The following is a 59,017-nucleotide window of genomic DNA, read 5'->3' on the forward strand; positions in this document are numbered from 1 at the left end:
GAATGTCCAGGGTTCCTGGTGCTTCTCAGCACTGAACTGACTCACCCCTTTCCTGACCCTCCTGCCAGCCCCTACCTCAACAGACTGGGCAGCTCCTCACTGCCTCCTGCAATGCAAGGTCAGCTCTGGACAGGGTTAAAAGTTACCAAGACACTTAGAGGAGGTTTAGATCCTTTTTCTAAAGGCTCTGAGCAGCCAGGAGGGAGAACAGAAAGAGGGATGGGAAGGTCTTGGACTTCAGTACTGAACCTTCTAGGAAAGTACAGGGAGGAGTCCTGGGTACCAATGATCTGATTGCACTGGTACTGGGAGGCACATCAAGACAGATCTTGGGAAAATGCATGCACCAGCATGTGATGCAAGTTGTAGCACCCTGACCATGCTGTTAGCTCTTGGATGGACCAAAATTCATGGCCACTGTGTCCTTGGGAATTTTTGGCTTAGGATTTATCTTAGAATTTATCCTGGTGGCACTGTGGGGACAGTTTGTGCCAAAACTGTGTAGTGTGAGTCTGACCGCTTGCTCATACTGTAGGACAGCATTCGTGCTCAGTCTTCCCCTTCCAGAAGGATATGGAACTTAGACTGGAAATAGCAATATTCTTTGAAGGTTACTGTGGGATTGCAGCCTACACCTGCCTGGAGATGGATGCTGTGCTCCTGGGGGGCTGTGCAGCCATCCCATTGCTGCTCTGTCCCTGATGGTACTGCACTGGGCAGTGCTGCTGGGTGACAGAGTGGCCTTGGGTCAAACAAAGCCAGTGAAAGGCAATAAGGACACACATCCATGTGCTCTCAGACCTCCTGCAGCCCTAATAGGCTGCACCACAAGTTGCCAGTGCTTCTTTGACCACTGAACATCCCTGACAATCTGTACACAGAGTTTACAGAGTCCCCTCATGCTCAGTGCCAGCCTCATAAACGCCCAATTTGTATTTTGCTTTCTAGGGACAATTTGAGGTTGATACTTTTTATTCATGTTTCATGAAAGATTTCAAAACCCAGAAACTATTTCTGTGGAATCATCACAAGGAATTTACATAGCAAGATAAACACTGAAACTCTACTTTTCCCCTTCATCACTCATCAATGTTCTCAGTGCTCTGGAATTTGCAGTGGATTTTACACTATCCCTAAGAGCACCTAGTCTCCTCTTCTGAACTTCCTTTCTTTGAGTCATGAAATATCTGATTTCTTTTCTTGGATGGTTTTCTGCTCTGCCTCAATGGGCAAAAAAACCCCCTCTTTTTACTCATAATCACCGTCTTTCCTCCTCTGCCTGAGGTTCTTTTGTTGTTTTCGTTTTTGGTTTTTTTTTTTTCCATTGAAACTCACAAAGAGTTTTCACTCTATTTTCACGTAGTTTTTATACCTGACTTTTGGGAAATACCATTCCTTCAGATCATTAATCTCAGCTGAGAGACCTAGGTTTATCCAAGATGTTGCAATCTCCTCTGTATTCTTTAGGCTAAAGGTACTCCCCTAGTGACAGTCCTCAGTGATTGGCCTGCTCTTAAGTAAACAGGCAACTTGAATTTTTGTCCTTTACAACAGCATGACCAAGTGAGAAGAGGTGTGTGTACAGACAGTCCCTGAAATCAAACTGGGGTGTTTCTGTCTGCCGGTAGAGAGACTTCTCTAATTGTTCAGAGAGATTGCCCTCGTGTGCCACAGCCCTGGCTGCACCGGCCAAATGCTCAACACCTTGGTCATGTCACTCCCTTGGGGGGTGTGAGTCAGAGAGCAGCCTCAGCGCTGTACTCAGCACAGATCTCAGCTCTGTGGGTAGTAAACGATACCTGTTTCCTTTTCTGGCAAAAACAAGCTTCAACACTTGCCAGGACTTGCAGGTGAGCAGCCTGGTTTCCTCTTCTCTCAGACAATTTTCAGGGAAGGTCTCACTGTGCCTGCCTGTGTTTGGGAAGCTCATATGTGGTTCTCTGTCCTTGCATACTCTAAAGCTTGTCCCCAGACTCCCCTGAATTCATCCTTGAGCTGAAACTCATGTATAAGGGTAAACATCTGATTGTGAGTTATTATGAGTATGGGCAGGTGCGCAGAGCAGCAGGTGTGCAGAGCAGGCACAGCTGCATTACTCTGGTTTCAGAGTGAAGGCACAAGCTTCACAACTAGACCAGAAAATGGGAATGGCCAGACAACAGTGCTCCAGTCCATGTTGCTGGTGGCAGCTGGTTGTAGAGCCAGGAAATAATGCAAGAACAGTGATCCTTCCCCAAAATGCATTATAGCCTGCCCTGATCCATGTCTGAATAAACCTTGAGCCGGTGCCAGTACTTTTAGCTTTAATTTTGTTCCCTCGATTTTCCCTCCATAAATTCAGCTGTTTGTTTTTTAAACTTCTGGCACTTGCAGCATTCTACAGGAAGGAGTTTTGCAGATTTACTCTGTATTTCACAGGAAAGAGCAACACCTTGTTTCTTTTGAACCCTGTGACTTGCTGTTTCATTTGAAGTCCCCAAGGTTCTAGAGGAAAAGGGCGGACTTGTAGGACCACATGTGTTTAGCTCAGGTTTATATTGTCAAGAAAAACCTTAAAAAGATTTTGTTGTTTATCTGCAGGCTGCTTTTTCTTCTCTCTCTCCCACTTACTCCTCCATCCACCCAGGGGAAACACCTCTGCTGAACCTTAGCTCCAAGCTCTGTTTTGCAGGCAGCACCCAGATGTCTTTGCCCAGATGTCAGGAGGATCTAAGACCTCTGCAAATCTTCCCTGGGATTAGTCAGGATTGTGTCCAGCCTGGTCAGCAGTGAGAGGCAGACTGTGTTTGACCATGGTAGCAGTTGAAGCAGCCAAAGATCACAGCTTTCAGGGCTGGAGAGGGCAACAGCACAAGGAAAGTTTAACCCTTCATCTGCTGCTCACTCCTGCAGGGCTGCCATTCAGTACAAAGTTTTACAAAAAAGTTGTTGGAAAAGACTTTTTTCAAATGACTCACATTGCCCATAAACCACAGGTCAGTGAATAGCACCAAAACCAGAGCTTTTACCTACACAGATGAATTGAAACCATCATTTCCAGGACCAAAGCTCAGATTTCCTCCTTGGTATTGAAATTTGTGGTCGATGGAGGGAGCATCCATTGGAGGGACTGACAGGATTTATTTGATACTGACTACACACAGGGAATCTAATCTGAAAATACGATTTAAAATTATTCATTCTCAAATACTGGAGACAGAACAAGCATAAACCAATCTATGTTTGGTCAGCAGACATGACCTGGAATTCCTAATCATCTGGAGATAAACCAAGCTAATAATCAACCCTCTTCTTGCAGTCATTCAAACATTCATATTTTCCCACCAGTTTTAATAAGGTTACAGTTTTGGGAGTAGTTTAATTCCACTCTTCACATGATGGATTTCATCTGGCTGTAGCTAAAATGTGTTTACATGTAACACACTGAAGTTGTGTGAGGCTGGCTGAACTCCTGACTTCTCCTGCAAACCTCTCTCTCGTGAGGACTCTGAAAGGAATCGTGTCTCCTCCCCAGCTTCTCAGTTTTCACCTGTTACCTTTGTTTTTTCTTCTCTTCTGAATCAGCAACTAACAAATGACTACAGGGCCAGAGACTGTGCCTCAGAATGCCCCAAAAACACTGGAATCTTTCTCGTCTGTAAGTAAGTGGTTTTGGCATGTGTAAAGCTGTATTTTGTGTGTCATTACCCACAGCTCTCAGATCTCAGGGCTTGCCTGTGCAAGGCAGTGTGTTGCCAAAGAATAAAGGTGGTCCTGCACTTGGCTGCTCATGTGTTGTTTCCCAAAGCAGTACTGGAAGCTCTGATAGAGATTCCAGGGCATGAAAACCAACCCCTGGAGGCCAAGAGATTTGACCCATAAGGTAGGATTTATTTTGTTTTCAGTTTTTCTGTTTTAATATTGTTCTTTCACTGGACATTCTGTACCAGAGGCCAGATAGAAAACAAAAGTCAGATGCAATCAAATTCCTGGAAACAATGAGTTTCATAGTACTAGAGAGGTAATGGTGGGAAAAGCAGGGAGTTAAATATTGTAGATAGAGGGTAGCTTTACATCATATCAACAAGAAATGTCATTTTCAAAATGTATGAAACTAATCGTGGTGTCATGTTGGGACAGGTGTGGTGAGGCATCTAGGAAAGAGGTTCAGCAGTGATGTGGCAGATGGAAAGTGTGCCCTGTCAGAAGGGTCAGCCACAAGGTGTGGCCACTTTCCCCACCATGTGCCACTAGGAACACCTGGAGCACAGCAGTTCCTGGTGTCACGGTCCCAGGGCTGGAGGACTGAGAGGGGAAACAAGGAGAATAAGTGAGACCCAGGCTGACTGAGAGCGAGGCAGATCCCTCTGTGTGTGTGAGTGTCATGCTCAGTGAATGAGCCATGAGAGATGTGCACCAAGGTCCTGACAAGATAAAAATCATCCCTGGTACCATCCATGGAAGAGTTTTCTAAATGCGTTTCCAGATGATGCTTGCAAGGTCTTGGTCATGATCCTCTAAGACCAGTTATAGCAAGAATCACTTTTCTACCCAAATCTTACCAAGTGTCCACCAGGAACTCAGTGATGGATGGTGCCCATGCTCATTTATGAACTTGATACCCTAGTTAAGAAATTAACTTCCTGAGACTGGCAAGAATCTGATCATCTTCAGAATCACCACTGAAAAATTTTCCTCTTTGGAATAACCTCAGGTTGTTCTTGCTGAAATCAGATGAAGGGAGGAGGGAGGCATGGGAATGATAGTACAAAGGGATGGGGAGGGGAAAAGATGTCTAATGACTACATCTGAGGTCCTCTGGAGGAACTGCTGTTCACACAGTCCTGAAGACAGGGTTACCTCTGTGAAGTCAGAGTTTCCACCATTTACATTGCCCAACCACTGCCCAAGTGAGCCATCAAGATCAAGTACCTGTGAGTCTGGTTTTGGGGGCAGCCTTCACACCAAGGAAAAGCCTGAGCTGTACTCAGCACTTTAGAAATTACTCAAAGATTCTCATCTCAGGGTATGTCTATGTCTCATCTTTTTGTGCCTGGATCACAACCTCTGCCCTTTTCCTAAGCCCTTATGACATCTCAGATAATTAGTGCTGGGAAGATAAAGTGATCCAGTGTCCTTCCTAGAAAGGCTCTGCCATAAATTCTTGCCAGATTTCTAGATCAGGCTGTTAGGGGCAATGCAAAGATTAGGAAATGAAGTTTCGCGTATTTTTCAGGTTGCTGAACTTAGTTCCTTTCACATGCTGCTAGGAATTCCTCTGGGGATCAATAAGACCAAACCTATTTGTGCTGTCCTTGGACATTGGAAAAATTCAAGATGCACAGATTACTGTGCTGTAGGAAATCTCATGACAGGCCAGAAACAGTTAACAACTGCTCAGCATCCTCTAGAGGTATGTTGGTCCTCTATAACCATCTTCCAACATGTAGTTTTCTCTGGAAATGGAGAGGAGCAGAAGGATGGGATTTGTTAGTATTGACATTCAATGTGGTCAGTCCTCTTTAAGACAATAAATCAGAGCCAGGTAATTCTGAAGCACTCAGTAGCCCCTGCCCTGACACACGTGACTGTTTTTTTCAGTGGGGACCAGAGTTAAACACTTAAAGAGTATGTAAATGTAGCCAGTTATTCTAATGCCTGCAAGGAAATGAAACTCTTGAAAAGCCTTGGCTAAGTGCAAGACCCATCTGGACTGAAAGCAGAGCTGTGTGTTGGCAGAGGAAGAGGGAAGGAGTTTCTTCCCCGGACTTTCCAACACACCCTTTATCGCTAGGACATTGGGAGAGCACACTGGAAACCCAAGGTCACATTTCAGTGCCTGGAGGGAGTTTAAAACCCCAGTTATCTGGCTGGAGGTCAGAGGATGGGGGTGTTTCTCTCACAGCTGTGTCCCCGCTGGTGAAACTCTCCCTTAAGCCCGATGTACGCAGAGGCTTTGCCGATGGGTGTTTCGGGAGCGCTCGGCGAGCCCACGCCCTGTGCTGTTGACAAAGAAGGTGCAAATGAAGCTTTAAGCCTGAAAAGAGGGGAGGGATGATCTCCTCTGGGAGAGCGTGGGTGAGGAACAACACATCTTAAAGAACAGAAACCGGGCCCTTCGTGAACCGGGACCACCAGGGCAGAATAGGGGCAGGTAAAAGAAAGAGGGAAAGGACATGCTGTGCTTTCTTAGTGCACAGAGAGACTCCGATGTGGAGGAGAGACAGGACACTGAGTGTGTCAGGCAGGCAAGTGGGCAGACCCTGATTTTAAGACAGTCACAGCCCAGAGTTCTGCAGGGAAACTCCTTGCCGATCTTGCACCCAAACCTGGCCCTCACTCGTCTAATCAGATCTCAAAACTCCTGTGTTCACGGTCTGTGAATCACAGCAGCAACTGTTCTCTCCGAGCCTCAGATCTTGTCCTCTTTGGCTTTTTATAGCAGACCAAACATCCTGTTACCAAACTGTGCATTTCTAACCCCCTAGTTACTTTCATCCCTTTCTCGATGAGTCTCCTAGAGGGTCTTTCGTCACTCTGATAAACAGGTTGGTGAGTATCAGCGAGACGCACAGAGGTCTGAAGCGGATGTTTCTTGTGAAGTGAGTCACAGGGGGGGCTGGATTCCAGCCAGGAGAGCTCTGCAGGGCCAAGCGCACCTACAGCCCCTCCCCTGCGCTAAGGTGTCTCTGAGGAGCGTGGACACGACGCAGAGCCCTTTCACCGCGGCACCTTCCTCCTGTGCTTTTCTCTGCTACTCTGGAGAGAGCGAAATGCTGCTCTCCCTCTCCTTCCTGCACAAATGCTGGTAGTGGCTCGGAAGTTGTGCTTCACTTGCGTTTAATCACCCTGGTATCAGCGCACGGGAAAGTTCAGGCTCATGCTGGGAAAGGCACGCTTGGATGAGGATGACTCCGCAGGGACGTGGCAGGGCATCTACAGCCCCCGGGGTGCCTGGAGACGAGGGCTGTGGACTGGAACTTGTGACATGCCGAGAAAAGGTGTGTCTGATCCACTACCCAGCTCCTCTGCCAAAACACACCTGCGTGCAGCTGGTATGCAGTGAGGGCAGCGCGTATTCTCTGGCGGCTCCCAGGAAAGCCGAGTGGTCACACACGTTTTCAGTGATAGGGATCTTACCACGCCCAGGCAGGGAGTCCTGCCCCGGTGCTAAAGAGGAGCGGGACTCCTCGCTCTCGATCTAAAGGCACTTAGTCAGGGCCTCGTTTTCCCCAGCTCTAAAGTGGGGTTAGTAATACATCATTGAGATGATGTGTTTCTCAGGTGTGGGATTTCATAGGCAGCCATAAAACAAAATTTATTGTACTGAGGAGAAGATGGTACTTTGAGAACCTGAAAAGACTATAATCAAATGCTTGTTTTAGCATTTATTGCTTTGTAGAGACTAAAAAAACTGTTTTAAAGGAGTGTATGGAAGTATCATATCTGTGTGTATAATATACAGACACACACAACCACACACAGAGGTACAAACACAGTTTTTACTTACCAATCCTTTAAGCTCTCATCTACTAGAACATGCCTTTGCTTTCCTATTTTCCTTTAATCTTATAAGTTGCCTGCTTGAAAAATCGTAGGCTGCTCAGAAGTCTTACTATTTTCCTTGGGGTTACTGAGCTAAAGCCAAGCTAAATCCCAAGGTTTTGTGGCTGTATGATCATGGCTGAAGGGGCGCATTACACACTGCTCTGTAATTTATTTGTGTACACATCTCACATCCAAGGAGCTCTGCTCTGGAGATGAACACACTTAGAGGCCATGGATGGTGTTGTGTGAAGCAGGAAAATGGAGTTGGTACAGCCAGGAGGAAGGAGTGGGAAGGGTTGGGCAGACAAGCCCATGGAGCAGAAGGGCTCTTAGGGAAACGCCTTCCAAAGATCTCCATCACCTCTGACTCCTGATCCCTTCCTGCTGGACAAGCCCCTGGCCCTGAACACAAGTCACGTCACGGGCTGCTTGCCTGTTTGCAGAGAGGTCTGTATTCCATGCATGAACGCACAGCATCACCACTTCCTTCTTGCTCCAGGCCCTTTGCTACACTGTATATTAGACACTGAGGAAGTAAAGGCAGAACCACCCTTCTGTGCTCACAGGACTGCAACCTCAGGGGGGTGTTGCTTTGAAAATGGTTTTGTCAGTAGACTGGTGGCAACCACCTCCCGAGACTGGCAGTAGTTACTCTTTCTCTAACACAAATAGCTTGGCTTTAACGTAGAGCACAGACCACCTTGTGTTAATGAGTAATAAAAGCAATCGATCCATGGTGGATTTGTCCCTGAGCTGGGACTGAGTGTAGTCAAGGTGATAAAACTCCTACATTAGCAAAGGTGATAAAACTCCTACATTGCTGCATTGATACCACACAGAGTGAGACCTTGACAAGGCCAAGCTCTGACAATCAAATACCCTGGTGCTTTGGTTAGTGTCAAAGCACAGTTAGCATATGTAGTACAGCCTACAAATTCACTGGAAAGCCACCCTGCGTCATGTCAGCCAGGTTTTGGGCTATACAAAGGCATTTAGGGAGGTTATTTTGGGAGAGCTGTTTTCTGAAGCTGAGGGGACATCTGTCATGCAAGTTAGGAAAGCAGACCACAGTGAGAAACTGCTACAGACTTTGCTTCAAGAAGATGCTGACTTGTTCTAAATAAAGAGTATTAAACATGTACCTTGCCATTTTCTATTAAATAAAGAATATTGTTATTTCTAGTTATTTCTAGTAACTACAGCAGATTCTATGGCTGTGTTTGAAGACACAGACCTAAAGAAGGACCAGATATTGGATTGGTCTCTCCACCCGGTGAAAAGCCACAAACCATCTTCATGTGTTGCACACTTTAGAGCAGCCTTACACCAGGGAAAACTGGAGGATCCTGATGTGCTCTGCTGTCCAGGCCAGGATGCTCCAGAGCCCCAAGCTAGATGCAAATGGCTGGAGCCACTTCCTGCCCCCAGTGACTCATGGCCAGGGAAGCACTGGCATCCTGCTCCAGGAAGGGTCACTCACCTGCCCTGCCCTGCAGGGAAGGTGAACACAGGGAGCTGGAAGGATCTGGGACAGCAACACTTTGCTGGGCATGCGGAAAGTAAACAAGACATCACCAGGACTACAATAACAGCTGGGGGGAGATGGAGTGAAGCACAGGCAGCACTGGTGCCTCACATGCTGCCTCCACCCCTTGGTGGAGTTTGCCTCTTGGTCTGACATCCATGGGCATTTCATGGACTGGGCTGGAAGAACAGAGTATGATGTGCCCAGCACTAAAGCTTAGAAACACTCTCTGGCTATTAACATGGGAGATTTTCACTTTCTACCTCTGCCATGCTCGTATTGAGACACTTCCACCATGCACCAAATAAGAGAAAATGTGCCCTTTCTTTCCACTGGGCTTAATCCTCCCTGAAAGTGGCTTGCATTTGGGTACAGGACAGAAGGAGAAGGCAATGGCTATAATACATTTCATATGGCTATAATACATTTCATATGGCTATAATAAATTTCCTGGTTAATCCTGGCTCTGTTGCTGTTAAACTCTGGTCTTGACATTAATGCTGATTATGAGAGGGCTGTCTCAGATTTTTCAGGCCTGTTCTATCTCACCACACCCCTTTTTCTGAGTTGCCATTAATAAGAACTGACCAGGATGCTTTTTAAAAATGGGTGCAGACAGAGGTTAATGAACTCAGAACAATACAAGTATAGGAAGATGTGTATTTTCAGTACCTGTCTCAGACAAATGTAATCTGTATAGATTACACATATGTATGTGTAGGGGGATAGAGTATGGGTAAATGAAGGTGGTAGAGAAGGTAATCTTATCCCCCAATGAGTTGCAGCTGGACTAATTACTAAAGATTAGTAGCTGGCCTGATCTTAATAGGCCACACTGTAGCCAATAAGAGCAAGTGGTATAAAAGAGTGGATTGGTGGGCTCTGGAGTTGGATGTCTGCTGCAAGGACCAGGAACAGTCGGTGCTTGGAGGAGCTGCCTGAGAGAAACATCAAGGAGGTATGAAGCTCTGGTGATATGAAATCCTTGCACTATAATGACATTGTGCTATCTAAGACAACATGTGTGTAATCCATATGTGATACATATATGTGCTAATGAAAGTCATGATCCCTTATGGGACCTGTGTGGCCACTGCCATGTCCCCATGGGTCAGACCTGTTGAAAACACAAAGCTCCCCTTGTCCCAGAAAGCCATGAGGTGAAAATTGTGAAGGTTTCTTTGATTTATCCAGCCATTTGGATACCAGAAAATTCAGTAGAAAGCATCATATCCGCATAACCACATCAAGACCTGCATCTGGGAAAGATGGAAGAAGGAAAGTTCCTCACTTGTCAACTTCTACAAATGGAATTAGGAAACAGAAAGTAGAAAGCTGAAGCAGAAGAGCCTCCTGCATACCCTGGCTTTATGACTTGGGACTTCTGTTCTCCACTTAAGCCTCCCAAAACATGTGCTGAGGACCTAATCCACAGGGTGACCTCTGAGGAGTGGAGTGAGCCTGGCATCGAGGGTAAAAGTTGTGATCTCTGTCATCAGAACTGCCTCATGAGGTTATGATTGGAATTATACGAGTTATCTATTGTAAGAATAAACTTCTCATTGCTGCGGTATTTGAAGGGGAATCCCAGCGAAGCAGAAGTTTGAGCAGTGCTGTAAAGGTGCCGCTTGGCTCCATCTGGAGGTGACAGCTCAGATGACAGACACTGCCAGCTCGGGCAAGCAGCTTGGGAAGCAAAGCTGAACACAGAGCAGGAGGCTGCTCCTCTGCCCTGTGTTGAATATTTGCCCATTCAAGGCAGGTCTTCAGCCTGTTACTGCTTCTCCTTATATTCAAAAATAACGATCCCCTGAGGATGCGATGTTTTCTGTGCTTTTTTACCTTTGGGGTGGGAGGAATTTCTAGTCCCACTCATTTGGTTTTCCTGAAAGGTGCTCTGGAGCCCTGATGGCGTTCTCAGCACTGAAGGAGAGGAGACATTGAGAAGCCTCTTACAGAGCCCCAAGCCTTCTGCCCCTGGCAGCCTGTGTGACCCCTGCTCACCTGCAGAGCCCGGCAGGAAAACAGCGGTTTGCAGTAAGTAAGCAAGGGAAATTCCAGAGTAAGCAAGTAGGGAAATTCCAATCAACTGAAATCCTCCAGACTGGCACTAGTCTGAAAACTTCGAGATTTCCACATGGGAGTTGTGGAAATTGAGACCTAGGGCATGAGAGATATCTAGGTTTGATTTAAATTCAGGATATAGAGTTCTGTATCTGGGATGGGGGTGGATGTAGGCTCTGAAGACCCATGACTGCTGCCTTTTCCTCCCTGGTGACATTTCTGCATTGAACTAGGGCATCACTGCACCAGAGACCAACAGGGTAACAACCAAGAGGCCTGGGATCTACACCAAGACACTTTAAAATTGCTCCCTGATAAAGCATAAGTCATTGAACAGGAATAAATGTGTGTGTGTGTGCATATGAGAGCTCCTCTTTGTGTCCCTCAGCAAGGCTCAGGACTTCTTCCCTGTAGAACAAGTTTTGATTGTTTTTTTTCTAATCTCTATTTTGACAAAACCTGCCATGATACCTGCCTGCCCTGGCAGCCCAGGGCTGCAGTTACCTGCCTGTCCCTTCTGCACAGCCCCATTTCTCTTCAGTCAGGCATGACAGGAGCTGTGGCGGGGCGGATTGGCTGCAGCAGCTCCCGTGGGCGCTCTCACCCCCTCCTGACCCCTGGCAGTGAGCACTGCCCCTGCAGCCATCACTACCAGATGGCACCTGCACGAGAGAGGAGGTCCTGCTCTTCATGGTCACTGCTGGGCATCTGGCACACTGATACTCTGTCTCTATCCTGGCTTTGGGAACAAGGCTGGGCACTGTTGCTCATGCTCCCCTGGGTGTGCTGAGCACCTGCTGGCATGAAGTTTTTCCTCCAATATGTGGGCTTCTTTTGTGCTTTTTTCTCTGCTGCATTTTTGATAATATCTACCTGGACAGACTGCTGGATGGTGAATGCTGATGACTCCCTGGAGGTAAGACTGGGATGAGGAGAGCCTGATCACCAAAACCAATGTGTGCTAGAGAGAGTTTGTTCCTGGTATAATTGCTCCACTCCACTCTCATGTTCTTTCTCCCTGTTGTGCTGGATGAAAGTGGATGAGAATGAAAATAATTACTGTGGCAAGAGCAGGAGAAAAGTGGCATTTTGGGAAATTCTCTTTGCCAGACTTTTTTATCCAGACTGTGCTCTTACTTAGTAAGTTCAGGAAAGATCTACAGGCTCAGTTTTAAATGTGCATGAACTTGAGAAGAGTTATCCTGTACCTCCAGCCTGCATGGATGTTTTGAAGATGTTTCTAATTCTGTAGTTCAGACTTGGTAGAGACATCCAGCATGTACAACTGCTCTTCAAGTCTTTTTCTGACCAGCCATTGAGCTACAGGGCTACCAGAAATTTTAGAGGAGCATGGGGACTCAAGATCTCCTGGAACTCATGTGAACAGTAGCACTCTCATATTAGAGAAAGGTATTGGCAAAAGGTAATTGCAATCAAGGGCGCAGATTGCTGCTTACAGGCAAGGTGTGCCCCAAATACTCCAGGCCCAAAATCATCACTCACTGTTTCTCCAGCACTTAATACTGCAAATTTGTAATTTTCTTCCCAGCACAGCCATTCATTTCTGTACATTTAAGCTGCAGGTCCACAGTGTAGGAATCTGCTCTCTGGAAAATTGGATTGTTTGGGCTGTGAAGGTGAAACACCTTCCAGGACAGAAAGTTTGGCTGAATCTATCAGGAGGAAACTTTCTATCTGCTATCCAGCATATGAAACCATGAGCTCTTCTGCACTCAGTGGTTGCAATGCAGCATTTAGCTGTAGCACATGAAGGGGTGAATTATCCAAGGAAAGAAGAGTAAAACTAATTACAATGAAGCATTTTTTTCTCTATGCCGCAAGAAATCCTGACACTCCAACTGTCAGAAACCCTGAAAGGTGGATGTGAGTGCCAAAATTATGATCCAGTGTGGTGCAGCTCCTGGTGGTCAGCACATCTGCTCAGTGAGCCTCTTTTCAGGACAAATAGAGTACCCCCAGTGATGCTGGATGGGACGTGACTCTTCATTTGGGAGATATTTCAGATTCTTTTCAGAAAGTACTCAGATGAAAGTATCAGTATACTCAGAAGAGCCAAGGGAGTCCATTTGTAGGCAAAACAGATGAGAGAAGCCCAGCTCCTGAGCAGAGTGAGTCCCCTAAAGAGCTGGTCCATTACCCTGAGGCTCTGTAACCTTGTCATCCTGGAGCAAAGGCACCTGCGATGGGCTGTCCGAAGTGCTCCATTAACACCCAGTTTGGTCATTAGCAACCACTATTCTCACATTCCGGCTCTGAGTGTGAATATTAAATAATGGAGCAAAACGCCCCCAGCCTTAATACCTGACCACTGATCTTAATGACCCTAATGACTCACCGCCTCTCTAAACAGGGGAATGTCCACGGCCAGAAAGGCTAGAGTCCGCAGTGACTCCTGTTTTCAGCTGGAAAAAGGGTAAGTTGGGCAACTTTGGTTCCAGGAGAAAGGAGCTCCATCCTTCCGCAGCTGCTGGATCTTGGCTTTGACCCTGGCCCCCCGCAGCTGGGGGGGATGGAGCCCTTCCTGTGGTCCCACTGGAGAGGAGCATCCCAGGAAGAAGAGACCGGGGAGCAGCGGCCTCCGGAGAGGCTGCAGGGGCCCTGACTCAGCTTTCACAGCCCCTCACCTCCCTTGAGAAACAACAGGTTACAGAGAGTTATTTAAGTTAGTGACTCCCTGTGAAGCATCAGGACAGGGCTGGGTCAAATTTTGTGGTGGTTTGTAGTGGAAAAAGCCCATAATCTGCTTCTCAACGAGTGCTGTATTGTGCAGACAGTCCCTCCCTGTTGCAGGTGGATTATAAATATCACCACTACTGTTAAATGCTGCCTGTTTTACTCTCAAGCTGGGCTTGTAATCATTGTCTGCTGGCACCTTCTCAGAGTGCGGTAAAACACTGTGACTAACAGCGCTTACGTGTTTGTCTTCTCCGCTTTCCCCAGAAGGAGAAGCGTGTGCTTGTTCTGTAATTTTCCTTTTTTTCTGTATGAGAATTATTTTAATATTAATTATACATTATGCATAGGATATAATTACATGTATTACAGTCATTATGCAGTTCATGTTTTACATGCATACTTGTGTTAGGGAAAGCAGGTCGTGGCAATGTGTTTTGTAATCTGAGTGCGGGATGAGGAGCCTGGCTGTGATGTTTGGCTGCTCTGGAGTCCTCAGCTGGAGCACATCTGCTGTAGGGGGAGAGAGGTGATGGGGAATTAGTGCTACCAACATGGTGCAGGAGTCCAGCCATGGGACGGGGAAATCCATGTCCCCACATGATGGCCCATGCCCTGACCCAGGTCCCCTTTACAGCAGAGAGTTCCCGTGTGCCTGAAGGTCTGTGCTGTCAGCACAAGGGAAGGTGCTCAAGGGTGGCTTGGGAGCAGATTAACAACCAAAAGAATCAACAGTGCACAAAGCAGAGGGGAACAAGTGTTGGCCCTTGGCAGCAGAAACCAGAATAGCTCGGCAGCAGCTCGGGGCAGCCACAGGTCCCCACAGTGACACCTGTTCCTATCCCTCCTGCACCAGGCAATAGGACAGTTATCCTTGGCTGCACACTGGCTGTATGGAGATGGGCTGGCTCCTGCTTTGCCCATGCTGACTGTAGCAGGAGTAGTGACAACTGAAACATCCCAAGAAATGAAAAACATTAAACAAGTTTTTGTTAGTCTGGGAAGGGGGTTATTTCACAAGCTAGACCATAACTGTTGTGCTTAAGACCTCTGTTTTGCTTGGAGGGTGACAAAGCCTGGAATCCTGTTAGTCTCCTTATAAATAACTTAGATGTAGATGCTGCTTGTAACATTTAAAAAACAGTAATAATATCAGCAAGTGAGGAAGTAAGTGACATGATTAGCTGAATGCAGAGTAGTATAAATATGCCTGTGGTGGTTTGGGAGGAAAGAGAAATCATATAAACACAAGTGGAACAAAATGTAATTTAATAAAAATATGCTAATTTCAAGCACAGCCTGAGCAGTGGTGAGTTAAGACAGACGAGGACCTGCAACTGCATTAAGAGGACAATGGTAAAAATACATTGAATGTAAACATGGCAAATTGTTTTATGAGACCCCATTCTTCTGAAAAGCACTGATTCAATGAAATTAGTTTTTTCCATCACTGCTTCTCATTTTTCATCGTATTTTTCATTAAATATGCCCTAAAATTCTCAGAAACATTGAGCGCTTCTCATCCTCATGAAACAAAACATGTAGATTATTTCATTCAAGTAAAAATAGCATCTCTTCTGCCAGTCTGAAGTAGCGAGTCATTTTTCCTCCCCTTTGATCCAGCAGTATCACAGAGGAGGTGCACAGCTTGGCTCAGACATTGTGCTGTGGAGAAAATATTACAGTTGGCTACAGACCTCAGTACATCCTGAATAAGATTTTATTATGTGTCCAAGATATGTTATTATCTGCTTTGTGATTTACACAGTGCAACAAAAATGAATTTATTGCATCATCCAAGCAAGCCTGGTCCCCTTCCCCTGCGTGAAACTCATTTGCTGGAAGAGTTTCTCTTTCCATTAACTGCAGTGGGTGTCGCTGGCAGAAGTGGGCGGGCTGGAGTCCAAAGCTGCACCGACATTAACTCTGCTCCTCGTATGAGCAATTCCAGGAATATTTTAAAGGTGCTTGTTGCCATATTTGCATTGGTAATGGAAATGCCTCCCATATTAAAGTGATTTACGGAAGGCTGGGCTGGGAATGGTATCTACGGCTCGAGGACAGCGGAGACCATTAAGCACGATGCTGCTGCCTCGCCTGCCCCAGTCTGGATGTCTCAGTGATGACTGTGGCTTGGCCACGTGTGGTCCCATGGCTGGCAGCACAGCGGGAGCCCCAGGGCCGGGATCAGCACCGGCTGCCTCTGGTTTTCCAACCAGTGTTTACAGCAGAGTCATCTGGGGGCAGCCCTCCCCAGGTGTCTGCAGAGGGGCTCACATCCAGACTCCTCTGCACTCCTCTCCCACTCTCTCAGCAGCTCCTTAGCCATCAGGAGGATGATGTAAGGAAGGGGAGCACAGGCAGCAAAATCTCGGGGTGTCTGGTCCATGGCCCTGCCCAGCTCAGCCTAGACAAGAGTTTGGCAATGAGTGAGCAAACCTGCTCTTAGATCTTTCTGGTCAGCCACCCCCCAGCTCCTCCCAGAAATTTCCTTAAAAATTTTTATCCTGACTAGTAGGCAAAGGTTTTTTTCCTAATGTCTAGTGTGATTTTTTTTTTTTTGCTCTAATGTAAAAGCATTAGTAGGAACATAGAAAATGTTGTCTTTTTCCTCCATGGTTCTGCTTTTTCTCTTCAAGCTAAATGCTCTGGTTTACCATCATTGTAACTGGACCAGGATTTCTGTTGAAAGGGCTAAGGCAACCACCTGCTGCATTGGTGAATATTTTAACCTATGGTCTTTTTTTGTCCTCTCAATCCACAGGTGAGTACAAAATGCCGTGGTCTGTGGTGGGAATGTGTCACAAATGTTTTTGATGGGATCCAAACTTGTGATGAGTATGACTCCATCTACGCCGAGCATTCTGGTATGTAAGAGTCAGAGATGTTTCTGCAAGTGGTGGGGATACTTGAGTGTAGACTAAGAGTATCTGTTCTACTCAGTGACAGATAATTAGAGGCACATTTCTTTTCTCAGTCAGGTATTACTCCCAGGGGAATCTGAAAAAAGCTGAACACCACAAAAAAAAAAAAAAAATTGTTCCTGTGGGATCTGACCCCATTACCTGCTCACATTTCCATTCCTTGTGCACTGGAATGATCTGCTTTTGTCCTGCAGTGAAACTGGTCCTGACCCGAGCCATGATGATAACAGCAGACCTCCTGTCAGGATTTGGATTTCTCTTCCTGGTCCTGGGACTGGATTGTGTGAAATTTCTTCCTGATGAGCCGCTCATCAAGCTGCGAATCTGCCTGGTGGCTGGGGTTATGTTGCTCCTTGCAGGTATTTCCCCACTGTGTTCCCATTGTATAGGACACGCTTTAGCAAAGTGGAGAAGCATTAAAAGCCTTCTTTTATTTTGTCTGGTGATTTTCTGTTGGGGGAAATTTGATTAAATAAATAAATCATTTGATTTATTTATGTAATGCAGCTTCTTCTGTTCACCACCTGCCTCAAACAGCATGTAGTTGAGTTTATCTGCTTTCAGTTCATGTTTTGATCCAGGTGAGTTGGCTTCGAGTTGACTGACTTCCACTTATGGCTGTTTCACTGTGGAGCTGTTGAGGTTGTTGATGCAGCAAAGACACCTTGCTGTAGGTCTCTAGACAAATTGCTGAAAGACTAGAAAGTCCTGGCATCCTGGTTTGGTTCCTGGCTCTGCCACAGATTGTGTGACCTTGGGCAAGTCACTCAGCCCAAAATCTCTGCAGCTGATCTCTAATAAAAGGATAATAACATGTCTGTCCCTTCTAGGTGATAAATACCCAACTGGCTGAGGTGCTTTGCTGTTACAGCCAGTAACAGTGGGAGAATTTTAAACACAAAGATAAATAGCCAACTAGGTACCAAATAATATAATTTGACTTTATGCCAATATAAAGCAGCTACCTCTTCTTCAGTCTAAGCAGATTTAATGACTCACCCCAGCCACTGGGAGCACATGTAAAAACACATTGAGAGGCTCTTTTAAGCATCTTCCAATTCACTTCTCAAAGTTTGTCTGAAAAGCATCATCAAAGTTCTGAAAATTAAAACAGGTCAGAAAATTGAATTCTGGAGACAACTTTACAAGCAGCTGAGAGGGAAGGAGCTTCCTGCCTTTTGCTGCAGAAACCTGAGTGCTGCCAGTCTGCTGGAAGTGTGTCTGAGTTCCAAGCCAAGAGGTGCAGCCTCTGCCTGGCAGCACAGGATAGCAGCAGGAGCCAGTGTGAAGAGTACAGAAGGGGCCAAAACCTGCCATCCCAGGAAAGTCTTCCCACCCTGCAGCTATAGCTTTAGATCTGATCCCCCATGGTTCTGAGCATGGCCCCTCTCTCTGCCCTGCAGGTCTCCCTGGCATCACGGGCTCCGTGTGGTACGCCGTGGATGTCTACGTGGAGCGCTCCTCTCTGCTCTTCCACAACATCTTCCTGGGCATCCAGTACAAGTTTGGTTGGTCCTGCTGGCTTGGCATGGCGGGGTCACTTGGCTGCTTCTTGTCCGGGTCCCTGCTCACCTGCTGCATGTATCTCTTCAGAGGTGAGGAAGCACGGCTGAGGCACAGCTCAGGGACAGAGCCATTGCTCAGGGCGTGTTACAGGTGCACAGGGTGGGGAAAGTCCTTTGGCATGGTTGCTCATCTCCAGGGGTGATCTTTTCACCTGTGAAATGGGAATAGTCTTAGGCAGCCCTAGAAAGCACATCAAGGTCTTTATGTGGGACCTGAGGTGTAAGGATGGCATAAAGTTTGTTGTTATTATGTCACATCTTGGAGTGCTGCTTTCCCTAAATAACAAAACTTTGCAGCTGCAAGTCACCAAGCACTCATTAGCAGTTCCTATTTCTCTCCCTGTGCCTCACAGAGAGCAGTTCTGGAAGATTCCATCCTGCCTACTCCTTGAGGAAAGGCTATTCCTCAGCTGCGACTGTTGTAACCAACGTGCATTTGCCTTCCTCGCAAACAGCCACCTCCAAAATGTATGCAGTGGACACAAGGGTGTGAGGAGGAGGTAAGTGCTCCAGAAAGGGCTCTGCTTTAATTTGTAGTGGATTGCACAGAAACTCAAGCTCTTGTGGTTGTGATACAGATGCAGTTGAATTTCAAGGGTCTACTGTATGCTACAATGTTTGCATTACGAGAGCTTCAAAATACTTTTCCTTCAAGAAAGTAAACTCTGAGAAGATCCTGCTTTCTGGAATCCTCTTGGTTTGAGTGCTAAGACCACTTGTATAAGCACAGACTGAAATAACCAACACAAACTTTTTTCAGCATTTGTTTCAACAGTATTGGTGGAAGTGAGATAAATCAGCCATTCCTGAATCAGACTGCAGTGTTCTGCATGAAGACCCCCAAACTGCAAGATGGATCTGTTCCATGTCTGGCAATGTGTCAACAGAGTGTACAAAGGAGAAAATCCTGCCAAAGGGAGGGAATGACTGCCTGACCAACATCTGGACCCTGTGCCCTCAGCAGGGGGGTCTGCCCCTCTTACAGGCACCTGGGGAGCGCTTCAAGAGATAAGAACTTTGTTAAATATCTGACCCTCTCTTTGGTCCATGAGTCTGCACTGAGAAATGATTGTAAATGCAGGTGCATTCTTGCCTGAAAAATACAGTCCTTCTCAGTCAGTGTTAAAAGGTACACTACTAAACTGTGAAATCTGGAAATTGCCAGCTTCATTCTGCTTAATAAAAACATTGCTTGGGCAAAGTGAGTGAAGATCCAAAATCTGAACTTGTACATTACAATGTGTCTAAATTAACTAGAAGCTAGGATAAATTATAACTGTCCCTTTCCATGAAAAGGTATTTAAACCTAGTTCAGGACTGCTGTCCCTGGCTGCAATCCAGGCTGCCATAAGCTGGATGAAGTTAGGGTCTTTGCTAGGGTAGGGGAGGAAAATGCCTGTATGGCTTAGCATGTTCCTTAAGAATAGATGTGAAGAGTTTTTTCATGCCTTTAATAGAGAGAAGCTGAGACAGAGTTATCTTAGGGTTGGTAGGAACTGTCCAAATCCAGTCCTTTCTGACCATGGGCACCACACCGTATCATGGCCACTGAGGGTTGGGTAAAGTCTCCCAGCACAGAGATTTATCTGCTTAGGGGCAGTGGAGAAACAAAGCTGGAGTGTCAGCTGGGTGTGCACAGCTGTGGGTGCTGAGGCACTACCAGAGGAAGGCTTCCTCCATGGACTGCTTGATGGGGAGGCTGGATTTCCTTCTCCCAGACAGCATGGAGTGAAACTTTATGTTGTGTGGGCCAGAGGGAGATGGGCTGGCTGAGGCTGGAGCGAGCTGCATCCCAAGCAGCACTTGTGATAACTCCTATGATGGAAAATGAAGGGCTGAGTCCTCTAATGGGTTCCCCTGGAAGCAGCACCTTGTGCTGCAGCACAGAACTGACCAGCAAGGCCAAAACATAACCCAAGCCCTGATGTGGTTCCAAGTTGAGAAGCACCCAGGGCCTGGAACAGACAGGACAACAGGAGGTCCATAGGGCTCTGCTGCAGGCCCAGGCACCTCCACAGGGCTCAGAGCACAGCACAACCATCTCAGCAAGAGCCCTGGTGGCAGCTCTGCTGCCCAGGCAAGGGAGGCTCGTGCCTGCAGAGTTTGTGCTGTCGGGCTGGCAGAGGTTTATGTTAGCCAAACTGGGAGCAGGTTACTGCCAACAGATGAGCTATATCAAACAGATGTAAACACAGTAGGAGGGGTGATGGAGGCTTTTTTACAAGGTCCTGAGAGACAACGAGTACAAGAGTTATGAGCGATGTGATGAATTCACAGATTGTACCAAGAATGCACAAAGAGATCTGGAGGTGACAGGAATTTTTGTCTGTTATTGCAGGAAACTGCATTCAGAGCTTGGTGGTTGTTTTTTTTTTAAAAAACTTTTTTACAGCCCCATCAGAAATGTGTTTTCTGTGGGTCTTTGGAGCAGGAGAGCTGATACTGCTGATACTCTCTGCCAGGGCAGGAAAACTCTGGGAACATTTTTGAGTCTGCTTCCTGGGCTGTGTCCTTGCTGCCCTGCTCCTTCAGAGACACAGTGGGAAGGGGATGGAGGGTGAACACACCCCAGAGGCAGAGCTGTGTTCAGTGACCGCTCCACTGCCCACATCCCCGCTCCTGCCCAGAGAGGCAAATGCTCCCTCAGCCTCCCTGAGGGAGGAGAGATGCTAAGGGCAGCCTCAGCCTGTCTCACCCAGCTCAGAGATGCTCCTGGGGAAGAGGTACCCAGCAATGACCTCATCAACTCTGAATCAAAAACTCCCCAGTCTATGCAGCCAGCACATTATCCCTTCCCACAAACACTCAGAGATGCCTGCCAGCCTCTTGCTGCTGTTTTTCATAGCTTTTCCTAAGCACAAAGGTTATTTCTTGCTGTGAAGATTTATTTCTTGTTTAGCAGAGAAGAAATGCAAGTGTAATTACAAATCTCAGATCACTTATTTCTCCTGTTCAGTGATTGAGGAGATTTCTTGGCCTTTATCTTAAATAGTTTTCAGTTTGTTTCAAGTGGTGGGAGCTGTTTTGTGACTTGCAATGCATGGGTCACACCAAGCAGTGGCTCAGTGGGCACTGAATGTCTATGCCCTGAACAGGGGTGAATATTAAGGATTAGTTTCTTTGGTCCCTCCAGCCCTGTGTTCCTCCTTAGGGTACACAAATAGAGCACAAATACTACCTTAACTCATCCTCCTCAAATATACTTCACATGCAAAGAATTCATGTACAAATATTCTTTGTATAACATTGCATCAACACTTGTGAGCCTCTCTTCAGTACGTATATCGAATAAGAGTTAATTCCTTAATCATACTTTTATTGTAGCCAAACTCCATGGTAGGCTTAGAGGACCTATCTCCTGCACAAGAGCACCAGGAAAAGGTCACAGCAACTCTTAGTTTTGCTAGGTTAATGTTTTGTAACAACTCCAGTACTGCATTGCTTCATTATTCAAATTCTGCTGACAGTCTAGCTGATGTTTTGATCAGCTGTTAATATTTAATTGTTAATCCCTGTTTGATTTAATACTGACACCAGTTTCATGAGTGCAGGATTCACTCCTCATTAGCTCATTATCAGGTCACAATGCAGATCTATTCTAGTTTAATTATATATTCATTAGTAAGAAACCTCCCAGAAAGTAAACAGGACTTATTTATTCTTTCAAAATCACAACCAGTCCCTAAGGCTAAAGATGTATCAGGTGAGCTCAGTTATTAAGGTATTTCCTTAATACCTTCCTGCATTCCATTCAGCAGCAGCTCACTAGGAATGACAATAGACTGATTTTCCTCTCCTGATGGCCATTGATGGCTTACCAAAGCTTTTTGCTCAATTGCAATTTCCAGCTGAGCTGAGGCCCAACATTTAATCCAACAGTTCCAACAGATTTTTAGGTTTCTACATATTTTCACTAGCTTACAAAGTTAAAAAAGCTTACACATTTTTCTGTGTTTGGGCACCTGTGTCTTCATTTCCCAGGGCACAAGGAGAGTCAGGGATTTAGCTGAGAGCTGGAGTAGCACCTTGCCTGCCCCAGGGTACTTCCTTGAACTGGGGCTCCCAGCTGTCCTCTCCCTGACATCTCCATGCACTCTGCCAGGGCTGGTTGCAGGTTATGGAAAACAGTAAAGTGTTTAGGTAAGACCTTTGCTAAATTGATTCCATGCCTTACAGATAACTATTGATTTCCCATTTTGATACAAGCAAGTGAGGCAGATAAAAAAACGACACCTGCAATAGCTGTCCTTTTCTGCCTGCAGCATCTCGCCCTCTCCCTGCCTGGATCAGCCTTGCTCACGAGGGCTTTTAAAATCTCCAGCTGTAATTAGTGCTCACTCTTACTGTGACCTTGTGAACTAGGCTATCTCCTACTGCAGCTGCATCAGTGTTTCCCGGGATATGGATTTCCTGCCTTTTCACAGACATTGCCATGTGATTTTGGTGTGAATTCAGTGGATCTGAACAATTATTTCCAGGAGACAGGAGCAGCAGTGCAGAACTGTGTTTTCCTTACATGCTGCAAGATCAGTGGGATACAATGAACACAATTGCCTTTGAATGTTGTGTCTCCCTAACTCACATCCATTTTTTGCTCAGGAGCTGTTTTGCCAAGTGACTCCTGTGGAGGGAATCACTGCTCTCCTGCAAGGACACACAAAAGGCAGCAGCACAAGTAGGATCAGCCCTTGGGCATTGGGGGATGGATTTTGGAGGCTGCCTAGACCTTTGCTGGTAGCTACAAAGCTCAGACCCCAGTACACACCTGCAGCAATTCATCTTCAGCAGCTGAAGACTTTGTCTCAGCTTAGGCACATCTTCTTAGAGTCATTTCCTAAACTTTCCAGGAGAGAAAAGTAAAATTCCACCAAGAACGCAAGGTTTTCTGTCTCAGCTGGGGCTGGACTCCCACAGTTTGCTCTTCTGCATCTGTTAAATATTGTGGGCAAGTGATTAATGACTGAAATGCTCTGTCCAACTGCCGTTAAGGCAGCGAGAACTATTTTCTCCCTGTAGCTGCTGGGTTCCTGCTGTAAAATGCCTTTGAGCAAGGAGGAAAAGAGCCAGAATTGTGCCATCTAGTGACCCAAAGAGAGTGGGCATCTGTCCCCAGCCCTGTCCTCACCCTCCCTGTGCAGCAGTTTTAGCCTATAATGCAGAATTTTGGATGACAATTTAAAAAAAATAAAATTAATGAGCATGTTAATTATTTTCCCATATTTCATGTCCAACCGTCCTGGCATTCCAAACTGATGCCCTGTTATGGCTCAGCTATCTCTGGTTTTGCTCTATTTTGCCTGAGAGCCACTTTATGACTTTATTATTCAGCTCTTAATCTGCAGATGTGAAAGTCCAGCCGTGTGCCTCACCACGTTCCCTCTGTCTTTTGCTTGGTCACCAAGCAATTGTCTCCTCTGCACCACTCCCATTTCCCCCCCCGAGTCTTGCTGGTGACAAGTTCCCCCAGAAACACACCTGCCTTCTAGTGTTTTCTGCTTTTTTCTAGAGCTGTTTGCCATTTCGTCTCAAAGTCAGCAGGCAGTGTAAACCAGAGGATGAGTGGCAGCCAGAGAGTCACAGCAGGACAAGTGCTTTTCCAAGGTGAACCCTATTCCTAAGGTGATGAATTATAAGGAAATGGTTCTGCTCTCTTTGCAGTTCTGGAAACATCAGCCAAACTGCTTTAACTGCCCTCATTAAGAGCTGAGCACTTATAAAAATATCAGTTACCCAGCAAAATCTCTGCTTGTGTTAGAATGGGAGCACAGGTCTGGAGAAACCTTGTCTGCTCTGCTGGAGAACCCAGGAGTGAGGTGGCAAGCTGGGACAAGCAGCTTTCATGGGGAATAATAGGTTGGTGGGGCCACCCAAAATGCTTTTGTAGAAGAAAGAAACCCATCCTCTTCTCCATTCCAGTGATCAGGAAGCCAAGGACCAGGGCCCTGTGCCCCTTCTCAGGGGACTTTCCTTCCTTTCCCAAGCCAGCAGCAATAATAGTTTATGTCCTCCCCACAGCAGCTCTACGTGAGCTCTTTTTTGCAGATACCTCCTGGCTTTCAGCAGTGTTTGGAAGCTCCTGTGGCTCCTGTGGTGTTCCACAGGTACCACAGCACACAGGTTCTCCCACGCTGGTGATTCCAGATGGAGCCTGATTTTGGGACAGCCACTGGCTTACTTTACTGTGAGCCACTTGTTGCAATTCTGATGGAAAAATTTGATTCCTTTTATGCATAAGTAAAGTGCCTCCAACATGAAACTGAACACACTTGAATGCACACAAGCAGCAGGGGAACAAACCCCTTCCCTCGAGTGTTTTGTGTGCTGAAAGTCTTGCTTGCCCTCTCTTGGGTGGCTGGGGAAGGATTTACCACCTCAGGAATCACTGGTCTTGGAGAAAGAGGGATGCGGAGGGATTGGAGGCATTGAAACCTGAGCAGTCCTTGCTTGTTAGCCTCTCCAGCCATCTGATTAGAAGGTGACATTCAGTGAAATTAAAGGCAGCAATTTATTTAGAGCCAAGCCATTAATAAGCAGGAGGCAGTAATGTTTTACGCAGCACATAATGCAGACAACCTGTGGAGTTCTCTGCCATGAAGGGGTCACTGAAGCTAACAGTGTGTAGGTGGGAATCAAGTGACAGCTGATTTAATGCCCACTAACAGGCTATGCAAGCTGCAGTGACAAACATAATCAAATCTCATGCTTCAGGGCATAAATTGAAGGGGTTGAGTGGTGGAAGCAGTTATGTACATGAAAGATCTGATCCTGAGAGGTGCTGATTACCTGCAATTCTTACTAAGTTCAGCCAGCAAAAGGACACTCAGAAGTTGCTCGATTTCTCCCCTGGCTGAGTCTGTACTTGCTAATTTTCCTTATTAATTAACCCAATAATATTTTAGCCTGCTGGCACAAACATTCATTTGGCTACAAGTGACATTTATTTCCTTTCACACAAGTGTCAAACGTTAAAGCTGCTTCTAAAATAAGATTTTAGGGAGATAATTTGCAGTGGTTTTGGCAAATAATTTTTTCTCAAAATTAGTTGCAATTCTTTATCTAACAAATGTGCTTACATAGAATCATTATGAGAATATGATAACCTTTAGTGCATTTATCTTCCCAGTTTCCTTCCTGAGCACAGGAACTGGTGCTAACCTCACTCTACAGGTGGGGAAATGCTCCATGAGGCAGGCTGTGGGCTCCCATTAATCTTTTGGGATTCTAATCCCAGATGGATCCAGCTGCCCAAATTGGGCCCATGGTCCATGGGAGAACAGAGTACAGGACCAGGGCTGACATTACCTTCTGCAGCAGGAGAAGTCTGACTGCACCCCCAGCCCTTGCCACTGAGAGAGCAGAGGCAGAGAGGTCAGGCAGGCTGAATTCAGCCTTCAGGTGACCTGCCCAGCCCATGACTAACAAAGGGGAATCTTTGCTTTCATCTAGAATTCAGCTAAGGGGAAAATTCAGCATCTTTTTTCAATAATTTGAGAGCTAGTTAGGCTAATGCCTCCAAGGAATGACTTTGGTTGAGATGATTCTGCTTGGGCACAAGGTAGTCTGGATGGCTTCTGTTGTCTCTCGGCGTGGGGGAGGGGGGCTGCTCTCTCCCGACTTAGTGTGTGGTAAGCTCTCTACACGTGGCGTGGGGGGAGGGGCTGCTCTCTCTCGGCTCGGTGTGTGGTGAGCTACCAACCAGGTGGGAGGGGGAGGGTCTCAGGGAACAATGACATCTGGACAGGCCAATGACCGCAGGCCTGAGGGGCATCTTTTGAACTTACTGGGCAGGAGACAGGCAAGGAGGAAGTAGTCACAGCTGAGGGGAAGAACCTAGCTTTACACCACAACATCTCCCCCTAGTTTTGTTTAAAAAGAAGAAAACTGGGTTTGTGGTCAGAAATTTTGCCAAACCATGGTTGGTAAATTGGCTCCTCCTCTGCAGGAGAATCAGTGTTTTCTACTGAGGCTTCTGTGTCATCTATTTGAACACTAAGGGCTTCTAAATGGTACACTTCAGGAACGGGGGGTGAGCTTGAAATCAACTTGAGAACCATGCGTTTGATCAAACTAAAAACAAGGCTAACAACTATAATAACGATAATTAAAATAAACAATACTAAAACCAAAGTTTTCAGAATAGATCTCAGCCAGCCCGAGAGTCCCCAGTCTTTGAACAATCCACTCAGCCAGTCGTCAGTTTCTCTCTTGATGTCGTTCACCATGATTTTCATCTTGTCGATTGTGGCATGGATGTCCTCTGCTTTTGATGACAAGTTAAGGCAGCAGAGGCCTTCAAATTCTTCACAGCGATGGTTGTGCAGAAGGAGCAGATAGTCTATGGCTGCCCTATTCTGAATGGTGGCTTGCCTGGTAATTTCCTCATCTGATAAGAGGTCACTCAGGGCAGTAGAAGTGAGATTTGCCTGTTTTGCAACCCAGCATTCCAATCGGCCTAATTCTCCCATGCTTTTTGCTGCCGATATCCATGGCAGGAGGACTGTAATTGCAGTGGCCTTAAGTCTGGACCAGTGAACAATTTCTGAATTACAGTCAGGGTCTAATTGCCTTAGGTCTCTTTTTTGGATAGCCAATGTGTGTGTGTTGTTTTTTCTTTGCCAATGTATTAGGTTTGTTCGATTTGGGGTCAACAGGCTCAGCTTACCAAAGGTACACGGACCTCCGAGCAGACGAGGAGGGAGACCTGCCCATGCTCTGTCTCCACATATTAAAAACACACCTCTTGGGAGTTCACGAGGCTTATAATCACCACTAGATGAGTGCATGACTAGGACTGAATTTTCACACCAGTTTTTATCTGTGTAGTGTGGGTTGCTAGGATCAGGATAAGTGTTATGTTTAGTTTCATGATATGGTAAGTGGGAATTGAATTTAAAGTGAACGCAAAAGGTTGCATTCATGGAGCCTAAGAGATGGAACTCTTGTGGCTCCCCTTTTGGCACTGGTAACGTTCTCGCCCACTCCTGCCAAAACAGTAAGGGATTGTCAGCAGGGTAGCGGCCAGGAGAAGGTGCGAGTGAGTTAACTTCATTTAAAGCATTCCACATTTCATTTGGGAACTCTGAGGATTTGAAGGGAACTCCCACCAGGCAAGTTGACAAGGGGTCAGAGGCTGTTGCTGTGGAGAGACAAATGTGATCTTGCCCAAGGGCTTTGGCCAAGGTGGTCCATACGTTCGCTTTGGGCTGAGGGACTATCCAGGAAATCGCTGGAGAAATGATCGCAAGTAGGACGAGGAGCAGGCTCGGTCTCATGGCGTCTCAAGACTGCACACGAACTGCAGGATCTAAACCGGTAAAAGGAAACTTAAAACAAACATGTATCACAAACTATTCCAGATAGGAGGCTTAAATGGAATCTCTTCCAGAGAATGCGCACGGCGTTTTCTCCTCCAGGCAGCATTAGCAACCTGGGGCGCTTCAGTAGATTCTTCTGAGACTTTGGGAACATAGGGCTTTACCCATTTGGAAGGAACCCACTTTAAACCAGAGGGGGTGGACACACAGGCATATCCACGACCCCAAGTAACCAATTTGTAAGGTCCCACCGTTTTCCAAGTCTCAGGGTCTTTTACTAAAACCGGAGGCTTTTCTTTCATCAACATGTGACTGCTCCCCCCAAAATGGCGTAGGATGGGCGGATTTAAGCTGTCAAAGGAACAATTCAGAAAATTAATTGTGAACAGTGCCCTGGACAACCGGATGTGGGGAGGTTCTACTTTCAGAACCTGATGTTGCTGATCCAGGACTCTCTTGATATCACGGTGAGTCCTTTCTACTATGGCTTGACCAGTAGGGGAGTAGGGGATGCCAGTTTTGTGCCCTACTCCCCATTGTTGCAGGAAGCTTCCAAATTCCTTGGATTTGTAAACAGGTCCATTATCAGTTTTCAGCTCCTTGGGGATGCCCATGAAAGAAAAGGCTTGTAAGAGGTGCTTAATGGCATCGATAGACGATTCTCCTGTGTGGGCAGAAGCATAGACCGCTCCAGAAAAGGTATCTACACTAACGTGAACGTATTTCTGCCGTCCAAATGACTGTATATGTGTAACATCCGTTTGCCACAGCTCACAACTGTTCAATCCCCTTGGGTTTGCTCCTGTACTCACTGTAGGGAGTGCATGTTGTTGGCAATTTGGGCATGTGTCTACAATTGCTCTGGCCTGTTCTCGAGTGATGCGAAACTGACGAACCAGGCCAGGTGCATTTTGGTGGAAAAGTTGGTGGCTGATTTTTGCCTGTTCAAAAACATTTGGGAGAGTGGCCATCTCTGCAGGCGCAGCGAGAGCATCTGCCCTTCTGTTGCCTTCAGCGATAAACCCTGGCAAATTGGTGTGTGACCTGACATGCATCACATAAAATGGTTGCTCTCGGTGGGTGACTAACTTTACAAGTTTTGAGAGTAATTCGAAAAGTGCGATGTTAGACACCTCTTGCAGTATTGCTTGATCTGCCCTGGATACTACTCCTGCCACAAATGCAGAATCTGTAATCAAATTGAATGGTTCTGAGAATTTTTCAAAAGCTCTAACAACTGCAGCCAATTCTGCAACTTGAGGTGAACCTTCCACCTCAGCAATGTCTGTCTCCCACTGCTGGGTTTGAGGATCTTTCCAAGTCATAACGGACTTGTGAGACCTCCCAGATGCATCTGTAAAGACAGTCAGAGCCTTTTTTAAAGGTCTCCTACTTAGAGCACTTCTCAATTTCAGAGTGAATTGAGCATCTTGTTCGAACATCTTGTGGGCAGGCCTCTGGACAGAAATTTGTCCTGAATAGGAATCCAGAGCAAATTGCAACACTACATTTTCTTGAAACAATTGTTCTAATATTTTCATAGTGTTTTGGCCCGATTTTAACTCAATTGGAATGTAAATGCACCCAAAGTCACATCCTGCTAACTCCCTGATTCTGGTCCTTGCTTTCCGGATCAGTTCTGCTACCAGCTCTTGAGGCTTTGTCATTCTCTTGGACCTTTTGTGACTGAGGAAAACCCATTCTATGATCAAGAGAGGGTCCCTCTGGTCTTGGTCCTCTTTTGGTGTATCTTTTGCCTTAAGTGTTTGTTCTTCCTCCCACTGGAAGATGATTCCATGGAGGTATGGCAACTTACCTAAGATGATAAAATTGAATGGCAGGTCAGGTTGACATCGGTGGGCCTGTCTTGTGGACATTGCAATCTGAACCTTTTCTAGAGCTTTCCGTGCCTCTGGGGTAACAGACCTAGGAGCACCTAGGTCCTCTCCCCCTTTCAATAAATCGAAAAGAGGGGCAAGGTCTTCGTTTGTCAGACCAAGCCATGGCTTTACCCAGTTTAAAGACCCACACAACTTGTGGGCATCCGCAAGGGTCTTGATTTTTGGATTGATTTCTAGTTTTTGAGGAACAATGGTCCTATTTCCAATTTTTAGGCCCAAATATTTCCAAGGTGGCGTCTTTTGAATTTTCTGTTCTTGGAGCTCGAACCCTGCAACAATCAATGCATCGATCGTTAGGTCAAGTGCATGTGTGAGTAGATCATCATTGGGGGCACACACAAGGATATCATCTATATAATGATAGATGATGGCCTTTTCTGCGGCTGCACGCACTGGGGAAAGCAAGGAAGAGACATACTGTTGGCAGATTGCTGGCGAGACTTTCAGTCCTTGAGGAAGAACCGTCCAATGGTACCTTTTCATAGGGGCTTCCATGTTGATGGTAGGGACCGAAAACGCAAAACGCGGCGCGTCGTCAGGGTGTAAGGGAATGTGGAAAAAACAATCTTTTATATCAATAACAGCTAGTTTCCAATCTTGGGGAAGCATAGTAGGGGATGGCATACCAGGCTGGGGGGAACCCATATCTTCAATTACATTATTAATTTGTCGGAGGTCGTGGAGGAGCCGCCATCTTTTTTTGTCAGCTTTCTGAATGACAAAAACAGGAGAGTTCCACGGGGACATGGTCTCTACAATGTGACCCTTTTTTAATTGCTCCTCTACTAGCTCTTCAAGCGCCTTTATTTTTTGTTTACTGAGCGGCCATTGTTTCACCTCAACTGGGTTGTCAGTTTTCCACTTCAGTTTATGGGCGGGGCGCTGTTCAATGACCGCTGTACAAAAATCCTGTGGGGAGTCTGGAATATCAATTGTGACACCCCACTGGGCCATTAAATCTCTCCCTAATAATGGTTCTGAATAATCTAACACGAATGGACGGATATTTGCCAATTGTCCGTTTGGCCCCTCAATTTGGATGACACTCTTGGATTGTCTTGCCAATTGCAGACCTCCCACACCTTGAACGCGACCGGCAACATCTTGCAAAGGCCAATGTGCTGGCCAGTCTTGTACTGGGATCACTGTGCAGTCTGCACCTGTGTCTACAAGCATTTCAATACGTTTAGACTCTTCACCCCCACTGACATTACACCAGATTTTGGGTTTATCTTTCCCAATAACTTGGACCCAGGCAACTGTGGGCCCTTGTTTCTCGGTGCTTTCAGGTAAACACGGCACAGGGATAGCCTGAGCAACAATTTGTCCTTTGGGAAGAAACAGGGGTGGGTGAAAACAGTGCAGCCCGAGAATGAATTGCTCAGGATCTGGTGTTGTCATTCCTGGAGCAATTTCAATCTCTTGTGGTGTGTGATTGGTGTCCCCAATGATGATGTACTTACAGTGAACTCGGTGCCAGGTACCTTCCTGTTCTGGATTGACAGAGACAAAATGCCAGTTAGTGTCTTTTAGGTGGAGTGATTCTGACAGCAGCAACCTGTAAGACTTATTGACAGAAGATGTGGTTAACATGGGTTCACTTAAGTCACGACAAAGTTTGTTTGGACTAGTAGACAATGGACTACCAGACGTGGTCATTGAAGCATCTGCTTCACTCACAGAAATAGTAACATCCCCGCACACTTGGTTTATTTTGTTTCCCCCATTCTCTTGGCCTGCTCTTTTTGTGTCTGTGCGCCTGGCAGGCCGGCGGCGCTCCCTTTTCAGTTTTTTTGTTGTTGTTGATTCTCTGGGAGCGTTTGCAGTTCTCTCCCCCCACCATTTCTAAATTCATCAAATTGCTTTTTCAGGGGGCACTGGCTACTCCAGTGCCCAAGGTTGCTGCAAAGCAGGCATGGCTTCGTGGGGTCAACCATTGCTGGTCTTCGCTGCTGCCCAGGGTGCTGCTGTTCTGAGGGAATAGGCGCAGGGCTGGCAACGGCAACACGCTGAGGGAATCTTGATCTGGTGTCTTCAGCAACACTCATCAGAGGCACTTTCCTGTTACAGACTAGAAGCATATCTTTTAGTGTAGGGGGGGGTTCTAGGGGAAGACTTAAAATTGCTGCTCGACACTGTTCATTTGCATTTGTAAATGCCATTTCCTCTAAAACTTCTTCTCTTGCATTTTCTTTTTTTACTTGGATTTCAATAGCCCTAGTTAACCTTTCTACAAATTTTAAAAAAGGTTCTGATGGTAGCTGTTTGATCTTACTATAAGGCTCTAAAGGCCCCTCGGATTGGAGGGAAAAGAATGCTTTTTCAGCTGCATCTTTCACTTTCTCGAGTGTTTCTACAGGAATTACAGTAGCTTGGATTGAGGGTAAAGACCATTGGCCCTCACCGGAGAGATGCTCAATGGTAATTGGCAAGCCATTGGTATCTTTTGCTGTGTTTGGATCAGCCTGCAAGCTTGGGAGGGCTTCTTTTAGCAGTTGTTTCCATGCTAATTCCCATAATTTGAATTCTGTAGAGGTCATGAGGCATGAGAAAAGCTGTTTTAAATCATGTGGGACTACTACAGTCCTGCTCAGTTCAGAATTTAAAAGGCCACGAAAATATGGGCTGTGTGGGCCATACTCTTTATGAGATTTACAGATTTCTTTAATCAATTGTCGTCCGAAAGAGCTCCAATTAGCAGTTGGGGCTGCTCCCCCTTGTGCTGCAGGCTGATATGTAACAGGAGCGAAGGACAAAGTCGGACCCTGAATTGGGTCTGCAACTTCTTGTCTTGTATCACTTGAATCAGAAGTGGGAGCACCGATACAGCTGTGGGGAGAAGCAGTGGGCGTGCCCTCACCGTGGGAACCCGGGGAGGGGATAGGGAAATAATGGGCACAGGGGGCGGAGCCACCGTGGGAACAGGGGGCGGGGCCACCGTGGGACGTCACATTGGCAGACACCCCCTGGGAGGTGTAGAGGGGCGGAGCTGAGGGTACAGCAGGATAGGGGGAGGGAAGGGAGGTGTCACGAGGAGCAGGAGGGGAGGGGCGTGGGGGAGGGGGGCTGCTCTCTCCCGACTTAGTGTGTGGTAAGCTCTCTACACGTGGCGTGGGGGGAGGGGCTGCTCTCTCTCGGCTCGGTGTGTGGTGAGCTACCAACCAGGTGGGAGGGGGAGGGTCTCAGGGAACAATGACACCTGGACAGGCCAATGACCGCAGGCCTGAGGGGCATCTTTTGAACTTACTGGTAAGGAGACAGGCAAGGAGGAAGTAGTCACAGCTGAGGTGAAGAACCTAGCTTTACACCACAACAGCTTCTTAAAGTATTTTTCCATCCTGTCTGCAGTGATCACCTCAAAGAAAATGGCATTCTTTATCCTAATAGATTTCTGTTGCTAAGTACTAAGTACCTAAGCCCCCAATTCATGACTGTGGGGAACTTCCACATGGGTCTTGGGCCAGTCAAAGCCTTCTGGTCTGCAATGCTAGGGCAAGAATAGCTGAGGACAGTCATCATGAAATTAAGAACAGCTCAAATGAGCAAACTCACTTTTTTTAAGGTTCTGTAACCAGCTCCTGCCGCTGCTACTCCTACATAATCCCTGTCTCTTGTTTTCTCTTCCCTGGCCATAAATTTGCTGCCTTTGCACTAGACAAATCTGATATGCTGTGCTAAATATTTTAAATGTGGCAAATGATCCTTCATCACAGAGTGGTATGATTGCATTGCAATGTATTAGAACAACATGACTTTGCCAGAGGGTGTTTCCTGGCACAGTGCCGAGTGAAGGAGGCAGCCCAAGCTTGAAAAGTAACTACCAAGTCATTTATCAGCATTTGGTCCTAAAATACATGGGGTTGCACCAGATCAAGCAGCCTTAGAGAGATAAATCTAAAGGCTGAGCCAGAAACCCCAAATGTAGACAGGCCTTTGAGGAAGCTTCTTAAAATCCAGAGATATCAAAATGTCAAGCTGAACTGCTGTGACAGATTCAACACATACTTTTGGCATTTATTCTGTTGCATTTAGTCTCATCTTTCAGGTTCGTATGAAATTTGTGCTGCTTTTCAGTCTCAGCCAACCTGTGGAAAAGGCTGATTTGATCTTGCACTCCTTTGGCACGATGGAAGACCTCTGATGAACCAAGTAGGATCCCTGAAAGCCAGCATGTGGTGTCTAGAGCTTGTTTTCCTTCATAACTTCCTCATAAGATGGAGGCAATTCGGTTCCCCCGAGGCTGAAGCAAGGGGCAGGAGAAGAGGAAATCTCTGCAGTCCTGCAGGAGCTCAGGGATCCGGAGAATGGGCACGGAGGTGCTTCAGTAGCTGGGGAAAAAGCAAAGTCACCAGTGTACAGCAGACAGGCGTGAAGGGCAAGTGTGGGAGTGAGAGGGGTGAGCCCAGGAGGAGCTGCCAAACCACTTGGAAACAAGAAAGGCACAGATGTAATTTTTGAAGGATGGCATCAGAAAGTCTTTCACCACAAACTCCAGATACAAGAAGTTGGGACACAGGAATTTGGGTGGGTTTGGGTGGGTCCTCCCTGTGGAGACACTGTCTATGACCACCCAGAAAGCAGGTAATATGTCCTCTGGGAAGGGCTTAGCATAATGACAGGATTAGTTTTATTTTTCTTGGAGGGACGTTGTCTGGCTCAGCCTGCTGATGCTGCTGGCCACACTCCAGATCAGTTCTGGTTGCTACACAGTCATTATAGCCCAGTCCTAAAAAATCTGGGTGCTCCTGGGGGAATGTTCAGGGTGGCTGCCACAATGAACAGCACCCACCAGGACAATCTTTTGACAGACCAGGGTGTGTTAGCCAGTTGAGCTGTACTGGGGTGGCTCGAGTTAGACCAGTACAGTTTTGCCTGAGTAAGAAATGAAGGACACATGCCAGAAAGGGCTGCCTGACCCCAGAGCCTGTGGCTGCATATCTTGGACCACTGAGTGACCTGGCACCAAGGAGAAAGTCCCACACACCTCCAGTGTTTTCCTGGCCAAGCCCCAGCTGTGCACCTTTAGGACACATGGAGGCACAAGGGACAGCAACAAGGTATGGCTCAGTGAAAAGTGGATGTGGCTTCTGTCCCCATGTCCATGGTCTCAACATGTCCCCAATATGCCAGAGCTGGGCACCCCACTGTTCACCAGCAATACAGCCCCTGGCTGCATCCCAGCTCCCAAGCCTGGCTGCTTTTTACTGGGTTTAGTATGGGCCACAGGAAGGCTACCAGGGCCAGCAGGATCTTGCAGCAGGGACAGGACTAACCACAAAAGGCATCTGAGCTGCTGAGGGCAAAGACAGCCACGGTGCGTCGGGGGAGGCAGCTCCGCCACTTCAGCCAGCACTGCAGGGAGCAGCAGATCCCGCAGGACAGGAGCAGGGCCAGGAAAAACAACACCAGGAACCTAGGGCAGAGGCAGCAGGGGAGGAACAGCACTGTCACCATCTGCGGGCAGCACCGACAGATGGCCGCATGTCTTCAAATTAACATATTCATTAATATCTTTTGCAAATAGCCGTTTAATGTTGTGGTTTCCCCACCAGCACACCGGACATGATCAAAGTCCCAAGAAAGCAATGTCTCACTCCTGAGTGCTTAGCAGCCAGTGCTGGCTGGAAATTCAAAATTTCTCCCTGACACAATCCATCATTTTTTCCCAGTTGTCAGCGTACAGTGAGGAGGATATGGATAAATGATTTCCATTAGTTTGTAAAGACAGAACACAGGGACAGCCCAGGAGCAATGCACTCTAGCTATCAGTCTCTCTTTAATGCCTTTCTCTCCATATATCCATCAAAGAATATTATTTGCCAGTTTTCCCCTTAAAGCAGATCTGAAGCTTACCACATATACCAGCTGCTAAAGTTTTCATCACTCTGTCCAACGCACCTAAAAAAGGGAAGAATAAAAAAGACTCCCGGTCCAGCGTGAGGGGCTGCTGTACCCACCCCAGCACATCTACCAACACAAACACCATCAGTAAGTAGGAGATTGAGAAGTTTTCTTCCATGAAGGGAGCCCATTAAAACTTTTTCTCTGTAAATGGGAGCAATGTAGATGATGCAAGAAGCAGAGTGCCACTTGGTTGCCTTTTAACACTGGCGGCCACCACCAGCGTTTTTGCTGAAATCCCAAAGGGTTTCCAGCTTCTTTTTCCTCTTTTTGAAAAAATACAACCAACGTTAAATGGCTTTTCCTTGAAGTTTTCATTCCTCTGCTGTACTGGTGTGCCAGGTAGGAGCACAGCACCCCTGAAAGAGCCTGGGGTAGGAGCAGCTGTGGGTGAGAGAAGGAAGACCCACTCACCTCTTGCCAAGCCCACAGTCCGACCCGGAGTCTGCTGACTGAAAACACACATGTAAATCAGACAGGGCAGGTTCTTTGTTTTTTACAATTTACCAGTATAATTACTGTTCTTAGAATGGAAAGTTGGAGAGGAAGAGCAAAAGGAGTGCTGATCCTGCAGGGTTGAAACCAGACCCCTCCTTAGGGATCTGCCTCTGTGGGGCTCTGCTTTGAGCCAGCCCAAATCAAAACCAGCAGAGAACCTCACCAAGAGCTCAATAAATTCAATAGCTTGCAGATGAAAGCTAGGCCAAGGAGAAAGCATTCCTTTTGATGTGGAAGAGGGAATGGCAAGAGCAGGGAAACACGGGCTGGAGTCTGAGACCTGCTTGCTACACTGGGCTTTGCTATTCAGAAATACCTGCTGAAAATCCCCATAACCAAATTCTTCTTTTGTGGCTTTTTTTTTTTTTTTTTTTTTTTTTTTTTTTTTTGGGAGCTCATCGTGAATGCAGCAGTAAATTGGAGCTGTTTTGATCAGAAGTGTGCTCTACCCAGCATTTTTCTGTTTTCAGATAGTAGTAGTGCATCATTCCCAGAGTCAGGTTTTAGGTATTGCAAATATGCGAACCTGAAACTTGTTTTTCAGGTATATTTTCTATTCTAATCTTAAGCCAGTTTATTTTTGCAATCCTTGTTGATCTTAGCCTCAGTTTCATATTATCTGTGCAAAAAGTAACCAGAGCAGTACATCAGTATAATTGAATTCAATTCAATAGATTCTTTTGGCTGACTGGTGTTAGGTGTGTTACGTTATACGTTGCTCAATGTTGCTACAAAAAAAAAACCAGATCGGGTGTAGAGTTGTGATAACACTTGAAAGCAGAATGAACAAGGTAGAGGAATTTAAATTTGTTTCTTGGGAAAAAAAAACTATTAGAATGTGATTTGTAAATAATTACTGTGGATCTCCCTCTGCATATATCCAAAGCACTTAGAGATTTTGGACTTTGAGTCAAACTGAAGACTTTGTTCTGAACTAGAAATTTGTATCGAATATGCATAACTGAAAAATCACTTTTAAAATCTCTAATTAACAGGTTCTTTTTGTTATGCAAAGCTCAAGCCACTGTAAACAGACAGAAATCCCCTCTCACATCTCTATAATGTGTCTGATCCTGTGCACACACTGCCTTTCAGTCCCTAGTTTCACCAGAGGTCTTTGGGTATAGTAAGTCTTTCATATAAAGCATTATCTGTGAAATTTCATGAGTGGCTGAAATCCAAATGAGGAATAGAGAAAAAGACAGAAGCTTCAACTCTTCCAGACGTGTCCTTTTAAAACTGAGCTAATTTGCCATGTCACACATGCACCCTGATGCAGAATATTTTAATTCTTTTGGGTTTTTTTACATTTCAGCTGATTATTAAATAACAAGTCAAAAGCAGATAGCTGATTGCTGTGATTACATGTATCCTGAGTATTCTTCATGGCTGAATGACAACTTCTGGCCTCTTTTTTATCCTCCTTCAAACCAGCACAGCAGAGCCACCTTAGCGTAGTTAAACTGCAGCAAAGTGCATCTGCTCTGAGGCAGGAATCTGTCACAGCAGCCAAACACCCACCTGTGCTGCTGAAGCCCCAAGCTCTTCAATCTCAATAGCCACAGACAGAATAAAGGACAAAGGCAGTAGTGTTTTCTCTGTATTAACTGAAATTTTTTGGAAGCATTAAATCTTTCCCAAATTCATTAGGTCCTCAAAAAAATCCTTCACAAAATAATAATAAAAAAAAGAAAGCTGATTACTAAATTCTATAAAAGTTGGAACCTTCCCCCCCACCAAAAATCCCTAAAATCAGCCTGGTCCCAGGGAAGGGCTTGGTTACCTGGAAGAAGGTTAAAGACAGAACTGCAATTCCTGCTGTGATCCATGAAGTTAAACATAACACTCCAGGTCTCCACATCATTAATGTGAGAAACATTGGAAGAGCTTTGTTTGCAGCAGTGTTTTACCCTCTGTGATTTGGGGCTTTTAAAACTTCTCTGCATATGGTGCCTGCAGCCAGAGAACACATTACCCAATGGCTTCCTGTGCCTCAGAAATTACCGCTAGCCAGGGAGCGAATTTGGGTTTGCAGGGACACGAACAGCTACCAGAAGTTAAAGGAACATTGGTTTAAGGTCAGCACCTTGCGGTTGTTTTGGTATTTTCCGAGCTGTTCACAAATTCCTGCTACTGAGGCTTAGTTCTACATTAACCCACGGCTGCATTTAACAGGACTTCCTACAAAAAGAGTCACTGGCGTCCGTGCACTGGGACCACACTTTCATGGTACGCTACCTTCAGATGGAATATTGGCATTACAGAAAAATCAGAGTTAGCACAAACCATGTCCTGTGCACTGTGCCTACCAACTCAAACCTGTACCAAGGATGAAGGAAACCTTTCCCAGCCTGAGACACTCACCACCATCACCAGTACTGCTGTTATGCAGCTGTCAGGGTTTGTCAGCAAAATCCGGCTTAAAAAACCCTATACATCCCCAATGCTTCTTACAAGGGACACAAAATTTCACTGCACATTCAATTCCTACAGAGCCATCCTGGTGATGTGGTTAAATAGGGGTAGAAGATGGTTTGCACCATAGCTCTGATCCCCTTGGAAGGGACAACCCCAGTTTGTTCAGCAGTCAGTAATAGGTTGTCACTGAAGTTTACAGCCCGTGGCTGAAATGGACCATTAACTGTGGTTCTTCCAGATTTTAACACAAAGGGTGTTGCCATGAATATGTTTAGCTGTCACTCCAGAGTTAAGCATTATGTTGGCATGCCATTACTTCTGTAATGATTGACAAAGCCGAGCTGCTCCTGAGATGTACCTCTGTGGCTTTGCTTCAGCTGAAAGGTCAATAAGTCTAACCAGCTGTGATATACATGCACAACATGGGTTTGTTATTTAATGTTCAAGTTTTGCATAAACCCAGGCCAAGCCCTGGTGTTCTCTAATGTTTACTTTCAGCTCAGCACTAATGAAGGGCGAGCCCCTGAAATGATGCTCGCTGAGAAAGCATCTCTCATGATGGTGCTAAGTGCATGTGCTACACAAAATAAATGGTCTGAACATGCTGTCCTGCTTCAGAAAAATCCTTTTCAGTGCTGCTCAACAGAAAAGTGCCAAACCAATTTCTTAGCTGTTTTCTTAAAGAAAAAGCTCCTGCAGTATAAAAATGTGCACAGACTTGCTGGGAACTGTGTGACTCTTACAATTTTAGGCTTCAATGAGGTCATCCATCATTGAACTAATTTCAGTTTTCTTCCTCTCACAATTACTTCCCTCATGTCAGCATCCAGGGTACTTTCAATTTAGAGCCTCCAAATGGATCAACCCCAGTATTTCAGGGAGCAGGTACCTCAATGAGCTCCTGGTACTGAAAAATAACACAGGGTCTCTGTTCTGGATCTATTTCCAGAAGAAAAGGGAAATAATTGAATTCTATCACTGCTCAGCTCCTGGTCTTGAGGCAAAATTTGATGTTTTCTGCTGGGTGAACCTATACAGGGATTCCAAGGGATGATGGCAATTTGTGAAGCCTGTCCTGCAGTCTCTGTAATGATGTCAAAAAGAGAGATAGTTGGCTAAAAGGGGGTCCATGTCTTTTGGTTCAAGAGTGATTCCAACACTGAAAAGAATCACTGCTTCAGAAAGAAAACTCTCCCTGTCCATGATCAGCTGAGCAGCTTGAATACATAAGTGTCATAAAGAGCCTCAGCACTTGCTCTAAGACAGTCAGGACTGGACAGCTAAAACCCAGAGAGGTTTTGCACTGAAATTCTGGTGGGCTGGTACCCTCCTGCTGCTCCCTGCCTGCTGTGGCACTGCTGCCTTTGGGTTTTGCAAAACTGAGACCCATCTTCTGGATAGCTCTGAGTACAAGGGCTAGCTCCAGTCTGAGGGATTTCTCCAGGGATTTTGTCATCTCCCCACGAGGAGATACATTTGCATACACACAAAGATAACCTCTGCTCACTCCTCCTCTACTTACTGGATGGAAAGTTTGGTATCTCTTTCCTCCTCAATTATATTCACCTGATTGGTGGACTAGGGAGGTTGCTCCCTGATAGATGGTAACTCATGGCCGTTAGATTAACATGCCGTTATTTCCTCATCACCTTATGTCGTTGCTAGGTGACAAATGCATCTCCCAGGCAGCAACAGGAGCTACCAAAACATAGGGCAATTTCTGACTGCCCATTATGGCTTTCCTTAAAGTGCCTGCTCCTTCCAGTGGGAAGAGGTGCAGTTCTAGGATCACTCACAGGGTGACTTCCAGAGTTGCCACAGAAACCACCTCCACTGGGGGCTGGCTCTTGCTGGGTTTCACAAAAACTGTGAAAGGAAATGCAAGATGGGGAGACAGGAGGAATTTGGGAGCTGATTTACCTTGTCAAGTCTGAGAGGGCCAGGGTTGTGTCAGGGGTCTGAATTTCAGGAGATGGGCTCCAAATTATATTTGTGTGCACTAGAACTGATGGCCTATGTTTCATTGGGTGTCATACAATTTCAGATATGCTTTTAGATTAAGCCAAAATTTCAGGGAACAACCTGGGGATTTTTGGATCTTGGTAAGAGTGGGAGGCAATTCACTGGCAAACAAGCCCACATAAAACACCTTGCAGCCTGTAAGTACAGCTAGCAGCTTAAACTTGTTTCAAGCTCTTCCTAGGCTGCCTTCAGAGCATTTGGTGGTTGCTGGGAATGACTTTTGGGAAAGCTATCACCTTTCTAAGTTCTGATCAGCCTCCCGGAAGAGTCCAGAATAAGACTGTCAAATACTCAGAAAGAGGAGACTGACAGCAGAAGAATTCAGATATGGAATAGAATGGAGAAGACACAGACATGTGGAAAAGAGACAAGGAAAATCAGAGCAGCCCCACTCTCTACATTAAGGTCAACTGACAAGGGTTAAGCATGTGTTCATTTTTTTATGCTGCAGTGTTTTCACATCACCCCACAATCAATTCTTGCTCCAGTTCAAGGCCACTGGGATGTCTCCTCTGCCTACTTGACTGCACTACCACAACCATCTCAGTCTTGCTTCTGCAGTAACATCCTTGGCATCAAGGCTCTGTCAGGTGGACACCTGACCTGGCCTGGGATTCCCGATCCCTGCTGCCTGGCTGGGATGACTCAGCAGGCAAATCCAGTTTATTTAGCCCAGGAGAAGGCCAGAGCAATGGGGAGGACTGAGCATTTCCTCTCTGCAATGGGAGAATGAAAGCAGCTTTGGTCTCATCCTCTGTAAATGGAAGCCACAAGGAGCTGCTCGTTCCCTACACACACACACTGAGATGACTAAATCCAGCTCTGGGGTGAGCTTTTTAAGCTAATGGCCAGTGCTGGCACAGGAACAAATGAGAGCAAACAAACCATGAATAAATTGAGGCTGGAAAAGCAAAGAAGGTTCACCCCATCCAGAGCAGCGAGGTTGAGCAGCAGCTTGTCCGTGGGAGGAGTGTGGGCATGAAACCAAACAGCTCCTGGGACACAAGTCAGCGAGCTCCCACACGGCATGTAACCACTTCAACAGGACTTGCTGACCCAGGGAGCCCTTTTCCCACCCCACAGAACCACCCCAGTGGGTCCTTAGACCCTCAAACCCCTCCACGTGTACTATAGTCAGCCAAGGTGGCCCTGGACTTGAGTTAGGGAGGAAGGATGAACATTTTACACCAAGGTCTGGAGGAGCTGGCAGGGCCTGTTGTCTTTCAAAAGGATTGTACCCAGTTGCTAGTCCCTGATGAATGCAGCCCTTTGTGAGCTGGTGTGGGGGATGTGCTGCAGGGGGAAGGAGAGACTCTGCACAGGGGTTGGAATGAATGCCAACAAGGATGACTTTGTTCTGCTGCATCCTCCCCAGGAGCGGGGCTTCAGAGGTCACCCCTCAGATCTGAGGCAACTGCAGCTACCTCATCATGTTGGATGGTCCAGAGAGTGTTTTTGTTTCCCTTGGTGTGTCAGTAGGGAAAATCCAGCAGAGAATGGGGTCAGTGAAGGCTCCTGCCTGGCAGGAAGATAAAGGAATCTCCTCTAGGTCATGCATGTGAGATTTCTCCTATATGTGCTTGCATGTCCCCTGTTGACAACTGCAGAAAACTGAACTCAATACACAGGTGTTCATATATTCAGGGAATTCAAAACTTTAAAACTATCTGAAGTCCCAACATTGAAGTTTTGTGAGAAATTGTTATGATTTGTCCAAAAACTACTGTTCCAACCTTATAATGAACACCTGAAATAAATAGTGTAACAACTGAAATGTTAAGCTTATCTGAAAGGACTGTGGTAGCAGGAGCTTTCTTGCTGTGGAATTCGTGCACTTTGAGAATGTGTATTTCCAGCAAACATTTTGTGTGTGCTGATGACTTTGAAGCTGCTTCTGCTCTCACCATTAAATACAGAAATCAATGTGCAGTGATTTCCTGAGAGCTGTGTTGTGGCGGGGCAGGGTGACTGAAAGAGTTTAGAGAAGTGGCTATTTCCTTTCCTCTTCCAACTGAGTTTTGTCTTTAAAACTCAAGCTGGATCCTAAAAAAAGAAAAGGTGCTAAAGTCACAGGATTTGGGTAAGCCTAGCAGTTGTTTTGCTGCATGAGAATTCAGAGCTCAGAATTACATTTTAAGATCTACTGCACCTGAATGACAGTGGGGCTTCTCTTATTTCCAGCTTGGACATCAGGACACGAGATAATTCTGAGCTTTGTCACTGATTTCCCAAATATCCATGAAATTCTGTGTGCTACAGCCCAGCCAGAAAAAGAGTTTAAGAGATCTTTCATCTCCATCTCTCCAGATACCACTGTACCTCACACAGAGCATGTCAGAAATCAGTTCAAAGTGCTGGACAATCCTCAAGAGTTAAGAAACACAAAAGCAGAATTAAGGTTAAAGCTGATAGAATTAAAAGCAGCTTGAAAAAAAAGAAAGATGAAGTATACTAGAAATACAAAGTTATCACCAGCAGAAATTTTTCTCCTTTCATTTTCTAATAAGAAATTGAAGCTGATCACAACCACTTGAACTCTGAAGCCTGCTGCTGTTTCTTTGTACTCCAACAGATCCTCTTACTTTTAATCAGTTAAAATTTTACATGGATTTAATAATTAAAAATTATAGTTAGGCTTTAGTACTTGTTCACAATATCTCTGGTTTTTTGTTGTTATTCAGTTGCCAGGGGCTAAGAAATTACAGTGAAAAAATTAAAAGCCTTTAGTATTTTCATCCCTGTAATTTACTTAGCTGCTGGATATAAAAAGACAACAAGAGAATAAATTGCTTGAAAGCAAATAGAGGCTTCATTTTCCCCTGCCTTTGAGTTACTGATATCACATTGGACACCACATGGGAGGTTTTGGCTGAGAAATTAGCATGAGACTATCTGGCACATCCTGAAACACATTTTCAAGGCAATTTTCCAGGCAGAACCGTTTAGCAATGAATGCTGAAACACAAATGAATGCTGGTCATTATCAGCTGGCACATGTGCTTCTTCAGCAGGAAACCCCGTGGTCCAGGGGCTTGTTCTGCAAGAGGGGTCACGTGGGCACAGGGACAGGGACATGTCCCCTGTGTCCCCTGCATCAGCCGGGCTCCAGGCATCACAGGAGCACCCTGTGCTTGTCCTTAAGTGTAGGCACCTGCTCACATTTCAGCCTCAGATGATAAGCCTTCCTCAGATGATCCACATAGCTTTACTACACTTGATTGCTTACCAGCCTCCCATGAACATTGAATTCCTTCCAGGTGCCCTTTCTGGGTTTATTTTGAATTGCTGGGGCCTCAGGTGCAGCCAAGCACCCTCAGCCCACCTGGGCTCCATGCAGGGAAGGGCAGTGATTTCAGACCCTCATTCCTTGCAGGCAGGGTCAGTTCAGAACAAGCTCTAGCCATGCTCCCGTGTGCCCAGAATCAGCGAGGGCTGGTACCAGCACTTATGGATTCAAGAAACATGGGATCAGCAGGCTGCTCTCCAGCTTCCTCTTGTGACAGATAAAATGCCAAATGCTCTGCCTGGGAACAGTGAGCTGATGCTTGGAGTGAGATGCTGTGTACATACTCACCTCGTGCTCCCCAAGGATGTTGGAGCAACGTGTCTGGGATCAGGGTAAGGATGGGACAATGAGGCTCCTCTGGGCTTGCTTCCCCTCCCCATGAGCCTCCAAAGCCCTGTACCATGGCCAGGCTGCCCTCTGGCCACCCAATTCAGAGCTCACCTCCTCTCCAGGCTGGTGCCAGGATGAGAAACAAAGTCTGGAAGACCAGATGGAGAGCTTGCATCTTCCTCCCCACTCTGCAGGAGTTTTCTGCATGTATAAACAGAGAGAGATATGGGGGAAGCTTCCAGGGCAGACAGGGACTGCAAATAAGACCACGCAATAGGAAGGCTTAGCTTAGCCCTTTCTCCCCCTCAACAGCTTTACTGTTTTACTTAATCTCCCACTTTTACATCTTCCCCAAGAATATATCTGAAAAACACACTCCTGTTTATAATTTCAACACAAACAGGCAGGCTCTTCACACTCCTTTCTTTTAACTCACCCTTTGATTTCCCCACCAACTCCTGCTTCTGCTCTCTCGATTTCCCTCTGGCCAAGAAAAATTGTCCTAGCAACATGAATCTTCCCAAGCTCCTTTTCCCTCCTCAGAGACCTGTTCAAATACACCAAAACCCCTTATCTTACTCAAAAGCAGACTTTTATAACCTCTCCATCTCCCACAGGTCTTTGCAGCTCTGGGAGCAAAAGGTGCAAACAGTCAGAGCTGCCCTTGGAACCAGTGAGGTTAATCCTGTTCAATAGGAAGGAAATATGAATTCCCCTCTTCACTTGCTCTAATGATAATATCTGTCTTCTAGAGCAATCTCCAACTGGCCAACTCCTTCCTTGTAGGAAGGAGATCCTTTTTGTGATACAACAGCACTTAGATGGGCAGGGTGCCATGGGCTGCAGAAATGTAGGGCTCCTGGTACAAATGAGAGTCCAGATGCTGACTTTCCAACTTTCCAACTTCCACCTGGAGGCAATTAGATGCAGATCTATTTTTTAAATCTCCCCATTCTTACCGGAGTATTACCCCTGCATCACCTCTCCACTGTGTTACAGATATCAATGAGCTCTAATCCTATGGGAGAGGAACAAAATATTTTGCTTCATTCCCAGTTGCGGTCCATGGACACATGGCTTGTGTGACAGAACTGACATCCCGAGTCTCAGTGGGAGTGTTGAGGCTGGAACCCACAGTGCTGAGGTTCAACTGTGTTGTGTGAAGTGTAGCAGCTTCTACTCCTAAAAGGTACCCCTGAGGAAGGTTTTTTAGGGAAGCATCCTTACAGAAATGCCAGTACAAACACTGAAAATCCCAGCTCAGACACTCACCTCATCTCCTGTGCACAGACCTCTTCTTCCTTGATGGTCTCATCCATGCTCCTGTGCTCTCCTTACTCTTGCAAGCCCTGATGTCAGGGACAGAGAGAATGGGCCTAATCCCATGAGGTGCAGAGTTCCCAAAGCCTGCAGGCAGGATTGATGGTGCTGGGTCATGCTTGGGGTGAAACCTGGGCAGTCCAGTCCTGCCATTCAGGATGTTGTGCCAAGGGCCCAAGTCCGTGCACAGTGGGCCCTGAGTGGAGCATGACCATCTGTGAATTTACTATTCCCTCTCAAATGCTAATTAGTTATTTACATAAAACTTTGGAACATTTTAATTAGTTGTGTTAATTTAGAATTCACAGAAGAGAGCTATAAAAGTCTATTATATGGGACGCTTATTCAAATGAAGCTTGAAATGGCACATGGTGATGTACTCACAAATCTCCTGCCAACACAGTGAGAAAAATGAGAGGGTGGCCAGGCTTTGAGTGAGACAGCAGGAGATTGGCATTTCTGATGCACTGGGTAAAGCTGAGAAGCTGGTCTTGGTTAGGGAGATGGTCCTTTCCCACTTGAGGTCTCAGTCTGACAGTTCCAGATTCATATTGTACCAATGTTGTTGCATTTGATGTGTCCTCCTCCTCCTCCTCAGGGGAGGATTAACAGTTCTCTCTTTTCTATCTGTCAACTATTTTTTTTTTTTTTTAACTTGTAGGAAGTCATGATTAGGTTTGAGCTGGTTTGGGATGATTCAAATCATGCTAAAAATGGCCGACAGTTTATGGAGCCAGAGGAATCAGATAGATGGACATCAGTTCATCAGTCATGTGTCCAAACCACCCTCTTCCTTTGGAGATTAGGTGATGCAAACAAAAGCACCTCAAATACAGAGTTGCCAGGTCTCGAAGCACCCCTTGCCCTGCTTCAGCTCAGACTCTGGGACAGGCACCACAAGGCAGCAAAGCTCCCTCCATCTCTGCACAGGCTGGGAGCACTCCCAGACAGCATCACTCTGCCATCCCACCTGTGGGTGCTGTACTGGCAAGGAAAGCACTGTGCTGGTCCTGCCTCAGGAGGATGGGCCTTTATTCTCAAGGCAAGTGGAAAAGGCTTTCCTTCATCGAGTTCATCATTTTCACAGCACTGAACTCAATTAAAGCAAAGATGCCTGTAAGTGGCTGGACTGATAACTCTGTAAATCGGCCATCTCAGGTTGCTACAGAATCTAAATTACCCCATCACCATTAATCCCAAGAGAGAAGAAATGTCCAAGCAGCTATATAAAATGAGGCACTCTGCCCTAAGATTTCATCTGGCAGGGAAAACCATTTTCTGTATAAAATACAGCCCACTTTACCTCTTGAGTTTTAAGACTTGATTCAATAAATCTGGAATTACACTATGGAAAATCATCTTCCTTGATGGAAGGTAAGTGCCAGTATCACATCCAGCTCTGTGACAGAGCTGCTGTCTGTCTGAAGAGCTTGAGGACAGCATGGAGCAAGGGAAACACAGTGGTCTACCCAAAATGTTATAAAAAGAATTCATGGGTGGTGACATTAAAAGTGAGAGGAAACAACAAGATTTTGTGTGCTCCATGACAAAACACCTGTTTTCTTGGTGCTCACAAGATGTCTAGGAATATTTTTATGTCATTTTCTGAAAAACAGAAGAACAGTAGGAGCATTGCACTAAAACAGATCCACCCCACTAAGATCAGTGTTGGCTGGGCTTCCTGTACTCCCCTGGGGCCCACAGTCTGGTGTTTTGCAGACTGTGGGCACGTAATGCTAGAAAGGCCATGTTTGCCCAACAGAGGGAAGGTTTGGGCTGCACAGATTCCATGGATGTCTATTATTCTGCACAAACACTGGAAAATGTGATTGTGCATAGCAGGGAGAGATCACAGAGGACTGCCATGAGAGGCAAGAGGAGACTGCCAGGAGCAAGTGAGCTGCTCGCTGGTCGGTGGGTGACGCTCGCAGAATAAGAAGCAGAGATAAGTCCTGCTGTAAAAGCTGTTAAGAAGAAGAGTGGAAAACATGTGGTGAAACTCAGCTTTATGTTGTCTGGGAAAGCAGATGGAACAGCCTAAGGATGGACTAGTTCACCTGGAGATGAAATAACTAACCTGGAAGGGTGTGCTTCCATCTCTAATGGCTTAGGAAAGGATCAGGTCACACCCCAAGACTGTGCAATCCCATGAGAGAAATTTGTTGATTTGATGGAGGCCAGCCTGAGATTGTTCAGTCTTTATCAAAGAAGATTCTTTGAGAATCCCTGCCATGAGCAAGGCAAATTGGAAATAATCTCTAGACAAGAATTTGCTTGATAACAACAGAAGGGAGAGAAGCAGGAAGGCACTGTCAGCCAACTGGCAGGTAGTTCATGGGTGTCAAATCCTTTAATCCAACCTTTTAAAACTCATCAGAAGATTTTACAGCAAGTGTATAAATGCCCTGTGAAATCCAAGGCTGCTGGAAATTATTTAGGATGAGAGCCAAACATAATTCAGAAGAAAAATTGGACATCACTATGGAAAATTTGCAGAACAATATTTTTTGGAAAGCTTTTCTGTTATGATGCATAAACTAGATTCACACTAACAGAGGTGCAGAAGAAACATAACTCATAATTACTCTCTTACTTTCCTCTGGCTGTAGTGGGAGCCAGGACACCAGAATTGTGCTCAGCAAAGCAATTTTCCAGTTTTGAGCTCTTAATGTTTCCAGTTTGGAGCTCTTACTGTTTATTCAGAGCTCGCCCATTGACCCATCTTCCTGTCACAAACTGATTAAGTGCACATGTCAGAAGGATTGCCAGCAATTGACAGCAATCCCTGGAAAAGAAAAGGGAGCTGGAGTGTATAAAACAAGCGGCTTTTCACTAGTGACTTCATTGTGAAGGGGCTGGAAGTCGTGGCAGGCCAGGGGTACATGTCAGGATAGTCCAGAGGAAAGATGGAAATGGCTGGGGAGCTCAGTCAAGAAGTGCCTGCAGCCTTGCCTTGACCTGAGTGTTGGTCCTTTCCTCCAGGTTCCTGAAGGCAGGCTCCCAGGGTGGCCTTGGGATGGTAGGCACAGCATCACCTCTCTGTGCATGAGATGCACCCCAAGCCTTGCTCCTGCTGCCTCCACCCCCCAGAAGTCTGCCTCACACAGCCCACCATGAAAGCCTACCTGGAGGAGCAGCTTGTAGGAGACAGGACATGCTGCCTGTCCCTCTGAGTGGACAAAGCAAGCTCTGTCTCATCACCAAGAAATGAATAGGCTTAGTCTCAGTCTTCCATCTGCTGGATTAAAACTCTGGTTTTAATTAAACCAAGGAGGAAAAGACAAAGGAGGAATGGTAAAACAGAGTTTGGGGTGTGGGGGTTGTGCTTTTTTGTTTGTAGGTTCAGTATTTTGTGCATGAGAAGAAGTGGCCCAGCATGGTGGAAACAGGTGCTGGAGTGAGCTTATCCACAGCATCGTCTCCTGATGTCCCAGCCCTGAGGGCTGATCTGTGCCTCGAGTGACAGCTTTGACATCTCCCAGCCCGGCCAGCACTTCCCAGGACTGCAGGCAGGGTGAAAAAAAAGACTTTTAAAAGGGGTAGATCTTTCCTCATCAACTGGGAGGGGTGAGTAGATCTACTCTTCGCTTCATCAGAAAAGAGTTTTTCAAAGCCTGTGTACCCAGTTGATGAAGAACTGCACTTGGCAGATAGAAAATGCACAACACATCCTGTAAACCTTTCCTAAAAGGGCATCACAAATTAATCACTCTGATTAAGTTCTTAATTTTTTTTTAGAGCATCATTTATCAGTTTTATTTAACATTACTACAGTTGCTAAGGAACAATGATTGCAAACCTCCACCAAACAGGAATTTTGAACACTAGTGTCTGGTCATCTAATTGGAAAATATTACAAAACTCAAGCTGAGGTCTACCCTCTCCAGCCACACTGCACAGTGAGACATGGAAATGTTCTGTATTATATATAATAACACTGTTTATTAGTCAAGACTTGTAACTGTAGGAGAGAACAGCAAAATCACAAAAGGCTCAGTAGAAGAGACTTGCAAATTAGTCTCATTACTCTTGAAATTGAACTGCTTTCCATGTTCCTGGCAGAGATACCTCAAGGATACTGAGATTGCCTGTGTATTGCATTTCAGATCATGATCATTCTGCTTTACACAGTAATGTACTAAGTCTCCATCAGGCCAGTGATGGGAAGGGGGATGTTTACTTAGTGATGTGTGAAATGATGAATAAATCTTCAGAAATTATTTTGGGGGAGAGGGCAGTGAGAGAAGAGCTTTATTACATTCCTGGATCACCACCAACTGCAGAAATCTAGAAATCTTTCAAATTCTGAGCATCGAAAGGGTGGGGGGGGGAAAGGAAGGTTCAACTCCGGTTCAAATTTCTGCACTACCAAAAATGTTCCTTCATTTCAATTAATTCTTGACCTATTTTTAATGAAAAGAGCCTGCTGTGTCTTTCTGCCTCAGAAGACTGACATTGCCAGCAGGATGCTGCAGTCTCTGGTCCCAGCTCCCTGGGGAATGGTGGAGGCTTTCCTCAGGGTGTGGGGAGGCTCTGCACCACAGGGCCATGGACTGCATCTCACACTGTCCAGAGCCCCTCTCCCCACTGCCATCCCTGCAGGGGACTTACTGGTGTCACACAGGAGGTCTCAGATGAAGCAGCAACTGGAACCCTCAGAATGAACCAGGCCCTTCAGCTCCAGCCCAGGCCTGGCACAGGCTGGGTCATTGCACTGGACCCACTGTGGGATCACAAAAAGGGACCTGAGCTGGCACTGAGAGGGACAAGGCAGAGAGACAGGTCAGTAATTTTTCTAGATGAATATTTTCAAAGAAAAATGATAGAGCAATGTTTTGAATAAGCTCCTGTGACATAAATAATAAATAAGCAATATAAACTGTATATACAGACTTATACACATACATGCATGCATTATGGAGAGCTCTTCTTTACTCATTAATTCCCTCGGGAGTTAGGAAATCACAGCTAAAAACAATCATTTGTATGCAGAGATAGACTGCACAGAGAGAGAGAATTTTCTGTTCTTACCGAGACAATACTTTTTGGAAAAACCCCAACAAATTAATGTGAGCCATACTCAATAATTTTGTCTAAACAAACAGCAGAAGAGATATTTTCAAAAAGTAAGGAAATAGAAAAACTGACTGATTTTTATATTTGTAATTTTATAAGCTTTGATTTTATAACACTGTTCTCAATACCTGAGCAATTCAACCCTTGTATGATACTTCTAAAAATCTAAGTGTTTATTTCACTAGCATGAAATAGGGACAAGTACTCACCAGATTAAAAGGTAGAGCTCCATATATTTGATTTTAGGAGTGTTTAGAACAATCTTTCCACTTTTTTGATTCATTACAGAAGCCAAAAGGTTCCCAGTTCTCCCAGGGAAACTTGTGTGTCTGACAAGTGGGCAGGTGAGCCCTGAGCCAGCAGCTCTGCTTGTCCCTGCCACTCGCTGCTCTCACCACCAGCCATGGTGGGCACAGCCAGTCCCACTTCTGCCCCAGCACTTCCACTTCAGGTTGCATCTTTGAACCACAAGGCACAAATCCTTGAGCAATAACATGCAATCTGATATTGCATAATCTGCTGAGCATATAAAAATTGGGAAGATTAGAATGGTGTCTACCACTGGAATGAGTTTGGTGATACTGACTGATTAAAAAAAAAAAGCTATTAAAAAATAAATGTTTTCCCTGGACATTGGGAGGATGAGATGCTCCATTAACACTTGATGGGACTTTCAATCAGTTTTTCCTGCTTTTTCCTGGCTTTTTGCAGCATCCCCCTGACTTTATTTCTGATCTTGAACATTGAAGGTTTAATCAATCATTGCTCCTCTTGCTTCTGGAATCTAGTGGTTCACTTGTATTTACTGAAGGTCATTAGACCAAGATGATGAAGTAGCTATGCTTGGATCTTTAATCCACTCCTTGTAATAAAAAACCCATAAGATAGAGCTGTTTTTACCTGGAAGCACTGGTATCAATTCAAGCCCTGGACACTGCTTGGAGGGGAAAAGGATGTTCTATGTTTCTCTTGGCTAATCTTAAGGTTAATAGAAAGAGGATAACAGATGCTTTGTAAATTATTGCTTTGCAAATTAAGCCTTCTTTCTTTGTTGAAGACAAGGCTGGGATGTTCCTTATTTTGTTACAGAAACCAGCAGTAGTTGACTTGATCCATAGCACCACCAAATTTTATCTACTGCACTCCTGGAGAGTTGTTTCCGGAGGAGTTGACAGATGCTGCCAGCAATAACAAAAGCACAAGCTCTTTGGATATGTAACTGAAATGCAAAATACTTGCTTAGCTACTTCCAGAGGCACAAGCAGACCTGGCTACAGCGGGAGAGGAAAACTGGAGAGCTGCTCCCTGGAGCCTTGAGCAGCTCCCTCTTCTGCAGGCAGACAGGCAGGCAGGAGGCCTGTGGGATTCATGAGCTCTGCAGCTAGGTGTCCATGCTCTGATGTTGGCAAGTCTCTAGCAACCCCTTCAGCTTGGTTTTTCACTGTACAGAACAAACCCCAGTGAGGACTTGTGCCATGGTTTTTCAGAAACCAAGCTCCACAGAGCCACACAACTTCACGGTGCCAAACACTCCCATGTTAGGGCTCATCAGGAGTTAACTAATGATAATATCTGTCATAAATACTTTTGGGAATGGCAAAACGTCAGACTGCATTGCAGTTGTGCCTCATTCTTTGTAAATACATGCTGAATATTTTTAACAAATAATTATTACACTTCAGACTCTCCCCTTCAAGATATTCCCCAGTGACAATTTTTGCTTCACATCGAAAGAAACTGCTTCTTCATTCAACAAATTAAATGTTTGCCAGAATGGCATATTTAGAATCATAGAATGGTTTGGGTTGGAAAAGACCTTAAAGATCATCCAGTACCAACACGTCTGCCATGGGCAGGGACACCCTTCACTAGACCAGGCTGCTCAGAGCCCCATCAAACCTGGCCTTGAACCCGCTCCAGGTATGGGGCATCCAAAACTTCTCTGAGCAACCTGTGCCAGCTCACCACCTTCACAGTAAAGAATTTCTTCCTAACATTTAATCTAAGAGAAACCAAACTCTCTGCCCCTCTACTGCCAGGCAGGGTGTGGCTTTACCAGCGGGTGGAAGTGACCTAACAGTACATCAGGCAGGAACTGCCCTGAGCCTTCCCTGAATCCCCAACAAATAATCCCACAGCTGTTTTGCCTTGAACATCTGGAACACTTATTCTGTTTGGGCAACCCCTCAGTAAGTGTTACCTTACCTATATGTAAAAGAGCACCTAAACTTTTCCTTAATTTGCAGATTCCTATTTAAGGTTAAACTCATGTTTAAACAACAAGCAATTCTTCTTCTTTTAATTAAGATTTATACAGATTCCCATGTGTAGATGAAGCAATGAAGTCCTAATGAGCAGAGAGTCTAATTATGATCATTCTGTAATTGAAATAGTGGTGTGCCTCAGAATAAGACTGTTGTTTTGCCAGATAATGGACTAATGAGCACCAAAGATGTAGTAAAAAATGTCTGTGAAAGACTCTTGCAGTTCTTATGAGGACAGGCAGCATGTGAACACCTCCATGTAGTATTCAAACATGTATAATGGAATATATAATGCAATACATCCAAAGATTTATATCAAAGTGTTGGAAGTGGCTGAAGGTCAAGGGCATACCAAAAGCAATGGAATTAATTATTAATGCGAGACAGAAGAAAATAAGCCAGAGACAGCTGCATGAAGTGATTTAGGAGACAGATTAAAAATATAAAAAGGGAAGCCAGTGGGAGGCAACATTGGGAAAAGGATCAACATCCACCACAATATTGGTCCCATCGGCTGAAACCAGCTCCCTCCACGTTCGGATTGATGAAATACACCAGAGTCCGATATTTTTTCTTGCCTAAATGACCAGCTCTAATCATGAGCTCTACACATTGCTGCTTTCTTCATCGTTCAGCTGGTCAGGAAAGAAAAGATAATTACAGAATGTTTGTTTAGTAATTGTCTGCTTCTATTTTGGAGTTTGCTTCTGGTGCTAACGAATGCGACTCCATTATGTCATTTATCATGTGAACAGTCAGGTTGAGGAACATTTTAAATCAGGAACTATTTTGGTTTGCATGAGAAATAACCTCATAGAACAACTGACAGCATGTGTGAGCAGAAAAATTCCATGTCTGAAAAGGATAGGTTAGGTGATTTCACCAGATAAAAAGCTTAAGGAAATATCTTTTCACCGGCAGAGCAGAGTGCTCATGGAGAATGGAAGCGTTGCAGCCCCATATTTTTCCTCACAAGGAAGTCCAGATTGGAAGTTATTTACCTGACTTGCCAGGTAACATTTGTTTTCTATTACCTTTTCTCCTATTACCCTTTGCAAAGGAGAACTTTCATTTCATTGGATGTGCTAAAAATTGTACTTTAAACCTGACTTAAGTACAGGTAACACAGGTTGTAATTGTATCTCAGGTGTGGCAAGAGCAGAAAAGTGGAGCTAAAGGAAAGAACCAACCAGACATTACCCACAGATATAGCTAGAAAGTAATGGGGAGTCACAGCTTATTTATACACAGCTCCCTCCCCATGAACCTGTGTTGATAACACACTAAATTTCCTGGGTTGTACTGCAGCACCAGCACATGATATTTTCCTGACTTTTCAGCCCAGTCCAATGCACTTGTCCTTTAGGGTGGGATCTCACATGCATTCCCCGTCCACATGGACAGGTGTAGTTCTTGGTGAACCTCAACATGGTGGCTTGGGCTCAGGCAAAAGGCTACTGGGAGCACACAGCCATGTGAGAACAAACTGGAAATTTCCTCCAAGGGTATTTTTCAGCCTCAATTTGCTGGCTGATTTCACAGCTGTGGGTTGAGAAACCTGTCTGAAGTGACTGGCCAAATAAAAAACCCCCATCCATTTAATAGGATGTTCTCCCAGCAATAGTGGGACAGGAGTTGTTTGACAATACTTTGGGTAATGTCTTGAAGACTGTAGATGGCTAATAATAGCAGTGCTTTTTTTTCCAGAAATATGAAAGTCATAAAAATGATGGTTTAGAGGGACCAAAACTATTTATAAACTGAAGAAGAATTCAGTGAAGAGTTTTGACTAAAAAGGAGTGGAGGGGAGAATTTTAATGTGCTTGAAATAGAAATCAAAATCTTAAAGAAAAAAATGCAAATCTGAAGTATTTTAAGTGGTTTAAAAAAAAATTGAGTGGCTCAAACATGAAAGGACACCTTTTGTTTCAGATCAGATGAAGATTTTATGTTTATCAGGATGAACAACCTTGATTTGAAATGTCCTCTAAGTTCAGTCTTCCCAGGGTGGGCAGAGGACTCCAGTTCACCCAGGATCTTTCATCCATGCTACATACAGAGAAATAGCAATACAGAGAATATTAACTGAAAAAAATTAGAAGTTCTCAGGAGCATTGGCTTCCATCATAGGGTTTATTGTTCATTTCCTTTTGGCCAATTACTCTCTTCAGAAACGTCTCTGGCATATTATGAAGACTAAGTGTTAAACCTGGGAGGTCGTTTCACTTGCAGCCTGCCGAGAACATCTTTACATTGCTGGTTAACGACTTGTGAACTTCATTGTCAGATGCTGCTCTGCGACTTTGCATCTCCCAGCTGATGGCTCTGTGCCATGAGCCGAGCAACTGCTGGGCTTCGAGGGCGCCTCTCGCCCTTGTGAAATTCGAGTTCATTCCTTTTCTGCTCCCCGCGCTTTCTCCCTGCAAATTTATGACTTGCTAACAAATGCGTTGCTCTTGATTCCCTCCTCTTCAGTGATCTTTAAGATCTCTCATTTCATAAGGAAGAGGCAGGTGGGAGATCTGCTTCCAAAAAAAAGAAGTTTCCATAAGCATGGCTTGTGGAGTAAGGCTGCCTGCATATCCATCCAATTTCCATTGACTTAATTCAGTCTTTTTTTGTCAAGTTGCATAGCAGTAATTTACTGCCCTAAACGAAGTGTTTTCCTCAAGATGCCCACATTCCTGGGAGAGCTGGAGGTTTTACCCACACATGCAGGCAGCAGCCTTTCATCATTCTCCATATAAATGGAATACTTCCTCTGCTTGCCTTTACAGCTGTTTTCTGAACACCATCTACAAAACTAATGAAATATTCCTGTGGCTCACCCATTCCTTCAAAACACTTTGTCCAGGCTTGTTTTATCCTGAGAGGCTAACAATATTTGTTGCATCTTTGCAGTGGCACAGCGCTGCATTGCACTGATCTGGCACCTGGGAATCAATAGCAGTCAGGGTGGGAGAAATTACAGTTCCTAGTAATTGTGCAAATGCAAATTTATTACTCCAAAATCCTCTCTAATGTAAATCCAGTGAGGTCAATAGAGGTAGAGCAAAACTGGCCATTCTTCTTCATCTGTTATCCTCATTTTTATAAGGATGGATGGCAGCTATTAAGAGAAAGGAACTTTCAAATGCCTGGAAACACACTGACCTGGGAAAAGAGCTGCAAGGATGCCAGAAATCACTCTCTGTGCAGATGGGTATTCTGCCTAACCAGAGCAATCAGCATTGCCAAAAACCTCCATCAGTGTGAACTGCTACATCTCCATTAGCAGGCTGATTAACAGGAGCAGAGGGTCCTGCCCTTTGGTCAAATCATGCCAGCCTGTTACAGAGGAATTCCCGATTTTGGCAAGTAACAGCATCTCCCTTCATCAAGGTCTTGCTAACCTGCAGCTCCCCTTTCCAGTGACTGTGTAAGATTTTCTGCAAACTCTTGAATTTGCTCCTAAAATGTTCTGTTGCTTGTGTAATCTTTTTATGAGCTACACAAAAGAATTGTTTTCCTTAAGAAATCTTTAACATATGCACAGATAAACTCAGAGTCTAAAGGTTAATGTTGCTTCATCACTGCTGAAGTGAAGTCAAAGATTTAAAAAGTCATTCTACAGAATGATCTTGCAATTTTAGGGGAAAACAAACTGTTATTGACTATAATAATAAGATTTTGGAACATGCTAATGGATTTTTTTTCATTTACCACACTTGATGCTCTTTTTTTTTCCTTAACCATTGCAGTTTATTATCAGACATTATCCAGAGAAGTTGGGTTTTGTTCAGAAAAAAAAAACTGTTGAAAAATTATTAAAGCATCAAAACACCTGTATAAACCTATGTCAAGGCAGGAGGAACTCTTGCAAATAGGTAGGATAAAAATACACTGTATTAAGCCTTTTCTTGCTTTTATTTGTCTTTATTGGCTCCATTTACCCAAGAAAGACAATGTGTTAATTCAGTGCCTTTTTCCTTCTGCAGTGGTGTCAGCAAACCGTCAGCCAGAGAAGCCAGGAGTTTGAAATCATCTCGAGAGACCACTCCCTGTAGAAATACCCATCGGTAGGGAATTGCCTCGATGCCAAGGCTGTATTCAGCCTATCTAGCTTTATTAATCTGCTGACAGCCTGCCACTTCTCGCTGGCATCACTGAGCAAGCGAGGTAAACTGCCGCCTAATTAATGGCCAGGCTAGAGGCTTTCTTCAAAGACTGACTGAGACAGATGCTGGTCTTGCCCAGCAGAAATGCCAACCCAATTTAAGAGTTCCTGCAGCCTCCACAGTCAGGCAATTTACACAGATTTGGTGTGTTTGAATACACTGTGCAAAAGGATGTTCAGGCATCCTAAACACAAACGGTGTCCAACGTGTGTGTACTTGTGGGTCAGATACCTGGCACAAGCCAAAGCCTTCAGTAGGATGAGAAGATATTCCTCTCCACCACTGCTTTGAAACAGCTTTAGTTTGTATGAAACACAGACTCACAGGACTGGAAATATCTCCGGCCTTAGGCTGTATCAAAACACGTGTGACAGAGATTTAAATGGACTTGGATGCAAGTCATGTAAGGTCAAGTTTCCATTTAAGAACCATTTGCATTAGCAGTCCTACCACTGTAGTAGCACAGGGGAAGAGACACTAATGATATTTAGCATATTAACATGGGCAAAAGCCATTTGCTACATCCTCAAGAATAAACACAGATGAACTCATAACAAAGCTGTGTTTCCAATCCTCCTCATTGTGCAGGGCTCTTACAGAGGTTCACACAAAATGCTTCACTGGGCAGTGAGATCCAAGATGTGGTTTGGACATAGCCAATACAGCAGAGAATACACAATCTCTGTCAGTCAGGCTCACCTGACACATGCAATTGTGACTCCTCATGCATTTTGGTGAACGTGCAGTTCATACCTGTCTGAAAGCCATGCCTGCCTGCTCAGCCAGACACAGGTTCCTCGCTGCAAAATGGTCTCAGCAGAAAATGTTCAGCTCCATGTGGGGGTAACATCAGCTCCCTTGACAGAAGCAGATGGGAGGTCCATGTGCTGCTATGTCAGAAATATCTGTCATTCTCCCATCTTCCCTCTGTCCTGTATCTTAGGTTATCAGGCGTGCTTCTCTCAATGCCAGTTAAAAGGTAAGTGTCAAACACAGAAGGCACGTTCATTTATAACTGCACAGACTATAATTATATGTAGTCTAGGGCTTATTTCCTCAACTAGGAAGGAGGAAAAATGGGTTAGGTGGGTGTGAGTAACAAGCAAGAACATGTCTTTTAGAGGTTATGAAACTACCTTGATCTCCCAGTATCAGAAATGCTGGCTAAGAACAAACAAATCAGAAAACTCTGTGCAGGCTGAGAGTTGGGACAAAAACAAGGGAATTGGGAACTGACAAGGGAATAGTAACAAGTCTCTGATTGAGGCTGGGAACTTAGTATTGCAAGCAAAAATGGAGGAGAAATATGAGGTCACCACTATAGCTTATTTGCAGAAAGATAAGTGCAATCCTGGGATTACCAGGTGAGATATTTCAGTGAGAAATGGGGACTTTAATTTCAGTGTATGAAGCATCAGTGAGACCTCCTCCCATTTAATACTCTAACTACCTTTGGTAACCCATATGAACTTTGAGATTAATTGACACCACAGCAGATGGAGGGAAGAGGTCTGAGGTGAACTGAGAGTCATTTAGGAAAGAAGATTGAAAAGCCAGTCCTCCATAGCTCAGTGAGAAAGGCAGACAAGAACCATCTGCACAAAAATACCTGAGTAAGGAGAAGTGAGCAAAACAACTACTGAAATGAGAGCCAGTGCTGGTGCCAGAACATGTGGGGAAGGGTTCCTGACCAGCAGGGACATGGACAGCCTAGGTGAACCTCACAGAGGGGTAACAGGCAAAACCACAAAATTGTTTAAAGTCGGAGCATGGTCCTTTCATGAGAAGGACCATAAACAACATTATTCCTGGCACAGCAGAGAACTGGGCTCTATGATCCGGGATCCTCCTGTGCTTGTAACTTCAAACTGCCTAACAGGAATAGAACAGCAGCAAAACAAAGCCTTTGGCCACTTGTTACTGGAGGTCTGTGGAATATTTTCACAGCAGTTGCAATGCCAGAAGCTCCAGTGTCCTGGCTCAACACCAACACATTCCTCTGCTATTTAAGTCCCCCCCATGGTTTCACTTAGTAATGCTACTCTTTGCTCCCTGTCCAAAAATTGTGGAACAATGCTGCCTTTTTGAGCTTAAAAATGTTTTATATTTACTGATTGCTCTTCAAAACATAGTATAATTCACTCTAGAGTGTAACTGTGTTGCATTTTAACCTGCACAGAAATAGCATGTGCAAGTGTGGAGAGAGGATGGGAGAAAAAATAGCAATACAA

At 45.4% G+C, this 59,017-nt stretch overlaps 2 protein-coding genes across 4 annotated transcripts; one reads left to right on the forward strand and one right to left on the reverse strand.

Annotated features, from left to right (window-relative positions):
• Positions 1–430: 430 nt before the first annotated feature.
• Positions 431–19,499, forward strand: CLDN16 (claudin 16). 3 transcript variants are annotated; one of them, XM_018912949.3, is made up of 6 exons: positions 431–3,637; positions 16,575–16,677; positions 16,929–17,093; positions 18,138–18,329; positions 18,653–18,799; positions 19,060–19,499. In XM_018912949.3, exons 1-5 carry the CDS (start codon positions 3,575–3,577, stop codon positions 18,790–18,792), a joined length of 663 nt encoding a protein of 220 aa, XP_018768494.1. In that variant the 5' UTR covers positions 431–3,574; the 3' UTR covers positions 18,793–18,799; positions 19,060–19,499. The 3 variants fall into 3 exon arrangements, with proteins under 3 accessions (XP_018768494.1, XP_018768495.1, XP_009087392.1); XM_018912950.3 differs by lacking the exon at positions 431–3,637 and adding an exon at positions 3,690–3,862; XM_009089144.4 differs by lacking the exon at positions 431–3,637 and adding an exon at positions 11,800–12,032.
• Positions 19,500–33,500: 14,001 nt separating this feature from the next.
• On the reverse strand, positions 33,501–37,792 carry TMEM207 (transmembrane protein 207). Its single transcript, XM_030226889.2, has 5 exons — positions 37,697–37,792; positions 35,830–35,867; positions 35,368–35,412; positions 34,788–34,927; positions 33,501–33,842 (listed from the first exon to the last, which is right to left on the reverse strand). The coding sequence occupies exons 1-5, from the start codon at positions 37,790–37,792 to the stop codon at positions 33,694–33,696; spliced, it is 468 nt and encodes a 155-aa protein (XP_030082749.2). The 3' UTR covers positions 33,501–33,693.
• Between the last annotated feature and the right edge of the window lie 21,225 nt (positions 37,793–59,017).

This window comes from Serinus canaria, chromosome 9 (genome assembly GCF_022539315.1).
Source record: "Serinus canaria isolate serCan28SL12 chromosome 9, serCan2020, whole genome shotgun sequence".
NCBI lineage: Eukaryota > Metazoa > Chordata > Aves > Passeriformes > Fringillidae > Serinus > Serinus canaria.

Bases quoted from the DNA above. Each gene is read 5' to 3' on its own strand.
- TMEM207 (XM_030226889.2), bottom strand. From the start codon at position 37,792: ATGTTTCTCACATTAATGATGTGGAGACCTGGAGTGTTATGTTTAACT. The intron at 35,868-37,696 runs GTAACCAAGCCC...GTGTGTTTTCAG, and splicing joins TGTCTTTAACCTTCTTCCAG to TCAGCAGACTCCGGGTCGGA. The intron at 33,843-34,787 runs GTTAGTCCTGTC...CTTTTTCCCCAG, and splicing joins CAGCTCAGATGCCTTTTGTG to CTACTGAAGCACCTCCGTGC.
- CLDN16 (XM_009089144.4), top strand. From the start codon at position 11,919: ATGAAGTTTTTCCTCCAATATGTGGGCTTCTTTTGTGCTTTTTTCTCT. The intron at 16,678-16,928 runs GTATGTAAGAGT...TTTGTCCTGCAG, and splicing joins CATCTACGCCGAGCATTCTG to TGAAACTGGTCCTGACCCGA. The intron at 18,330-18,652 runs GTGAGGAAGCAC...TGTGCCTCACAG, and splicing joins CTGCATGTATCTCTTCAGAG to AGAGCAGTTCTGGAAGATTC.